Source organism: Dendropsophus ebraccatus, chromosome 1, assembly GCF_027789765.1.
Source record: "Dendropsophus ebraccatus isolate aDenEbr1 chromosome 1, aDenEbr1.pat, whole genome shotgun sequence".
Lineage (NCBI taxonomy): Eukaryota > Metazoa > Chordata > Amphibia > Anura > Hylidae > Dendropsophus > Dendropsophus ebraccatus.
Window position 1 is genome coordinate 44260028 of NC_091454.1, and position 72089 is coordinate 44332116.

General features: G+C 47.2%; 1 protein-coding gene across 1 annotated transcript; it reads left to right on the plus strand.

Moving 5' to 3' along the window:
* The first annotated feature begins 3921 nt into the window (after positions 1–3921).
* Positions 3922–41717, plus strand: PFDN1 (prefoldin subunit 1). The gene is made up of 4 exons (XM_069954185.1): positions 3922–4029; positions 22730–22896; positions 26525–26609; positions 41580–41717. Exons 1-4 carry the CDS (start codon positions 3997–3999, stop codon positions 41661–41663), a joined length of 369 nt encoding a protein of 122 aa, XP_069810286.1. The 5' UTR covers positions 3922–3996; the 3' UTR covers positions 41664–41717.
* The last annotated feature ends 30372 nt before the right edge of the window (positions 41718–72089 follow it).

The following is a 72089-nucleotide window of genomic DNA, read 5'->3' on the forward strand; positions in this document are numbered from 1 at the left end:
GTGCCGAAAGCTCACCGCATCCCCGTAACTGTACTGCGGGGAATCAGCCTGCCTCTACCGTGCCTCCTCCCCGTGCCCCACGTAAGCTTCTCCCCTGTCACCCTAGCCTCCCTCCACATCAGCTTCTCCCGTCACCCCAGCCTCTCTCCCTCCAGTCACCCCAGCCTCTCTCCCACCTCTGTCACCCCAGCATCTCTCCCCCCTCTGTCACCCCAGCCTCTCTCCCCCCTCTGTCACCCCAGCCTCTCTCCCCCCCCGTCACCCCAGCCTCTCTCCCCCCCCGTCACCCCAGCCTCCCCCCCCCCGTCACCCCAGCCTCTCTCCCCCCCCCCCGTCACCCCAGCCTCTCTCCCCCCCGTCACCCAAGCCTCTCCCCTCCGTCACCCCAGCCTCTTCCCCCCGTCACCCCAGCCTCCCTCCTCATTGCCACATCAGCCTCTCCCTCCTGTCACCCCAGCCTCCTCCAGCCTCTCCCCCCTGTCACCCCAGCCTCCTCCAGCTTCTTCCTCCTAACACCCCAGCCTCCTCCAGCCTCTCCCCCCTGTCACCCCAGCCTCCTCCAGCTTCTCCCTCCTGTCACCCCTGCCTCCTCCAGCCTCTCTCAGCCTCTCCCCTGTCATCCCAGCCTCCGCCAGCCTCTCCCCCCTGTCACCCCAGCCTCCTCCAGCCTCTTTCTCCTGTCACCCCAGCCTCTCTCCCCCCTCTGTCACCCCAGCCTCTCTCCCCCGCCCTGTCACCCCAGCCTCTCTCCCCCCGTCACCCCAGCCTCTCTCCCCCTCCCTGTCACCCCAGCCTCTCTCCCCCTCCCTGTCACCCCAGCCTCTCTCCCCCTCCCTGTCACCCCAGCCTCTCTCCCCCTCCCTGTCACCCCAGCCTCTCTCCCCCTCCCTGTCACCCCAGCCTCTCTCCCCCTCCCTGTCACCCCAGCCTCTCTCCCCCTCCCTGTCACCCCAGCCTCTCTCCCCCTCCCTGTCACCCCAGCCTCTCTCCCCCTCCCTGTCACCCCAGCCTCTCTCCCCCTCCCTGTCACCCCAGCCTCTTCCCCTCGTCACCCCAGCCTCCCTCCTCCCTGCCACATCAGCCTCTCCCTCCTGTCACCCCAGCCTCCTCCAGCCTCTCCCCCCTGTCACCCCAGCCTCCACCAGCTTCTTCCTCCTAACACCCCAGCCTCCTACAGCCTCTCCCCCCTGTCACCCCAGCCTCCTCCAGCTTCTCCCTCCTGTCACCCCAGCCTCCTCCAGCCTCTCCCCCATATCACCCCAGCCTCCTCCAGCCTCTCCCCCATGTCACCCCAGCCTCCTCCAGCCTCTCCCTCCTGTCACCCCAGCCTTTCCCCCCTGTCACCCTAGCCTCTTCCTCCTGTCACCCCAGCTTCTCCCTCCTGCCCAGCTGCCTGTATGAGCTGCCTGTATGAGAGTGCATGTATGAGCTGCTTGTATGAGAGTGCATGTACGTGCTGCCTGTATGAGAGTGCATGAATGAGATGCCTGTATGAGAGTGCATGTACGTGCTGCCTGTATGAGTGCATGAATGAGCTGCCTGTATGAGAGTGCATGTACATGATGCCTGTATGAGAGCGCATGTACATGCTGCCTGTATGAGAGCGCATGAAGGAGCTGCCTGTATGAGAGTGCATGTACGTGCTGCCTGTATGAGAGTGCATGTACGTGCTGCCTGTATGAGAGTGCATGTGCGTACTGCCTGTATGAGTGCATGCACAAGATGCCTGTATGAGAGTGCATGTACGAGCTTCCTGTATGAGAGTGCATGAATGAGATGCCTGTATGAGAGTGCATGTACGAGCTTCCTGTATGAGAGTGCATGAATGAGATGCCTGTATGAGAGTGCATGTACATGCTGCCTGTATGAGAGTGCATGAATAAGATGCCTGTATGAGAGTGCATGTACATACTGCCTGTATGAGAGTGCATGAATGAGATGCCTGTATGAGAGTGCATGAATGAGATGCCTGTATGAGAGTGCATGTACATGCTGCCTGTATGAGAGTGCATGAATAAGATGCCTGTATGAGAGTGCATGTACGTACTGCCTGTATGAGAGTGCATGAATGAGATGCCTGTATGAGAGTGCATGAATGAGCTGCCTGTATGAGAGTGCATGAATGAGCTGCCTGTATGAGAGTGCATGAATGAGCTGCCTGTACGAGAGTGCATGAATGAGCTGCCTGTACGAGAGTGCATGTATGTGCTGCCTGTATGAGAGTGCATGTATGTGCTGCCTGTATGAGAGTGCATGTATGTGCTGCCTGTATGAGAGTGCATGTACGTGCTGCCTGTATGAGAGTGCATGTACGTGCTGCCTGTATGAGAGTGCATGTACATGCTGTCTGTATGAGAGTGCATGAATGAGATGCCTCTATGAGAGTGCATGTACGTGCTGCCTGTATGAGAGTGCATGAATGAGATGCCTGTATGAGAGTGCATGTACATGCTGCCTGTATGAGAGTGCATGAATGAGATGACTGTATGAGAGTGCATGTACGAGCTGCCTGTATGAGAGTGCATGAATGAGATGCCTGTATGAGAGTGCATGTACATGCTGTCTGTATGAGAGTGCATGAATGAGCTGCCTGTATGAGAGTGCATGTACGAGCTGCCTATATGAGTGTACATGAAGGATCAGAAAATGTGCAGCAGCAGCAGCGAAACCCTTCGCTCTGCTCAGCCGTCAGCCGGCTGCATTTGAGCTCCGCTCCAGGTGTTTGGAAAATCTGGATACAGTCCTGGGAGAAGCTCCCCAGACCTGTAGCCAGATTTGCTAGACACCTGGAGTGGAGCTCAAATGCAGCCGGATGACGGCCGAGCAGAGCGAAGGGTTTCGCTACTGCTGCACATTTGCTGATCCCAAGTGTACAGGCATGAGCTGTGAGTGTAACAATACTATGTGCATGCGGGGGATGGGCGATGAGAAGTGTGGGAGGTGAGTGTGGGCAGGCGAGCTGTATGTGGTTCTGCAGCAGGTTGAGGTGTATTTAGAAAGGCTAGGGACACGCTTGTATCTTTACTGCTGTGCAGACAACAACAAAATGGCGCTGCCCAACAGTACACATAATAGCACCTTTCCCCTCTTTGTTTCCCTGTGAAAAGAGGAGGGAGGTGATGATGTCACAGCAGATGAGCAGGGACTGCCTCTTTTTTTCAGCATCCGTCTTTCAGGCTGCTTTTACCATCACTGGGAAATATGGAAAATTAGATTGTTAATTTTTCATATTTCCTTACATGAAAAAAAAATGAAAAACACAAAAATTAACAAAAAAAATAAATTTAGTTTTAACATTTTCAATTTTTTTTTTTTTACTTTGCAAAACATTCCCTTTAACCCTATGGGGGCCAAATTGATGTCATAATGTATTCAGATAAAAAAAAAGTCTGTGTGCCATGTCTGCCGCCCCCTCCAGCAAGGAAGGGGTCACTTAACCCTTTCCTTTCTGGAGCGGTGCATTTAAGTCGGCAATTTGTCCCAAAGATGGCCAAAGTCTCCTAGATATTTTCACACATAAAGGCAAAAACACCATGCATCGCATGGTGTTTTTTTTGTGGCGTATAAAACTTATATGTGAGGGCACCCTCACACATAAAGGCAAGAAGGGGGGGGGGGGGGGTAAAAAAAAAAAAGCACAAAAATACCTAGTGTTGAGGGCACCGGGAAGCCAGGCAAACAAACATTTCTCTCATCTCACTATTAACCCTGGGTGTTTCTGAGTAGACCTATAGTAGAAGGAGGGAGCCGCTTGTGTAGATGGCGCCGCCCCTGCTATTTGTGTGTTGTGGAACCACAAATAAGTATATGGCGATATGCGCCATATACTGTTACTTACAGATAAATGTGCCGCACCATTGATGCCATGTAGTGCGGAGCCGCGTATACTGAGGACTCTAGCTGTAACGGCACTCCGGCTGCACGAGCCAATCATATGAAGGATTATTTTTACGTCACTGTCTGCAGCGTCTGCGCATTTTCCACCCGTGAAGCAACATGGCCGCCGCTGTGGACCTGGAGCTTAAGAAGGTAGAAAACCAGGCGGTCGCTGCTATATTTCTCGCGTATTGCGATTTAGTGGACAGGGCCAAGTTCTCTTATGGTGCACGGAGCCCGGTTATACGATGCTTGTTATAGGAAGGTGGCAGCAGTGTTGTGTGCTCATTAGGTCTGTCGCATCGTCATTTAGCCTTCCAAACATGGCTGATGTTTCTACACAACGCCTCACATGAACCGATGCCAGTGAATGTAGAGAGGGTGTTGTGAGAAGGAGCAAATTGGGGCAGATGTTATGTAAGACTTATTATAGACAAACACTGGCAGCAAAGTAGATGACGTTAATAGTGGAGATTTATTTTTTGTTGGATGCCTTTAAACTTCAAAACGGAAGTATAAATTTCCAAAGAATTTAAATGCACACTCTGGAGACTGCTGTAATAAAGTTATATTGTCATATAACGTTATTAAAATAATAAACAGTTTAGTGTACCCTTCAGTTGACTGGCAGCAGTAAATGGGAACATGGCTCTAGTGTGCTGCACTGTTCTATACAGAGCAGGGTGTGTTCTTATCCTTATATACAGTACTGGGGGGTTGCAGAAGCTAATAGCTGTGTGCAGGGTGGTGGTGTTGGGGGTTGTAGAAGCTAATAGCTGTGTGCAGGGTGGTGGTGTTGGGGGTTGTAGAAGCTAATAGCGGTGTGCAGGGTGGTGTTGGGGGTTGTAGAAGCTAATAGCGGTGTGCAGGGTGGTGGTGTTGGGGGTTGTAGAAGCTAATAGCTGTGTGCAGGGTGGTGGTGTTGGGGGTTGTAGAAGCTAATAGCTGTGTGCAGGGTGGTGGTGTTGGGGGTTGTAGAAGCTAATAGCTGTGTGCAGGGTGGTGGTGTTGGGGGTTGTAGAAGCTAATAGCTGTGTGCAGGGTGGTGGTGTTGGGGGTTGTAGAAGCTAATAGCTGTGTGCAGGGTGGTGGTGTTGGGGGTTGTAGAAGCTAATAGCTGTGTGCAGGGTGGTGGTGTTGGGGGTTGTAGAAGCTAATAGCGGTGTGCAGGGTGGTGTTGGGGGTTGTAGAAGCTAATAGCGGTGTGCAGGGTGGTGGCGGGGGGTTGCAGAAGCTAATAGCTGTGTACAGGGGGGTGGGGGGTTGTAGAAGCTAATAGCTATGTGCAGGGTGGTGGGGGGTTGTAGAAGCCAACAGCTGTGTGCAGGGTGGTGGTGGTGGGGTTGTAGAAGCTAATAGCGGTGTGCAGGGTGGTAGAAGCTAATAGCTGTGTGCAGGGTGGGGGGTTGTAGAAGCTAAAAGCTGTGTGCAGGGTGGTGGTGGGGGGGTTGTAGAAGCTAATAGCTGTGTTCAGGTTGGTGGTGGGGTGGTTGTAGAAGCTAATAGCTGTGTGCAGCAGACCGTTATTACTATCACTGCTCACTGTATCCCTAACTTTCTGTGGGTAGTGTACCTGCATTCCTCCAAACACAGCTCCACACCTGACCTTCAATGGAACAGAGCACACATTTTCTTTAGGTAAGCACTGATGAGTTGGCCATATGTAGTAACTGTTTCTGAAATGCTGCTAATCTATGGGGGAATTTTTAATGATTTTTTGCAATTACTCATCAGGCCATGTTTACACGTACAGAATCTGCTGCAGATTTTATGCTGTGTTTAGTCATTAGGTACATTGATATAGGCAGCATCAAATCTGCTGCAGATCCTGTGTGTGAACGTACCCTCAAAGGGAACCAATCACCCGAAAATTTGCTCTATCGCTATCAATCAGTGCTAATACAGTTTCGAAACGTATATCTATTGCTTGTGTCCCTGCCTTGTATACCCCGCCAACATAATTTGGTAAATCCCACGCTGTATTCAAATGTGTTTCAGCTAGTCATCTGGGTGTTTCCTTTTGCTGAAGTAGTTACAGTTCTGGGGCTGGCCAGTGCTCTAAATGAAAGTGGGAAAAAAACAAAACATCTGGTATAAGTAAAAATTGCCCAATCTATTTTAAAATGTACAGCACGGTGAATGGCACAAACTTAAAAATAAAAATAAAATGCCAGAACTGTGGTCTTTTGGTCAAATCCCAGAAAAGATAAAATTAAAGCCGATCAGACAGTCTAATTTAACAGTCTAAAATGTCTTACATCTTGCAAAAATCAATAGTACAGACGATTTTAAGAAACTTTGTAATTGGGTTTATTACCCGAAAAATGCTTTTTTTCCATGAAAAAGCAGTTTGAAGCTCTCCCCTCTGTTTTCATTGTTCCCTACGAAGAAGGGAGGGGTGGAGGGAGATGAGGCACAAAAACAGGACAACAAAGAGTTAATTTACAGCTACATCACCAGGCTCTCGCCACTGATGTCAGCACTGACCTCTGAATAGGGTCTTTGAGCGGAGGGGTAAATGCCGCTGTCAGTTGTGACGGCGGCATCTACACAGTTAAACAGCCGGCACAAGCGATTGCAAAGTGCCGGCTGTATGAAATTGGCGCCGCCAAGAGCGGAGGGAGGGAGAGCAGAAGAGGGGACACCAGGCGTATTCAGCGCGGAATACAAGCGGAAATTACGCGCTGAATCAGCGCGGAAATGGGGAAAAAAGTATATATTCTGGTATAGTCTAGTTTACTCGCCAAATACTCGCTGAATGCATGCGGATTCAGCTCGTAATCAGCTCTTGACAAATTCAGCGCGGAATACTCGAGGAATCCGCGCTGAATTTGTCAAGAGCTGATTACGAGCTGAACACTTTCCTAGCGGAATACGCAGGGATTCTGCTTACATTCTGCTTATATTCTGCTCGGAATTCAGCGTCAGTTGATTTCAGGCGGTAATATTTCCTTGCGTAATCCGCCCCTTTTGCTCTGTGTGAACGTAGCCTTAGGCCCCGTTCCCACTGAGGAAAGGTAGCGGAATTCCGCGACGGAATTGTCCGCCGCGGAATGCCGTTAGCCTCCCGCTCATAATGGGAGTCTATGGGAGGTACGCGCTCCTGCCCTGTCCGCGCTGAAGAATACGCGCTTATTCAGCGCGGAATACAAGCGGAAATTACGCGCTGAATCAGCGCGGAAGTGTGGAAAAAAGGGGGAGGAGGATTCTAGTATATATTCTGGTATAGTCTAGTTTACTCGCCAAATACTCGCTCAATTTCATTGCTGAATGCACGCGGATTCAGCGCGGATTCCTCGAGTATTCCGCGCTGAATTTGTCAAGAGCTGATTACTAGCTGAACACTTTCCTAGCGGAATACGCAGGGATTCTGCTTACATTCTGCTTATATTCTGCTCGGAATTCAGCGTCAGTTGATTTCAGGCGTAAATATTTCCTTGCGTAATCCGCCCCTTTTGCTCTGTGTGAACGTAGCCTTAAAATAGGTAAAAAAGCTAATTTCCAATGTGTTGAATGGAAATTCTGCTCTGCAGTTCACACAGTGGAATTTCCGCACTGAATGTTCCGCGGCTAATCTGCTGTCCGCCAGAAGAATGAACATGTTCATTCTTCTGCTAGCGGAAGCCTATACAAACCAATGGGGCTCTGATTCTCTGTTTCAGCTGAATCAGCGTGGAAATGGGGAAAAAAGGGGGGAGGAGGATTCTAGTATATATTTTGGTATAGTCTAGTTTACTCGCCAAATACTCGCTGAATTCATGTGGATTCAGCGCGGATTCCTCGAGTATTCCGCTCTGAATTTGTCAAGAGGTGATTACGAGCTGAACACTTTCCTAGCGGAATACGCAGTGATTTTGCTTACATTCTGCTCGGAATTCAGCGTCAGTTGATTTCAGGCGGAAATATTTCCTCGCGTAATCCGCCCCTTTTGCTCTGTGTGAACATAGCCTTAGATGCTGACTCACTAAATGTTCTTAATGCCCCTGTAGCCGCTGAGGAAATCTACCATATGATTTCATCCTCTCTCAACAAAGCCCAAACTTAGGAAATGAAATGGATTGTATAAAAGCCTATCCACAAAACTGAAGAGTCTGAAGAGTATAGCGATCAGTATAATTGTTGAATGAAATGAATTTTGGGTGTCTCTGAGGTGATACCTCTACCGTCCTCTGTACCCACAATCTGTCTTCCGCCCCTCCCCCTCCCCCTCCCCCCCAATCTGCTTGTACCTCTGGATAGCTGCTTTTAATCCAAGATCTGTCCTGGAGTCCGTTTGGCAGGTGATGCAGTTATTGTCCTAAAAAGCAACTTTTAAACTTGCAGCCCTGTGTCAAACTGCCATGACCTAGAGTATCTGTGACCTAACCTTGCACCACCCCCTCCGTCCCTCCTCCCCACCCTCTTTACCATTAGGAATGCCCCTGGGCATCATTTTTCCTATTCCTCTGCAGTGAACACTGCACAGGTGCCTTAACGATCAAGCCCATGTGCAGTGTTCTCACAGCTGATAAATAGGAGAAAATGTTCCAGTGGCATTGTTAATGATGAAGAGGGTGGGGAGGAGGGATAGAGGGGTTGTGCCAGCCTAATGCACATGCACTCTAGGCCACACCAGTTTGACACAGGGCTGCAAGTTTAAAAGTAGTTTTTAGGACAATAGCTGCATCACCTGCCGAACGGACCCCAGGACAGATCTTGGATTAACGTTTCAATAAGTTTTATTAAAGAGTTTTTTTTCATACATTTTTTTTTTTTAACAGACATATAATGACATAACCTTGTAAGCATAAGTGATTGCAAAACGATGATACATTCAAAGATGAATAATAAGTAATTAACAAATAAACGCTGCCCAGATTCAATGCTGCAGAAACCTTAAAGGAGAAGTCCGGCCAAAATTAATTTTTGATATGTTGTTACTTATGAAAAGTTATACAAATTTCTAATGTACATTAATTATGGGAAATGCACATATACTGCTATTTCCCTTAATTTAGTAGATCAGGAAGTGTTAGAAATATCTCTGAAGAAGTGACGTCACGACCCAGGGTGTAATTCCTATGGAGTGTCCAGCAGGGGGCGCTCTCTATATAGAAGTCTATGGGACTTTATTGTTTCTATGGGTTTCTATGTAATGTAATGTAATGTAGTGTACAGTGCTTTATTGAATGAATACATCTATGGAATACTTTGGGGAGCAAGTGTCCTTGCTCCCCAAAGTATTGCATAAATGTATTCATTCAATACATTCAATACACAGTAAGCCCGCCGATCCGCCGAATTTCCGCCGATCCGCCACACGCTGATCCGCCGCATTCCCGCCGATCCGGACCATATACATTGAACTACAGCTCCCATCATCTGCTTATAGTATGAATAGGTGATGGGAGCTGTAGTTGGGTAATGGATATGACATGCCGCCGGGCGCAGGGGGGAGCCGCTCAGTACACAGCAGCGCTCCCCCCTCCTCCTCCTCCTTCCGGGATAACTTCCAATACCAATGCTGAGTCCCTGCCTGGCCGCCGCTCTCCGCTCACATATACCGGCTCCCGGCATCAGCGCGGACACCAGGATGCATCGGGAGCCGGTATGTATGGGGGGGGGAGAGCGGAGAGCGGCGGCCAGGCAGGGACTCAGCAGTGCTATAGGCGGAAGTTATCCCGGAAGGAGGAGGAGGAGGGGGGAGCGCTCCTGTGTACTGAGCGGCTCCCCCCTGCGCCCGGCGGCATGTGATATCCATTACCCAACTACAGCTCCCATCAGCTGTTCATACTATAAGCAGATGATGGGAGCTGTAGTTCAATGTATATGGTCCGGATCGGCGGGAATGCGGCGGATCAGCGTGTGGCGGATCGGCGGGAATTCGGCGGATCGGCGGGCTTACTGTGTATTGAATGTATTGAATGAATACATTTATGCAATACCTTGGGGAGCAAGGACACTTGCTCCCCAAAGTATTCCATAGATGTATTCATTCAATAAAGCACTGTACACTACATTACATTACATTACATAGAAACCCATAGAAACAATAAAGTCCCATAGACTTCTATATAGAGAGCGCCCCCTGCTGGACACTCCATAGGAATTACACCCTGGGTCGTGACGTCACTTCTTCAGAGATATTTCTAACACTTCCTGATCTACTAAATTAAGGGAAATAGCTCTATATGTGCATTTCCCATAATTAATGTACATTAGAAATTTGTATAACTTTTCATAAGTAACAACATATCAAAAATTTATTTTGGCCGGACTTCTCCTTTAAAGCATCAATAGAAATTCTTATGAGTAGCAAAGGAATGGTATAGGAGCAGAAAACATAAAGACAGACAAAGACAGACAACAAGGGGGTGCAAATAGAAAGAGTAGCGTGGTAAATGAACCATGGAAAGAAGAGCGATAAAGAGTGCATGGCTATGATTGCAAAGTCTCTAATCAGCAACAGGTTAGCATAGCATCTAAACCAGATTGATGTTGAGGTAAAGCTATGGAGATATGAGTAATGAGGCTAAGGGTGGTATTACACGGGCCGTGCAGGGCCCGATAATACCTGTAAACGAGCAGCGATCTGCTGGATCGTTGCTCGTTTACTGGGCCTATTACACGGCCCGATAATCGTTTGACAAGAGCTGCAAGGACATAGTTACCGATGTCCTTGCAGCCCTTGCTAAACTGGCATACATTACCCATCCACGTTCCAGGGCTGCTCCTGCCGTCCACTTCTCCCGGGGTCCCGCGCGCGCTCTAGCTTCACAGTGGCCTGTCAGCTGATAGGCCGCTCAGCCAATCACAGGCCGGGACCGCAGCCCTGGAACGTGGATGGGTAATGTATATCGTTAGTCGCCGGCCACGCACCACTATTACACGTAGCGGTGCGCGGTCGGCGCCCGACAAAAATAGGGTCTAACCTATATCAACGATCAGCCGATGATCGTTGTCATCGGCTGATTGTTACATTTATTACACGGAGCGATAATCGTCCGAATCGCGCCAATTTGGCCGATTATCGTTCCGTGTAATAGTACCCTAAGTCTTAGGGTAAGCAAGCAATGTGTAGAATAAACTGTGTATCAGTGCTATCTAGGAGTTATCAGAAGTAATTAAGCTGTAGCGGTGTTCAAATAAAAGTGGGGTCATAGCCGGGGAACTACAAATGTTATGCCAGAGCATAAATATAATGCAGAAATAATCATAGTATGTATACCAGGACATATGTATGAATCTTCATAGCATTAGCATAGTGTAGTGTTAGGAGGAAGGAAAAGCATACAGCCACATTTTGTAGTTGCATAGGATAACAGAGACCAAAACACATAAGTACGCACAGGGGAGTAAGAACGCAAATGCACAGACAAACAACAGTAAATTAGTGCATAAGCACAAACCGTAAACAGACAAAAGACAAACGGCTACAGTATACACCACGGTCAGCTCAGAAATAGACACTAACACGTAGGTTACAGCCTCGTATGGGGGCACATAGTTCGGAATAATCGAGGCAAGGGGCTAGAACATCGCTAATATAAATCCACGGAACCTTAACATGTCTATAGAACTTGCGGACTTCGGAACTGTCTGCTTCACTGTGTGGCAGAGAATGCGGAGCAGGGGTCACTGGAGAGGCAGGGAGAAAGTTCCACTCATATAGTAGACGAAGTCCCATCGTTGCGTCTCGAATTAGGAATGAGTCAGAATCTTTAAATACGATGAGCTGGGCTGGGTAGCCCCATCTATAGGTGATACCGTGAGAGCGAAGTATGGATGTGACGTATGCCAAGGATTTGCGCCACTGTAGCGTTGATGGAGAGAGGTCATGGTAGACCGAGATGTTCCGGTAAGAGCAAGAATGAGCCGTGCGTTGATGTCGAAGAGCAGAAAAGAGAGCCTTCTTGGTACCAAGATGTCATAGGCGGACAATCGTGTCCCTAGGAACACCAGGCGGTAAACTTGCGGGCTTAACAATCCTTCTGGCCCATTCCACTGATAAGTCCTCTGCTTTACAGTTAGGCAGTACTTCCTTTAGGAAGCCAGTGGCAAACCCATGCAGATCTGTAGCTGACACTTTTTCAGGGATGCCCCTCATCTTAATGTTATAACTTCTGGAGCGATCGTCCAGAGCTGCCATGGAGTTATGTACGTGCTGCAGCTCAGTATCTAAATAGCGCTGAGACTCTAATAAGGAATTATTGTCGGCAATGACAGCGGCGATTTTGTCTTCCGCAAATGACAGTCTTTGCTCCACAGCTCGTACAGACGCCTGTATTGCAGATATAGTACGATGGAATGCAGCTTGAATTGTTGCTTGTAAGGAATGTAGAAGATCTGTCAGAGAGGAAAGTGTGAGCGGAGCATCAGTTTTAAGTGAACTTAGAAAAAGGCTGTCTGATGGTGGGGAGACAGGGAGAGTTCCAGTGTGACAGTGCTGCTGCTGAGGGAGGCTCGCCTGGTCTGCGCTGAGAGAGGAGGAAGAAGTTTGATTGATAGGAGCGGTGGTTTATATATATGGCCGCTCCGACTGCCCTGGGGGACGTCCCCGTGTCACTGTTTGAGCTGCCTCCGGCTGACTCTGCGGGAGACCACTCCGACTGACGTGTTGGCAGGCTTGGCCAGGAGCAGAGCTCTTAGTGGTGCCCCTTCTCTGTTGCTGCACATCTTGCGACACTGGGGCAGCCTGCCACGCCGCCTCAGCATCAAGAGAAAACCTGTCCCAAGGAGAGAGAGGGGCAAGCGCTATGTGATGGCGCAGTGAGAGGCTGAGCTGACAGCTTCTTCCTCCGGGCAGCCGCGGATGCCCGTTTAGAAGTGGTCCGCATGTCAGGAGCAGGGGAGAGTAGGGAGATACTCGCCGGGTGGTGAGAGAAGATAGTTCTGGTGCAGGATAGTTCAGTTAATTGCCGCTGTAGCAGGAGCTCTGTTCCAATGCGACCGCTCTCCTTGGCCGCTAGCCACGCCCCCACAGATCTTGGATTAAAAGCAGCTATCCGAAGGTACAAGAGGTTTGGGGGGGCCAGATTGTGGGTACAGAGTCGCTTTAAAGGCTTGATATGACATATTGGGCGTTTACCTTTTGCGAGATAGGCTTATAGATTCGGTACAAAAATTCACCCCTTAGTAAAGTGTTAAGCTTTTCAAATGCTGTTTTCATATTCTTTTTTTGACAAGTGAGAGTAATAAGGAGTAAGGAGCAGGGGGGAAGAAAAAGAGTGAATGAAGAGATGAAAGACATGCATTAGGGTAAATTCACACGGGCGTCTCGCATAAGAAATCCGCAGCTAATCCGCAATACACGTATTATTATTATTATTATTATTAATACGTGTATTGCGGATTAGCTGCGGATTTCTTGTGCGAGACGCCCATGTGAATTTACCCTTAGGGAGACAGACTGTTAAAGGGGTATTCCCCCCCAAAATCTTTTTGACACTATGTAAAAGCCCATCACAGCTTCACATATTGGCTAATACAAGTTGTGTCCTTTTGCTGTTTTTCCTGTCTCTTCACCCCACGTGCATGCAGAGAATGAGCTCAGTCCAGTCCACCCCGACACGCTCCCTCTCCTGGCCCCCACCCTCTGAGTCGGGTGACGTGTCCTCCCTCCCTTCAATAGGCTGAAGTGAGGACACCTGACAGCCCCTGCTGCCGAACTCTAGCTCCACCTCCCTCAGCCTCCTCACTGTGTGTCTTTCTGTCAGCATACACAGCCCGTGCTGAAATGTTTCCTTCTCCCTCGTCCCCAGCAGCTCTCCCCCCTATGCTGCTAACGTTCTCCCTCACCGTATGTGAAGCTCGGTCTGGGCAGCTCTCCCCCCTCCCCCTGGCTTTTATCTCTTTTATTCTCTCTGTGTGAAGCCCCGGACATTTGCATATAGCTGTGACGGGACTGCAGGAGACCAGAATGACACAGTGAGAAGCATAGGTCAGGGGAGGAGGTGGTTGCTGTTATGGACGGAGCTACACAGCCCAGACAGTGATCCTGCAGCAGGGCTGGGAAGGGTGTCAGCTATCAGAGAGACCTAACCAGGCAAGCACTGCTGCACATCAGTCTCCCTCTCTGACTGCTCTATGGCAATGATACCTAGCCCCACTTCACTCATGCAATGTAGTAATGAGGAGCAGTTGGCAGGAAAGAAAGCTAAGGGAGAAGAACTGCATGATGGGAAATGTAGTTTCCTGGCCGGCGCCATCTTGGACATAAACAGGTCTTTTAGAAAAACTTTTGAACCAGGAACGTCAGCAGCTAGAAAGATGGGAGACGGCTCAAAATACTCAGGGAGACTTGGTAAGTGAGACCAGCTAGGTTTGGGAGCATTTCATTTTTTAGCGCTTGGGGGGAATACCCCTTTAAGTATGAAAAAATGAGGGGACCAAATTAAGCTAAATGAATTACCATAACCATATCAGAAATATCCCCAATGGGGGTAGCATGTTGGGAGCTTATATTTGTAAGTATATAAAACACCCCTGAGGAAGTCCGGTAGGGCACACGGAACGCATGGGGCTCTCCTTACTGACACACTGTTGTGTCCCTGTTCACATTCTATTCGGTGGTAGCTGTAAATATTGTTTGGGTATCACCTTATATTTGTTGTTCATTTATAAACATTATTTGCTTTACTTATCAAGATTTATATTACCTTTCATTTTTTGTTGGCATTTGTGTTACGTTTGAACAGGGTACATACTATATCTATGATAGGGTTTCATTATGGATGACACCAGACGTGGTGTATCCATGGTTTATGTGCTTTAAGTGTTTTTAATCTTAGGACTGTTATACATTTTTTTTTTTATACCTGTGGGAATAAAGTACTTTAATATTTAATTTATCCTGTTACTTTTTTGGTGTGCTTATCTATGGTATGGCATATTCTTTTCTGTAGTTTGGTGGTCTATACGTTGTTTATGTGCCAATTTCTAGCACCCAGCTATATTTCTTCCCTGAACCGCATATTGTTTGGCTGTGCATGCCCTTTATATGTTATGTTTTGTGAAGTATATAAAACACCAGACAAACAAAAACCATATCCAGTATGTTAATGTTTACTCTGTTTTTTTATTGAGTGAAATTAAAGGGGTATTCCCCTCAAAATTATTTTTGCATTAATACATTGCCCACCCGTAGCTTTCCATCTTTCCAATATCAATTTATTACGAATTCTGCACAGTTTTGCTGTTATCCAAATGCATTCACCCCCACCAAACAGATAGAATCATCAAATCTAAGTCCACTCCGACACGCTCCCTGCTCCTGGCCCCCACCCTCCGAGACGGCATCACGTGCCCTCCCTCTCTTCAATGTGCCGGGTTAGCACTTCTAACCCAGCCAATCTGAAGAGAAGGAGGACACTGACAGGGATGGCTGATGTTAGAGGGAGATAGTGATCAGTGCAGCTGTCACTGTCTCCCTCTCTAACAGCAGCCACCCCCGTCATCCATACCGTGTGCCCCCCCAGCCCCAGAGCACTCTGTGCCCCCCAGCGCTCCCCTGCACTGTTCCCCCTGACTGCGCTCACACTGACAACGCTCACCCGCGGCAACCCCCCCCCCCCCTGCGATCACCCGCGGCACCCCCCCTCCTCACCCTCGGCACCCATTTTCCACAACCCCCCCCCGGTGTCACCTGCGGGCATTCCCCGCCGCCCGCTCTCATCATGCACCCAACCCCCCCCCCCCCCCCCCCCCCACCCCGTCTCACCTGCGGCCATCACCACCCCGGCCTCACCCATGGCACACGTTCCTCCCCCCCCCTCTCACCCGCGGTAGCACCATCCCAGTCTCCCTGCTCTTCCGAGGCCTCCCGCAGCTCAGTGATGCTACTGAGCTGCGGGAGGCCTCGGAAGAGCAGGGAGACTGGGATGGTGCTACCGCGGGTGAGAGGGGGGGAGGAACGTGTGCCATGGATGAGGCCGGGGTGGTGATGGCCCCCCGTGAGACGGGGTGGGGGGGGGGGTCGGCTGCTGCCGCGGGTGAGAGAGGGGGGGCATGGGTGAGACAGGGGTGGTGATGGCCGCAGGTGAGACGGGGCGGGGGGTGTCGGGTGCTGCCGCGGGTGAGACTGGGGGAAGGAACGTCCCGCGGGTGAGACCGGGGGCGGGGGGAGTAACATGCTGCCACGGGTGAGACCGGGATGGTGATGGACGCAGGTGGGGAGAGGGGGGGTTGCGGGTCGGGCAATGCCGCAGGCTACATCTTGAACACCAACTCAGCTCTGCTACATCCCCAACACCAACTCAGCTCTGCTACATCTTGAACACCAACTCAGCTCTGCTACATCTTGAACACCAACTCAGCTCTGCTACATCTTCAACACCAACTCAGCTCTGCTACATCTTCAACACCAACTCAGCTCTGCTACATCTTCAACACCAACTCAGCTCTGCTACATCTTCAACACCAACTCAGCTCTGCTACATCTTCAACACCAACTCAGCTCTGCTACATCCCCAACACCAACTCAGCTCTGCTACATCCCCAACACCAACTCAGCTCTGCTACATCCCCAACACCAACTCAGCTCTGCTACATCCCCAACACCAACTCAGCTCTGCTACATCCCCAACACCAACTCAGCTCTGCTACACAATCATCAGACATAAGCATTGCATGATGGGAAATGTAGTTTTCTCCCCTTTTAAAATCCATTCCTGGCTTTGGCTTCCAAAATCTTGTCAGATAAATCTGACTGTGTAAACGCACCATTAGTCCAAAAGTCCTTGATCCGGGGACAATTTCACCATACATGGAATAATGTCCCTTCCTCCTGACCACAGCACCAACAGTTATCAGATGCGTCAGGGTGCATGCAATGAATCATCTTAGGACATCTGTACCATCGTGACAGAATTTTATATATTTCTTTTCTTTGGCATGAGAAGCCATAGACAGCCCATGCGTGTATGTGCAAATTTTTTCAATCTCCTCTGCAGCCTGGGAAAGGGATTTAGTTTTACTTCAAAGAATGAAGCCCTATCTGGATTACTGAGAGAAAGAAGATCATAGAGTCTTTCCTAGGGCCCCCTTCAGAAACTAATATCCATTGATCAAAATCAGTCAGGGCAGATCGCATAGAATTGCTTACTAAAGCATTTTGCAGGAATGACCTTAGTTGAATTCAAATTAAGACACTCTCCCTCCTGTAATGATCCCCTCCCTCAGTAACGATGTCCCTGCAGCCCTAGCTAAACGATTGTCGGGCCGTGGAATAGGCCCAGTAAACGAGCACCAAACTAGCACATCAGCGCACATTTACATAGTTGATCGGGCCCTGGATGGCTCGTGGAATACCACCCTAAGAGAAGCCACCTTGAGTGTCGGTGAGGCCATCCGTAATGTCAAGTATGCACACAGTAGCAAAGAAAAACTTAAAGAAAAAGGTCCGAAAGCAAGAATGGAAAAGAAAGAAAACAAAAAGAGAAAAAGAAACATCGAAATCATAAAACAAAGTCGAGCAGCTGAAGACCTTGCACTATAGGGATCTAGACCCTACAAAAAGAAATATAACCAATCTAGCGCTCCAGGCGCTCTTAACTTACACTGAAGCTTGGCAAGCGAAAACGGAAAAAAGAGACCCCCGTTAGGAGGCCAGGCTCTTCTGACATTTAACCGGTTAAAACTTCGTTGTCTCACCTAAACCTAAGCTACTGAACCCCCCACCCCCAGCTTAAAACTGCTAACCATCATCTTTCTAATCCTGCCTTTTGACAGGTTATTGGTGGCCCAAGCTAAACGTAAGATGGTGAACGGTTAGTATAACTACCACTCAAAATACCTTCCCCTACACCTCTACCTGATCTGTCTGAAAATGATCATGCTTAGTGAAACTGACGCACACAACCAGAACATTTGAATTGTGACATACATATAATATTCCAACATTATATAGTATTGTACAAGTTAAAGCAAGTCATCCAATCGCATCTGCAATATCAATACCAATAAACCAAAACCAGTAGCATAATATAAAACTAAAGCCCCCACCCTGAATATCAATAGGCCCAGGAACCAATTTATTAGCTCCTGAAATTAACAATAGCACCCAAAGATGGGCAAGGCATAATATGGTAGCTCAAAATCTCAGTTCGCAGGTTCAACCCTCTTCCTCTCCAACGTTGGGATGTGGCTGCACTTGGTCTTTGCGATCTGGGAACAATGGAATCGGGGACCAGTCCGGCAGTCGCACCTCAGGGAGCTTTAGATTGTGCAGAAAAGATGGTAGGTCAGCCGGATCTCTGAGCATGTGTCTGCGGCCTCCAGCTCTGACCACCAGGTGAAAGGGGAACCCCCGCATGAAAGGCAACTCTTTTTCTCTTAGGATTGCTATCAGCGGGCGTAATGCCCTCGTTTGTGCAAGTGTATGATGGGAAAGATCCTGCAAAAGCATCAGCGGTGCTCCATTAAAGTCCACTGTGTTTCTGACCTTGCGCATAATCTCTTCCTCAATGGCATAATAATGCAGATGTAATCGCCCGGCCTATTGGGGTCTGTGCTGACCGAACCCAAAGCTCTATGCGCTCTATCAATTTCAAACTCATCAGAAACAGGTCTTTGTAAAATACAGCTAAAGAGACCCTGGAGAGTGTGAATAAGGTTCACAGTTTTAGTTGCCTCGGGGAGACCACGGATGCGAATATTGTTGCGCCTGCTTCTGTTCTCATTATCCTCATGTATTCTGTACAGTTGTGCAATATGGAAATCATGTGAGGTCACCTTAGCAGCCATATCTTCCACTTTTGTAGATAGAACACACTGATCAGAGGCTAACCCTTCAATTCTGGTCATTTGTATTGCTGATTTAGGGTACAAACCCACACACCGTCTACGCAGCAGATACGCAGCAGATTTGATGGTTTAGATTTGATGCTGTGTTCAGTTATTAAGATCTAATCTGCTGCGTATTTGCTGCGTATCGCAGCAGTAAATACGCTGTGTATATGGTGTGTGGGTTTATACCCTTAGGGTACAAACCCACTTGACGTATTTGCTGCGTGAATCAGTCTTAAAAATAAGCAGGCAAAACGCAGGTTGGCTTTATACAATTGTTCTGCGTTAAAATACGCAATTGCGTATTTTTGAAGCGTGAAGCTTGTTGTTAGCAAAGCATCAGTTGTTAACAACCTGTGCGAAAAAACGCATGTAGCTTCACACTTCAAAAATACGCAACTGCGTATTTTAACGCAGAACAATTGTATAAAGCCAACCTGCGTTTTGCCTGCTTATTTTTAAGACTGATTCACGCAGCAAATACGTCAAGTGGGTTTGTACCCTTAACAGAATAAATTTCCTGCTTATATGTAGTTTCCAACCTCTTCACAAAACCCTCCATCTCTTGCCTCGTAGGCAGTACCCTCATATGTTCCTGCCAGTCCCAGTTCTGTGAGGCAGCTGAGGTGACAGTAGCAGGGCTGGAAAGAGCAGCTGCTTGAATATCAGGACTAGCCGTCATGTTATAGAGCAATGGCGTCTCTCTGTCTGGACTCTGTGTGCAGAGGTAACTGCGTCATAGCTTCTGATGTCCTCTATCTGTCACTATGGGCCCACGGGGGGTGTAAGAGGGGGATCAGAATGGGGACCAACTTCCTTAGCAGACCTATTGACCCCCTTAGCTGACCTGGTACCTCTATGTCCCGGTTGTTTGGAGCGTGCAGGTGCCGATGGTCCCGACACAGGCCTCACTGCCTGTGCTGCTGTGGTGTCCTTGCTGCGCGCTCTGTCACGAATATAGCCAGCCAAGCTGCTCTGGCACGGTTTAAGTCGGAGACTGCAGGTGTTTGCGTGGGTGGGGGTCTCCTGAGTCTGCATATAGCCGGGGTGTGGGGGCTGCTATGGGAGATTGCTTCTGCGCTGGCCTCCCCACGGCGGGAGCTCCTCACAAAGACGTCCTCACACCGCCAAGCCACGCCCCCCATATCCAGTATGTTAGAGGACGAAAACTGTCCTTTCTTACTGACTTCTGGAAGGGCTTTTCATCGAAGAGAAAGATGAGGTTGGGCTATTTGTACGACACCTCTTGTTTTTGTCTTGTGAAAAGGTTCCATCAGGTTTGTAGGGAAGAGTGAACCATATCTGGTGGCACACTAGGCGTAACTGTCATTTCAGGGTCACTTTTCTGAAAACATTAAATATCAGCAGTACAAGCGATTTTAAGAAACTCTGTAATAGGTTTTATGTACTAAAAGAGTTTCCTTCTGGACTGAAAAAGCAATCTCCCAGCCACCCCCCTCACATCAAATGAAGAAGGATTTCTGTCTCCATTATGTGGCTATAGAGAGGGGAGGGGCTGAGAGGAGTGACTGAGCACGGAGGATTTCTGCAAAGCACAACACCCTGCAATCTTCTCTCAGTAAGTTCATAGATAAGCACTGACCTTTCTGACCCCAGAATCCTGCGGTTTAGGTGCCCAGAGAGTCTACAAACAGCTGACCTTCATGTCACCTCTTCCTGCTCTCTCATCTCCCTCGGCCCCTCCCCCCTTCATAGGCTTACAATGGAGAGAGCAGAACCCGTCTTCACTGGCTTCTCTGTAATGAAGACGTGTTTGCCTGATAATGCACAGATAAGAAGTCAGGGGGGAGGCTGGGAGATTGCTTCTTGAGTACAGAAGGAGGCTTTTTTGGCTGATGAAACCTATTACAGAGTTTCTTAAAATCGCTTATACTACTGATTTCTGCAATAAAAAAAACATGACAGTTACGCTTTAAAGGGAACCTGTCACCCCCCGTACCGGGGTGACAGGCTCCCGACCCCCCGTTAGAGCCCCATATACTTACCTAATCCCGCCGGGTCCCGCTTCTGGAGGTGGTCGGGTGACTGAGATCTCAGCCGCTGCAGCCCGGCGCGCGCGCTGAGAGATGAGTCCAACACCCATAGAGAATGACAGGAGAGTCCAGCGCTCCGTCATTCTCTATGAGCGTTGGACTCATCTCTCAGCGCGCGCGCCGGGCTGCAGCGGCTGAGATCTCCGTCACCCGACCACCTCCAGAAGCGGGACCCGGCGGGATTAGGTAAGTATATGGGGCTCTAACGGGGGGTCGGGAGCCTGTCACCCCGGCACGGGGGGTGACAGGTTCCCTTTAAGGCAGAGCATATTTAAGAGAAAGTGTTTTGTTTTTTGTTTTTGTTTTTTTTTTTCCTGCACCTCAGTAGCAGATGGCAGCCTTGTTTGTATAATTCAGAATCAGTTGCCTAGGCTTGTGATCTTCCCTCTATGTTTTGAAACAAGGGGAGGAGTGGGGGGTGGGAGTTGCTGCAGGTCTATTACAATACACTCTTTAAATGCTTGATGTGCCATAGGTCCCCAAAGCTTGCGGTATCTTCCTCGAACAGATTAGACTCAATGTGTGGCCTGCTGAATAGTCTCCAGCAGTCCAATGATACACAAATTGCTACTGCGAGAGTGAATATCTAGATCAGGGATGGGGAACCTTTGGCCCTCCAGCTGTTACAAAACTTCAATTCCCATTGGCTGTGCAGGCATGATGGGAATTGTAGTTTTGCAACAGCTCGAGGGCTGAAGGTTCCCCATCCATGATCTAGATAATCTGTGTTGTCACGCAATGCCGCAGTTATTCTCATATTCTGCTGCAGTTTGGCTTTAGTGCTGACTAGCTGAATCATTTCTTGATTTGTATGTTAAGATATGTTACCTTGAAGTATGGATAGTGATTTGATAACTGTGGATTCTAGTGAATTATTTATATCAGCGGTCAAAATCCTAGCTGCCTAAAAGGGATGAGCATTAGAAAAACATGGCTAATTTATTACGAACATGGAGAGAAAGTAGTTGCTACACCTCACACCTATGGCAGACACTAATGCCTCTCGGCTGCATTTAAAAACCCACACCAGGATGTTGGTATATAATTTGATGAAACCATAGTCCACCTGAAGGTCCCCTGGCCCACATGAGTTCCTACACACTGTGACTGTCAGCGACCGCCAACCCCGCAAAGCAAGCGACAAAAGGGGAGGGGGGGCCCCAGAATAGCCCTGCAACCCCTCCCCCTTCCCTGTATCTATCCCCTCCTTGGTTGAACTTGATGGACATGTGTCTTTTTTCAACCGTATTAACTATGTATGTAACTATGTATGTAACTATTTGTATATGTAGCCCCAATGCCACAGGACCAAACCCAAAGGGCCCCCCACACCCTGCTGGCACCGTTGGCAGAGAATGCGGCCGCCAAGCAACACAGGTGTGAACAACGTGGTACTACTCACCACTGCATCGGCAGGTAGAATGGGAGAAAGACCGACAGTGTTAATTTAGTGTAGGGACTCGTGGGCCAGGGGACCTGCACATGATACATGAGGCAATATGGTTTGATCAAATTGTATACCAACATCCTGCCGTTGGTTTTTAAATGTAGCTGAGAGGCATTAGTGTCAGCCATAGGTGTGAGGTGCAGCAGCTCCTTTCTCTCAATGTTTGTATATGGCTACTTTCTTCCAGAAACAACATCACTCTTGTCTCCAGTTTGGGTGAGATTTTGCAACTCAGTTCATTTGAAGTGAATGGAGACTAAATGCAAACCACACCTGAGTCGTGTTGTCTCTGGAAAAAAAAAGGGGCCATGTTTCTAATGCTGGATAACACTTTTTAATGCTTGAAATATTGCTTGAAATATTGCTTGAAATATTGAGTCCTAGTATAATGGATTCTTCCTCCATGTCACGGGGGAAGGCTCAGCACTAGTAGTTACCATTATGTCTACAAAAGATAAAACTAAAGTAACCTGTGTGAAAGCTTTTTGCATTTTTTTCTTTGCTCTTTGTCTTCTCAATCCCTCTGCCTTGTCAATGTTTTCTTATTTATTTGTTAATGTTCAATCTAATAAATTCTTGTTTTTCATAGGCCTTTACAGAACTTCAGGCAAAAGTAATTGATACGCAGCAGAAGGTGAAACTTGCTGATCTTCAGATAGAGCAATTAAATAGAACAAAGAAACATGCTCAACTCACAGACAGTGAAATTAAGAGCTTGCCTGATGACACTCCAATGTATGAAGGCATGGGAAGGATGTAAGTAAATGTTTGGTTCAGGCAGAATGCAGTCCTTGGAAGATTTACATGTCAGAGACGCAGGACCATAATAGAGGCATGGTGAGGATTTTGAGTTCATAAAGACTACTGAGGATTTCTAAATAACTCAGCAATTAGATTAAGAAACTACTTTTTACAATGCAGCTAGTTGCATCTGTCTCCCTGTGAACAGATTATAAATGTTAATTTTCTTACTTTTCAGGGAATTTTTTATTTAAAGGGGTACTCTAGACAGCAGGTCTTTTTTCAGTATCACTGGGGAGGGGGTGTATGAAGACAATGACCTTCATTTACCTCCTGGCTCTAGTTACCGCATTACATTGCTCCAGTCTTACAGTCTCTGGCCGCTCACGTCTCAGAATGAGCTTGATATGTACCTTTTGGCAGGCTCAATCAGCCATTCAGCAGCAGAGACGGGACCCTGCTGCAGCCGCTGAATGGCTGAACCGGTTTGCCAGTGTCACATCAAGTCCAGACAGAGTAAAGGTAAGACAAAAAACAAAAGGTGCAACAGCAACCCACAGGTGTAAGGGCTTACCGTATATACTCCTCCCAGCGTACACACGGTAAACACCTACTCTGTAGATATTAAAAATTAAAATATAATTTTTTTTTTTTTTTTTTGAAAAGCGAGGATCTTAGCAAACTGTTTGATCAAACAGAGTGTACCATGTTGCCACGTCAAGGCGTCCTCGAGACATGGTCCCTACTCTAGCATTTTCACACTAGCAATGGCCTCTCCTGGGCTTTAATAAGCCTACAACTGGGCAGATAGGAACCAAATTATCTCTTTTATAGCAGCTTTGGGACATGGGTGGAGTGCAGGCCAACAGGAGGTAGCCAAACCCCCCCCACATTCAACAGAAAAAAGGGACATTTTGGCAGCACATCTATGACTCTAAACAGATGTGCTGCCAAAATTTCCCTTTTTTTCTGTTGAATGTGGGGTGTGTGGCTACCTCCTGTTGTTCAGACTTAAAGCGACTCTGTACCCACAATCTGGCCCCCCCCAAACCACTTGTACCTTTGGATAGCTGCTTTTAATCCAAGATCTGTCCTGGGGTCCGTTCGCCAGGTGTTGCAGTTATTGTGCTAAAAAAACTACTTTTAAAGGGGAACTCTGGATAAGAAAAACTTTTCTATTAAAAGTACATTAAAAGTTACATTAAAAGTTATAAAGATGTGTCTATACAATGTATTACTGTATCCATACAGATCTGCCAGATTAAAGGAGAACTGCCACACTGGTAGCTGATAGTAATCCAGGAAGTGAAAAAATGGCCCCTGTGCCAATTCACATTGTCTCCTACTTCTGCTGCTATCCCCCCCCTAGGAGACAAATCTTACATGCCTCTATCTCACATTGTGTGTGTTTTTCTAATGATGCATACAGGGGGCAGGGCATGATCTCACAGGAGGCTTTACTGGATAACCCAATCCCCTGACTGATTCACCATCTCTGACTGAACAGAAGCAGCTGCTGCACTAGTTTTACTGATTGTAAAAGTCGTGACAACTCTGGGGAAAACTCGGGGGGCCAGAAGCTGCTCACTGTTCATTTTCAGGGGATATGACTTATGTTTCACTATAGTACATAAAGGTTTATGGATGTTTTGGTGCTGATTGGATCCCATTAAGAAATCCCATTAAGAAAGAAGAGACATAAAAAAATAAATATAAAAAAATTAACGTTCCAAAAGAGAAAAAAACGTGCTAGTAATAATTAGTTTTAGGCTATGTTCATACACAGTAAAATAAATGCAAAATACAACAGTAACATAGGTATAAAACACAACTTTATTTTGAATCCTATAAAGTGCTACATTAACCTTTATGTGAAAGCACACTGTAAAAAAAAAAAAAAAATCGAGACTTATGTTTTTCCAGAGACTTTTTACTTATTTTACTTTTGTATTTTCCTTTTATTTTACTGTGTGTGAGCATAATACCTAATGCTGGTTTAATAGCGTCAGTGTTTAGACATGCCCTACTTATAAGGCATGTCCACCCAGTCATCAATTTATTCTTGCATTTACAGGAAGAATACCTGAGAGATCTCACAATGCAGAAAACGAGGCTCTAGAATTGTTTTTTAACCCATCTTTCAGAATGGTGGACTTCTTAAACTCTGTGTTTATGAAAAGATTTATTTTTCTGTAGAATTTTCACTAGTACTCCTTCGTTTCCGTATTTATTTATTTTTTTTACAAAAACAGGCAATTTTCTCTTTACCATGATAAACATCATTTGCATGTTTACAGATTGCCTCAAAGCATTTACTTTCTAATAAACCAGGGCTGTGGAGTCGGTAAGCCGCAGCTCCGACTCAAACTCTGACTCCTGAATTTTATCAGGGGCCGGCCCAGACTTCAGCTCTTCATAAATGACCAATTGGACACCAGAGGAGTTATTTATATTTATCAAATTGGTGTAAAGTAGATCCGGCTGAGCAGCTTCTTCATAATGTCCTACATGATTCTGGGGCAACTTCTGAGTAAATAAGGGACATGGTGGCTGAAGACTAGCTGCATCCACTGCACGCACAGAACTCAAAACTAGACTACATGGACCAGGTGGTCCTTTTTCTGCTGACAGTCTTCTATGCTTCTAACTAAATATTCACCATACAAAAAGGAGACCTGCTAACAATGCTAGATACCGGTGATATAAAGGTCAGACATAGGCCCAGAATTATCAGCTCTCTGTCAGCGTCCGCGCTCCTGAATCATCATGGCCCCACAGAAACTACTCGCTCAGCCAGTCAGTGACTGCAGTTGTGTCCTGCCTCAGTCATTGATTGGCTGAGTGAGAGGATCGAGAGCTTGACGGGGGACCATCCCCTTTCCACCCTGGATTTTTCACTTTTGTCCAGAATACCCCCTTAATTTCTGTCTCTCTCTCTCTCTCACACACCCAAACGCAGCCTGCTGCAGCTATAGCGCACACACAGCCTACTGCATCCATAGTGCGTGCGCACACACACTCAGCTTGCTGCAATCATAGCGAGCACCCACAGTTTAGCGCTGCACTATTTATGGCTTCTCCTTCTCTACATTACACAGGATATCTTCATATTACGCTGCTGCTCATATTCAATCATCCAACACTAATGCCCCCCCACCCAAACACACACAATGGAATCTACCAGCTCAGAAACAAACTGCCAAATAGTGACCGACAAATTTTACCTGAACACCCTTATGTAATAGGGCCTGTGCTTTATTACTGATACGTGGAGAAGACTAAATGTATGTAAGGATACAAACCCACACACCGTATACGCAGCAGATACGCAACAAATACGCAGCAGATTTGATGGTGAAGATTTGATGCTGTGTTCAGTTATTTAGATCTAATCTGCTGCGTATTTGCTGCGTATCGCAGCAGTAAATACGCTGCGTATACAGTGTGTGGGTTTATACGCTAAGAGAGTGTTTTTCAGGCTTTAATAAATAAGGTCCTTAGATTGATAGAAGATAAAATATATTAATGAGGAACATTTATAAAATTCATATGAAAACTCATAAGATTTAGAATTTTTTTCTGTAATAAACAATTTGTATTTGCATATTACAAAATGCTTTTTAATATGAGATTTCTTTTTTAGGTTTATTCTTCAAACTAAAGTAAAAATTCACAGTCAGCTACTTAATAAACAGAAAATTGCAGATGACAAGATAGCTGACATAGAGGTTGGTACCTTTTTCTTGACTATTTTTATATAGCTATTAAGGGGACACTCCATGCCTCAATCTGCAGGACGTTTTTTTTTTATGATTGGGGTCTTTATTATTTATTAACTATATAATATATATACTGGACTCTGTGTTCTGTAAAAAATAAACCATACTCTCATGTTCTGATCCCCTAATGTGCTGGATTCCCACAGCAAAGCAGCTGCAAGTTGTAGAAAGAACCCAGGACATCAGCTATTGGGGATGAGGCCACGCGACTATGCTTTCTTTTTAACACCTTAAATGGTACCTGCATTAAAGGAGAACTCTAGGCAGAATCAATTTTTTTTATATGTTATCACATAAGCAATGTTAGACAAATTCCTAATGTACACTTATTATGGGTAATGCACATATAGTGTTATTTCTCTCTAGTATGAAAGTAGAAGTCTATGTAGAAAGTATGTGTAGTGGAATCACAGGGAGAGAGGGAGGGAGATTGCATGGGCACAGGGCAGCAAGGGGAGGGAGATGCATTGGGCGGGGGAGGATGATTACACTACTTAGACTTCTATAATTCTACATATACTTGGGGACAGGGCAGTATTTACCACTAGGCACCCGTGGTCCAGTGCCTTAGGGCAGCACCTTTCAGGGGGGCAGCACCAGGGAGCAGGGGGAAGGAAACAACTTTTTTTTTTTTAGTCTCCCAGCTCCTGGAGCTATTACCTATCAATCTACCAATCCTGTGGTGAGAATTCCTTCAAACAATATACAGCTGCTCTAATTACTGATTCAGTGGGGAAATTTTTTGTTTTAAGCAGCTAAAAACGCTATTCAGACAATGTTTCTACATTTAGAGAAATGCATGCTCCCCAAGATTAGTCGTCTTCAGGTTTAGTGCCGAAACTGTTAATACGACCCTGCTTGGGGGGGAATGGGGGATGGCTGGACTACCCCTCCTGTCCCTGCAGCAGAAAGCACAGGAAGGGCCCTGTTGTTTTTTACATGTAATTTCTACATATACTGTGCCCCCTGCTGCACCCTTCAGGTATAGACTGGGTTGTGACATATAATTTGTTTTTTTTAGAGAAATTAAACTATATGTGCATTTCCCATGATTAGTGTACATTAGGAATTTGTCTAACTTTTCTTATGAAATAACATATAAAATTTTTTGTCCAGAGTTGTCTTTTAAGGACCAGGACAATTTATATTTTTTTTCCCCCCTCTTCCTTGCCTTTTGTTAGCCATAAGTCTTTTATTTTACTATAGAGAGCCATAAAAGTACTTTTTTGTAGTACTTTGACACCTTTAGATTTTTTAATAAAATGTGAGATGAAACTGAAAAATAGAAATGCAATTTTGCTAATGTTGGGATTGTTTTCATGCTGTTTACTGTGTATTACAACCGACATGATATTTGTGTTCTTGATGTTGGTACAATTACAGTGATACTTAATTTAACCCTCTCCCGCCGCTGCACAGTATATTAACGTCGCTGCAGCCTATGCCTGGTGCTGCAGCGACATTAATTTACTGCACAGGATGACACAGGTGTAGGAGCTACGCCTTTGTCATCAGTGGCGGGTCCCGGCTATCAGTGATAGCCGGAGACCTGCCTCAACTCTCAGCACCAGAGCCACGCTCCGGTGCTGAGAGTTAACCCTATAGATACTGCAGGCAGCACGACCGCAGTATCTATAGGGCTCCGGAGAGACAATTCTCCCTCTACAGAGGGAGAATTGTCTCTCCGGTGTGCGTCGGGGCTCTGCGAACTGATCGCAGAGCCCCAATGGTAGCCATAGTTTCTAGCTACGGAGGCTGGCGGGGGTCAGGAGGCAAGGCAGGATGCACGCCGGGCGCGTGCCTGTCAGCTCTGCCGCCTCCCCCCCTCTCCCCTCTCTCCTCTGTCGCTGTCACAAGATTATGACAGCGGCAGGAGACATAGGAGGGACAGCGGCAGAGCGAGGGACATCAGCTTATGGGATCATTATGATCCCATAAGCTAATGTCCAATCACGACGTGGGCATTGAGGCATCAATGATCCCAGGTCGTGAAAGGGTTAAAGAAAAATATATATATATTTTTTTTTTTACCATATTTGGAATTTGGAACCCTATAACTTTATTCCACCCACAAAGCTGTTTGGGGGCTAATTTTTTTCCCTTCTGTCACTTGTTGTAATCGGTTCCTATGGGCAGTTTACACCAGTGTTTATTTTACACCCTGTGATAAATCTCCCCCTTTATGTTTTTGTGATACCAGTTTTGGTGACACATGGACTATTTGATCACTTTTTATTTTCTTTGGGGATGTGATTGGATGTGACCAGAAAAAAAGCTATTCCACAAATGCTGTTCACTGTGCAGGATCACTTAACATTATGGGGGAGATTTATCAAACATGGTGTAAAGTGAAACTGGCTCAGTTAACCCTAGCAACCAATCAGATTCCACCTTTCATTTTCCAAAGAGTCTGTAAGGAATGAAAAGTGGAACCTGATTAGTTGCTAGGGGCAACTAAGCCAGTTTCACTTTACACCATGTTTGATAAATCTCCCCTATATGTTTATTTTTTATTTACTTTTTAAAAAATTCCTTCTAAAACAGTGGTGTCAAATGTGAGGCCCTCCAAGTTGTTAAAAAAAATTACAATTCACATCATGGCTGGACAGCTAAAGCCCTTTTTCTAGTAGGAACTGTAGCTCTGCAACAGCTGGAAGGCCACATGTTCGACTCCTGCACACTAAAGGATTTGTATGAGCGATGACTTGATACTACAGTGGGGAAAAAAAGGATTTAGTCAGTCACCAATAGTGCAAGTTCTCCCACTTAAAAAGATGAGAGGCGTCTGTAATTTACATCATAGGTAGACCTCAACTATGAGAGACAAAATGAGAAAACAAATCCCGAAAATCACATTGTCTGATTTTGTAAGAATTTATTTGCAAATTATGGTGGAAAATAAGTATTTGGTCACCTACAAACAATCAAGATTTCTGGCTCTCACAGACCTGTAACTTCTTCTTTAAGAGTCTCCTCTTTCCTCCACTCATTATCTGTAGTAATGGCACCTGTTTAAACTTATCAGTATAAAAAGACACCTGTGCACGCCCTCAAACAGTCAGACTCCAAACTCCACTGGTGAAGACCAAAGAGCTGTCAAAGGACACCAGAAACAAAAATTGTAGCCCTGCACCAGGCTGGGAAGACTGAATCTGCAATAGGCAACCAGCTTGGAGTGGAGACATCAACTGTGGGAGCAATAATCAGAAAATGGAAGACCTACAAGACCACTGATAATCTCCCTCGATCTGGGGCTCCACGCAAAATCTCGCCCCGTGGGGTCAAAATGATCACAAGAACGGTGAGCAAAAATCCCAGAACCACACGGGGGGACCTAGTGAATGAACTGCAGAGAGCTGGGACCAATGTAACAAAGCCTACCATCAGTGACACACTACGCCGCCAGGGACTCAGATCCTGCAGTGCCAGACGTGTCCCACTGCTTAAGCCATTACATGTCCGGGCCCGTCTGAAGTTTGCTAGAGAGGATTTGGACGATCCAGAAGAGTATTGGGAGAATGTCCTATGGTCTGATGAAACCAAAGTGGAACTGTTTGGTAGAAACACAAGGGAGGAAAAAGAATACTGAGTTGCATCCATCAAACACCATACCTACTGTAAAGCATGGGGGTGGAAACATCATGCTTTGGGGCTGTTTCTCTGCAAAGGGGCCAGGACGACTGATCCGGGTACATGAAAGAATGAATGGGGCCATGTATCGTGAGATTTTGAGTGCAAACCTCATTCCATCAGCAAGGGAATTAAGATAAAACGGGGCTGGGTCTTTCAACATGACAATGATAAGCACAGCACACCGCCAGGGCAACGAAGGAGTGGCATCGTAAGAAGCATTTCAAGGTCCTGGAGTGGCCTAGCCAGTCTCCAGATCTCAACCCTATAGAAAACCTTTGGAGGGAGTTGAAAGTCTGTGTTGCCAAGCGACAGCCCCAAAACATCAGTGCTCTAGAGGAGATCTGCATGGAGGAATGGGCCAACATACCAACAACAGTGTGTGCCAACCTTGTGAAAACTTACAGAAAACGTTTTACCTCTGTCATTGCCAACAAAGGAAATATAAAGTATTGAGATGAAATTTTGTTACTGACCAAATACTTATTTTCCACCATAATTTGCAAATAAATTCTTACAAAATCAGACAATGTGATTTTCTGGATTTATTTTCTCACTTTGTCTCCCATAGTTGAGGTCTACATATGGTGTCAATTACAGGCACCTCTCATCTTTTTAAGTGGTGAAACTTTGGTGACTGACTAAATCCTTTTTTTCCCCACTGTATATAGCCTTACATTGATCAGACATTATCTGCTAGTATAGGCCTCAGGCTGCCATGACACTGGATCGACTCCCTATGATAGTGGTCAGGGCCGGACTGGGACTGAAAATCAGCCCTGGCATTTCAGAGCACACAGGCCCACTCGCTGTGCGGTGAAAAGTTATGTTGTAAGTGCAGCATGGCTATATGTTGTATCATCACAGTTAGGATCCTATTAAAACTTAACCTTTAATTTATGTTAAAAAATACCAAACACCTATTGTGTACAAAAAAACCTCCACCATAAAATACTTGGACCCAAAGTCCACACACCTACATATAAAGTATCAGCCTATACAGACACCGGTCAACTCCATACAATAGGTTAATAAATAATGAATAAATTCATAATGTAAACCACCTTGATAAAATGTGGATAAAATATGTCTGTAAATAGGCTAATACATAAGAAGAGCAGATCAATATATGTGGATAGGTGGTGGGAGTAACAATCCCTATAGATCCCTAGAGGTGCACCACACTACCCCTGCTCGCTCAGGGTGATCGCCCTAGAAAGGACAGCCCCCTACCCCGCACTACCCCTAACGCCACTCACTGTGCAATATCCCATCCTAAATACATCACGGCCATGACTGGAATTACAGATAATAACACAGTAAATGGGGTCAGAAGCTTCTGTGTCTGTACTGTGTAGCGGTGCTGCAGTTACAGGTTGTCACCACTACACAATGTACAGAGACAGACTGCTTCCGACCCTGGTCACCGTGCTGAGTTTAACACCACCACCACATACTGACTGTCACCACATACCCATGTCGCCACTGAATGAAATCCACTTTAAAAAGACCAATATCCCCTTATACAGTCACCATATAGAGGTAGACCCAGCTGCAAACAGGTTCTGTACACCATATAGATTACAGTGCAGTTACATCAGGTGACTCACAGGGGATGTTTTCTCTGATTAGAGTTCTTCACTTTTAATTTTCTTCTCCATCTGCCCTGGGCCATTAGAACTTCTCCAAGCTACAAATACACAGAATCTGCCAGACAAACATATTAGGCTCCTTGCTCTGGCACCCAGTGGCGGATTAAATGTACCCTGGGCCCCGGGCTGTCCACCCAACCTGGGCCCCCCCCCCCAGCCACCCCAGCAGGCTGTGTGGGGTATATAAGAATACAGAGGTCTGAGGGGGATCAGTATATAGAAGTGACCCCAGAACATCACTAATAGGGGATAGGGGGGATGTTTTTGTTCTATCCCCTATTAGTGATGTTCTGGGGTCACTTCCCTGCACTGAGCCCCCACAGATCTATGTATTCTTATATGCCACAAAGAATCCAGTGTATAATGCACCTAGGACCAAACTACAACAGCTACATGCAGTACAACTCCCAGCATGTACTGACAGTCTGCAGCCCTCATAATATGCTGGGAGTTGTAGTGCCTGCAGTTGTAGTTGGGTTCTAGTTTAAAAGTTTTCGCTAGTGTACTGTAGTGACCCCGGGGCTGTGTCAGTACACTACCGCAAACAAAACACTGACCCATTTAGACCCCAATGGTACACAGGCTCTGCACACTATAGGGCTGGGTTCACACTATGTATATTTCAGGCAGTATTTGGTCCTCATGTCAGGTCCTCATAGCAACCAAAACCAGGAGTGGATGGAAAACACAGAAAGGATCTGTTGACACAATGTTGTAATTGAGTGGATGGCCGTCATATAACAGTAAATAACGTCCATTATTTCAATATAACAGCCATTGTTTTAAAATAACAGCAAATATTTGCCATTAAATGGCGGCCATCCACTCAATTACAACATTGTGTGAACAGAGCCTTTCTGTGTTTTCTATCCACTCCTGGTTTTGGTTGCTATGAGGACCACAATACTGACTGAAATATACTGTGTGTGAACCCAGCCTATAAGTGATTACAGTGCAGTTACTAATGACTCACAGGTGACGTCTTCTCCGATTGCCGTCGCTCACTTTTTCCTTTCCTCTCTATTTGGCGCAGCATCATGAAGACTTCTCCGGCCCCAACTCAACTGCAGGCGGGGAGCTGGGGGTGACTGGGGAAGGGAGGCAGCTGGGGCGACAGGGGGAGAAGCTGGGGCAAATGAGGCCGGGGAGGGGGGGGGGAAGCTGGGAAGGCAGGGAAGCAGCAGGGGGTGAACATGATGGGGGTAGCAGCAGGGGGAGAAGATGATGGGGGTAGCAGCAGGGGGAAAAGATGATGGGGGTGGCAGCGGGAGGAGAAGATGATGAAGGGTAGCAGCAGGAGGAGAAGATGATGAAGGGTAGCAGCAGGGGGAAAAGATGATGGGGGTAGCAGCAGGGGGAGAAGATGATGAAGGGTAGCAGCAGGGGGAGAAGATGATGGGGGTGGCAGCAGGGGGAGAAGATGATGGGGGTGGCAGCAGGGGGAGAAGATGATGGGGTGGCAGCAGGGGGAGAAGATGATGGGGGTAGCAGCAGGAGTAGAAGATGATGGGGGTGGCAGCAGGGGGAGAAGATGATGGGGGTAGCAGCAGGGGGAGAAGATGATGGGGGTAGCAGCAGGGGGAGAAGATGATGGGGGTGGCAGCAGGGGGAGAAGATGATGGGGGTATCAGCAGGGGGAGAAGATGATGGGGGTGGCAGCAGGGGGAGAAGATGATGGGGGTGGCAGCAGGGGGAGAAGATGATGGGGGTAGCAGCAGGAGTAGAAGATGATGGGGGTGGCAGCAGGGGGAGAAGATGATGGGGGTGGCAGCAGGGGGAGAAGATGATGGGGGTGGCAGCAGGGGGAGATGATGGGGGTAGCAGCAGGGGGAGAAGATGATGGGGGTGGCAGCAGGGGGAGATAATGGGGGTATCAGCAGGGGGAGAAGATGATGTGGGTGGCAGCAGGGGGAGAAGATGATGGGGGTAGCAGCAGGGGGAGAAGATGATGGGGGTATCAGCAGGGGGAGAAGATGATGGGGGTAGCAGCAGGGGGAGAAGATGATGGGGGTGGCAGCAGGGGGAGATGATGGGGGTAGCAGCAGGGGGAGAAGATGATGGGGGTGGCAGCAGGGGGAGATAATGGGGGTATCAGCAGGGGGAGAAGATGATGTGGGTGGCAGCAGGGGGAGAAGATGATGGGGTGGCAGCAGGGGGAGAAGATGATGGGGGTGGCAGCAGGGGGAGAAGATGATGGGGGTGGCAGCAGGGGGAGTAGATGATGGGGGTGGCAGCAGGGGGAGAAGATGATGGGGTTAGCAGCAGGGGGAAAAGATGATGGGGGTAGCAGCAGGGGGAGAAGATGATGGGGGTAGCAGCAGGGGGAGAAGATGATGGGGGTAGCAGCAGGGGGAGAAGATGATGGGGGTGGCAGCAGGGGGAGAAGATGATGGGGGTGGCAGCAGGGGGAGATGATGGGGGTAGCAGCAGGGGGAGAAGATGATGGGGGTGGCAGCAGGGGGAGAAGATGATGGGGGTGGCAGCAGGGGGAGAAGATGATGGGGGTGGCAGCAGGGGGAGAAGATGATGGGGGTGGCAGCAGGGGGAGAAGATGATGGGGGTATCAGCAGGGGGAGAAGATGATGGGGGTATCAGCAGGGGGAGAAGATGATGGGGGTATCAGCAGGGGGAGAAGATGATGGGGGTGGCAGCAGGGGGAGAATATGATGGGGGTGGCAGCAGGGGGAGATGATGGGGGTATCAGCAGGGGGAGAAGATGATGGGGGTATCAGCAGGGGGAGAAGATGATGGGGGTAGCAGCAGGGGGAGAAGATGATGGGGGTGGCAGCAGGGGGAGATGATGGGGGTGGCAGCAGGGGGAGATGATGGGGGTGGCAGCAGGGGGAGATAATGGGGGTGGCAGCAGGGGGAGATAATGGGGGTATCAGCAGGGGGAGAAGATGATGGGGGTAGCAGCAGGGGGAGAAGATGATGGGGGTAGCAGCAGGGGGAGAAGATGATGGGGGTAGCAGCAGAGGGAGAAGATGATGGGGGTATCAGCAGGGGGAGAAGATGATGGGGTAGCAGCAGGGGGAGAAGATGATGGGGGTATCAGCAGGGGGAGAAGATGATGGGGGTATCAGCAGGGGGAGAAGATGATGGGGGTAGCAGAAGGGGGAGAAGATGATGGGGGTAGCAGCAGGGGGAGAAGATGATGGGGGTGGCAGCAGGGGGAGAAGATGATGGGGGTGGCAGCAGGGGGAGAAGATGATGGGGGTGGCAGCAGGGGGAGAAGATGATGGGGGTGGCAGCAGGGGGAGAAGATGATGGGGGTATCAGCAGGGAGAGAAGATGATGGGGTAGCAGCAGGGGGAGAAGATGATGGGGGTATCAGCAGGGGGAGAAGATGATGGGGGTAGCAGCAGGGGGAGAAGATGATGGGGGTAGCAGCAGGGGGAGAAGATGGGGCGGCATGGAGAGCAGCTAAGGGGCAAGGGGTACAGCCGGGTGGCAGGGGGTATATTCGGGCGGCAGGGAGCCAGGGTGAGCTTCCGGCAGAGAGAGCAGGCCGGAAGCTCACAGTGCAGCCCCGCGGTGCCCGAACTTCTCTGCTTGGCGGCGCGCAGGATGTGACGTCATCACGCCGCCAGGAGAGAAGTACGGGCACCGCAAAGACGGCAAGGAGAGAGGGGGCGGTGCCGCGGCGGACTCCGACGACAGCGCGCCACAGCAGAACATCACTCGGGGGCCCATTGGGCCCCGAAAGTGATGTGCTGCTGGCGCTGCTATGCAAGATCTTAATGTGGGCGGCGCGGGCCCCCCCGGAGCCTTGGGCCCCGGGCGGCCGCCCAAACCGCCCACATTATAATCCGCCATTGCTGGCACCATCCTCTCTCTACAAACTGCACATCTGAATTGTCCCCTTACACCCTCATTTAGTGGGTAGGCGGACTCTGTGACCCCCTTATAGTATATGCCCCCCTCTATTGTGCCTACTTATAGATGTCCCCCTCTCTGTATCCCCTATAGTATATGCCCCCCTCTATGTAGCCACCTTATCGGTGGCCCCTTGTTCGGTTTTCCATATAGATGGCCCCATGTGCATTTACTTGAGAGCCCCCCCTCTGTGTAGTCCCCCCGATAGTAGATGACACCGTCTGTGCATCCCCTATAGTATATGGCCCTGCTCTCTGTAGCCCTTCCTTATAAATGGCCCCTCTATGCATGCCCTATTATGTACGCCCCCCCCGGTTTAGTCCCCCTAATTGATGGCCCCCTTGTGTTGTCCCCTTTATACATGCCCCTTATAGATGGCCCACTTATAGATGGCTCCCCCTGTGTTGTTCCCCTTATAGATGGCCACCTATTTTGTCCCCCTTATAGAAGTTGTTCCCCCCTTATGTTGGCCCCCTTGTCTCACAATAATACATTATACAACTGGTGCTGTTTATATACGTCAGCAGTGTCAGTAAAAAAACTATATCAAAAATACACAAATAACACCAGCACCTGTTTAGTAACAATGTAACCATTATAACAAAGCAGTAAAATATAAAAAATAGAAAAGTGAATAAAATTACAGAAAGACACTTGTATCAATCTTGTCATTCAAGCCTAATGGGCATATAGCATCAGCCCACTGGGCTCCTCTTCTCAGTAAAGCCTTGTGTCTATCACCACCTTCTACTTTTCATTCTACTGTTTCCAAACCTAGGAATCAAGCGTGGACACCCTGCTCCTGTAACCGAATTAACATGTTCCCTAAACCTTACATATAGATCCTGAATTGTCTTATCACTATAGAGGGAACTGCATTTGCATATGACCACATACACCACATAAAAGGACTGACACGTGATAAACTGACTCCTCTCCCAATTCACCTAACTTAAAGGGGCTGGCCACTTTATTACTATAGTAATATTGTTCAGTGTACAGTATTAGTAAGTGTACTCACAGCCCTTACGGACAGGGGCTCCCTATGTACCTCATACAGCTAAAATCAGACTCCCCTCCTCCAGGCTGGGCTGCCCTGCTCTGTGGTGGTTTGGTCCATAAGATTGCTTACATGGAGGAGCATGTGACCATGCCCCGCCCCCACTGTCCACAACTGAGCCTGTAAATGTCTATGGTGGACACTGGGGAGTGGGGCATGGTCACATGCTCTTACATGTCAGCTATTTTATGGACTGAAACAAAACAGAGCAGGGCAGCCCAGCCTGGTGAGGAGGAGTCTGATTTAAGCTCTATGAGGTACACAGGGAGCTGCTGTCTGTATATACAGTGAGCACACTTACTAATACTTTGTACTGACCTATTTTACTATAAAGTGGCCAACCCCTTTAACTTTTATTATACTCATGTTAGCTCTGTAAACAGTGGCAACGTGTAAAATTAATGGACCATCTCGACTCTCACGTCAAGAAATTCCAGCCATTGGTTGACGTAGACTTCATGTTCATTTTATTCGGCTATACGGGGCAAAAGGGAAGTTCCACCTATAGGTAATATTGTTGTCCCTTATTGTGGTTAGAAGGGGGCGAAGAAGACGTTTCTGAAAAGTTAATCCAGGATCTGGGAATGGCTGTATAGGTGCTCCATCAAACTCAGTTATTTCTGGCTGTGGACATTATACGTTCCTTTAGCTGTAAGTCATGGATGCAACAAATTACATTACAGGGCGTTCCAGAAGTAGGTCTCGGTTTAAGTGCCCTGTCAAGCTTCACCTAAGCGGGTTCCCCTAAGATTGAATTAAAGTTTGCTTCTAGTGTGACATAGAGATCACCACGGGTGGCTTCAGGAAAACCCTGAACTCTGGTATTACGTCGCCCCTGTTGTTTAAGTCCTCAATATGTCTTTGCATATCGCTTACGGCGGAGGTCTGAGAACTGACAGTTGCTTGCAGTTGGGCGATATAGCCTCTAGTAGCATCATGATCCTCTTCCTGGGTTTCCATTCTGTATGTAATCGGCATAATATCTTTCCTCACTTCCGAAATTCCGGCCTTACATGCTTTTTTAATTTCCGATGTCAGGGAATGGAAATCATTTTTAGTAGGAAGTACAAATAAGAGCAGTCGGACATCTTGTTGGAAGCCACCCCAAATTTAAGAGAGTCATTATTAGAGTCCTGCGGCAGAGACCATACCCCAGACTGTAAATTATCCTCATCCAATGGGTACAAGGGATCTATGGGGAAAACATGAATCTCAACCTCCGTGGAAAGTAGGTTTTACGTGCTCTGATGCAATTTATCAGTTCTGTGAGGTTTAGGTTGAGAGGCAGTAGCTAAGAGGCGGCCCTTAGCTTCAGCTCTAGTCACAATATGCTGTGGAGGTTTGGGGGTACCGTTTGAGGCCTGAAAGGGTTAATGTAAGGTACAATGTGCTTAGGCCCTGTTTAGAGACTGGGTCTCCATTAGACTGTGCAGGTGTGTGAGGCTGTACAGTGTGGCTTTGCTTCTTGCCCAATGGCAGCAGCACCAGACCCTGGGGTAGGGGAGCAGGGAGATGGAACACACAGGAGCCAAGATGTCTGTCCCACGTGACAAGTCGTTTCCCCCTCGCTCTTAATCAATTGGAAAGGGTGACAGGGTTTGTCTAACCTCAGCGGTGGTGCTGGGTCCCATGGGAGAGCAGCAGGGTGGTGAGCTGCTGGACCGCTGAAGTGACTGTCCCACATGATAGCAAGATGGCGCCGGAGCTTTCGCACCTGAAGGTCCGGGCCCGCAGGGGCCTGCAGAGGCTGCCTCCCGATCCATGTGGAGGTTCCCCTCAGCACTTCTTCGAGGGAGGGAGGCAGCAGAGCAGGAGCGGCTTTACTCAGTCTCCTAGGCACTGATAGAGGGAGACTGGAGGAGAGAGGAGCTGCAGCACCCAGCCACACGAGGTACCCCTCTATAAATTCAGCCCTCAAACCAGTCCCGGGGGTAGAGGAGAAAGCTTGGGGGTTCCCCTGGAACTTTTCCCCATGAAAGGGGAGCTCAAGCAGGGATTGGGCCTTCTGCAATTGCTGCATAGGACAGGGGCTCTCCCCTACAAATCTTCTCCTCCATTGGCTGCTCGCACGGCCCCCCCCCCCCCCCCCCCCCACACACACACACACACTATATCATTATTTAGACCGCACAACGCACTCTGTAAAATAAATAAAAATTAAACCAGAATTGCTGTATTTTGTCAATCCATCTAAGAAAAAGGTTCTAGACATAAGCATTTATGTTATTTTGGTCTAAGAACTTGTCTAAGCCTGTCTTAAAGCCCTCTACTGTTTTTGCTGTGTTCAGATCCTGGGGTAGACATTTCCACAGATTCACTGTTGTCATGGTATAAGAAGGTTAGTCGCCTCCTGAGATTGAACCTTTTTTCCTCCAGGCGGAGGCAGTGTCCCCTTGTTTTTTGAGGGGGTTTTACCTGGAACATGTTTTCCCCATATTTCTTGTAGGGGCCATTTATATATTTAAATAAATTAATCATATCTCCCCTTAAACGTCTCTTCTCCAGACTAAACAAATGTAATTCTTTTAATCTATCCTCATAACTAAGATGCTCTATTCCCCTTATTAGTTTAGTTGCCCGTTTTTGTACCTCTTACAGATCTAGGACGTCCTTTCTTTGAATCGATGCTTAGAACTGAACTGCATACTTCGGATGAGGCCGCACCAAAGCTTTATAAAGCGGTAATATTATATCCCTGTCCCTAGAGCCCATGCCTGCTGGTCTTCGAAGCAGCTGATTGAACCTGTGTGCTGTTCTATATTCCATTATCTTTGAGTACACCCAGATCCTTCTCTACCAGTGACTCTCCCAGTTCAACTCCCCCTAGGACATATGATGCATGTGGGTTATTAGTACCCAGGTACATAACTTTACATTTATCCACATTGAACCTCATTTGCCAAGTGGACGCCCAAACACTCAGTTATATGCAGTACTATATGTGTGTGTGTATATGTATATATATATAATATATATATATATATATATATATATATATAGACAAATAGTAGCGGCACTCCAAATGCTTCAGTGAAGATAAAGGTGATTTATTTCATGAACAAAAACAACACAGCAGCGATGTTTCAGTCCTATCAGTAAGGACTTTTTTCAAGCTAGTGAGCGCACACCCCTTTCGGGGTTATATAACACACAACACAGGTGCAATCAATTAGACACATCACATGATCGGCAAAACTTTTCAAAAAAATCATTTCAGTGTAATACATATCAAGTGCATAAAATATTGCAGAAAATATATATAGATCTTCTTCGTGTAGATACAGTGTCCTTATGGGGACCACTTCGTGTCCCGAATTAGTGCCAAAGTCCATATGTGCAAGCAGTCATTTGTGCAAAAAATATCCTGGAATATCCAGAAAAGTATTACATAAAGAGATGGGCGACAGTGTTCACTCTCTATTTTTCTGGATATTCCAGGATATTTTTTGCACAAATGACTGCTTGCACATATGGACTTTGGCACTAATTCGGGACACGAAGTGGTCCCCATAAGGACACTGTATCTACACGAAGAAGATCTATATATATTTTCTACTTTTGCAATATTTTATGCACTTGATATGTATTACACTGAAATGATTTTTTTGAAAAGTTTTGCCGATCATGTGATGTGTCTAATTGATTGCACCTGTGTTGCCTGTTATATAACCCCGAGAGGGGTGTGTGCTCACTAGCTTGAAAAAAGTCCTTACTGATAGGACTGAAACGTCGCTGCTGTGTTTTTGTTCATGAAATAAATCAACTTTATCTTCACTGAAGCATTTGGAGTGCCGCTACTATTTGTCATATATTTAGCCAAGCACCATAGGATCCTGGTACTTTTGCTGGCACCCACCTGGATTATACCGAGTGCTGCGATTTGTACAAATATATATATATATATATATATATATATATATATATATATATATATATATATATATATATATAATTTTTTTTCCTGTTTTCATTTGAAAATAGATTAAGGCTATGTTCACACTGCGTATGATTCTGTCCGTAGTTCGTACGCCGCCGTACATGTGCGGCTGAAACTACGGGCGTGGGAAAAATCATGCGGCCGGATGCGTACGAACCATGAACATATGCCTGTAGTACAGTTATGCTTCCCTAGCTTGATTCGAAGCGATCTGAAACAGGTCATTTACTTGGAAATCTTCGCCCAGCCCAATAAAACTCACAGAACCTTTTGGATCGAAAAATCAAGTTCAATTTGGCTGAAATAAGTACTCCGTACGGGACCGCAAGGAAATCCACGGCCGTGAGTTGAAACATTTCCGTCCTCAAACAATGGTCTTGTTCATTTTTTACGGCGCCGTATACGTTTCGGCTGTAAGCTCATACGTAGTGTGCATTGTGCGGGCGTATATCGTATACTTTCTAGCGAACGCATCAACCTCAAAACTACGTGCGTATATTCGCGGTTCGCACTACGGACGGAAAGATAGGCAGTGTGAACATAGCCTAAAGCTGCAATGGAGGTCTCATATCCCTAATTGCTTCACTTTAAAATTCCTCTTAGGCAACTACCAGGGAAAATAGTGTGGTAATTTATGGGTGACATAGGAAGTAACAGGGCATGTTTTCAGTTCAACTGTTTTCATAAATCTGCTCCAGTGTATTGATTTCACATTAGATCATTTTGTGTCTGTATTTTAACAGTTATTCATTTACATTTTGCAGCAAAAAAAGTCGTATCTGGAACGAAGTGTGAAAGAAGCTGAAGATAACATTAGAGAAATGCTAATGGCTAGAAAATCAATGTGATAGGAGGAAAATGTTCCTGTATTCCTGAACAAGTATTAAAATAATTCAGAAACATTCAGCCTTAAGACTTTTTTTTTTTTTTATGATGACTTTTACATTTTGTGCCCATGTTAAACTATTTAAAAGGTACAGTACCATTAACCCCTTAACGACCGTGGTCGTTTACACCCTGCAGTCGTTAAGAGACAAGGCGACCCCGCTCTGAACCGCCGTGGTGCTGCATGTAGCCTGGGACTGCGGCTATCACCAGGCACGGTCCGTTCGCCGCGCCTGCTAATTAAGTATTCGAATGCAGCTGTCAAAGTTGACAGCTGCATCTGAATACTCTTGAAGCCCTTCCATGGTGGTCTAGTGGGGGGATGGCGCCCCCCCTGACCTTGTAGAGGAGCGATCCCCGCGTCTGACACCAGCCGGGGTCTGCGCCGTAATAGCACTGATCCCGGCTCGGCATCTCATGGATCTATGGAGTACAACTATACTGCATAGATCTCTATGAGAGATCAGTGTGCATATACTAGAAGTCCCCCAGGGACTTCTAGTATATGAAAAAAAAAAAAAAGTTGTATTAATAATTCCCTCCCCTAATAAAAGTTTGAATCACCCCTCTTTTCCCCATTTTATAAATTTTTGCGTTATCGCCCAAACTATTAATTTACTTATTTCCTGATCTAGCACGGTAAATAGCGTAAGTGCAAAGAAATTCTAAAGTGCAAAATTGCGCATTTTTGGTCCCATCAGATCCAGAAAAATTGTAATAAAAAAACGATCAAAAAGTTGCATATTCGCAATCAAGGTACCAATAGAAAGTATAGATCATGGCGCAAAAAAATGACACCTCACACAGTCCCATAGACCAAAGCGCTATAAGTATGGGAATAGAGCGATTTTAACCCCTTAAGGTCAAAGCCAATTTTCGATTTGCGCTTTAGCTTTTTCCACTTTGTTTAAAAGACCATAGCACTTGCATTCTTTCACCTAGAGACCCACATGAGCCCTTATTTTTTGTGACACCAATTGTACTTTGCAATGACGGACTTTATTTTGCCATAAAATATGCTGCGAAACCGGAAAAAAATAATTTGCGCTGTCAAATTAAAAAATATAGGAATTTGTTTTAATTTTAGGGAGTTTCGTGTTTACGCCGTTCACCCTGGGGTAAAACTGACTTGTTATGCATGTTTCTCAAGTCGTTACGATTACAACGATATGTAACATGTATAACTTTTTATTTTATCTGATGGCTTTTAAAAAGTTCAAACCGATGTTAACAAATATATGTTCCTTAAAATCGCTCTATTCCCATGCTTAGCGCTTTTATCCTTTTATCCTTTGGTCTATGGGGCTGTGTGAGGTGTCATTTCTTGCGCCATTATATGTACTTTCTATCGGTACCTTGATTGCGCATATGTGACTTTTTGATCGGTTTTTATTACATTTTTTCTGGATTTGATGCAACCAAAAATGCGCAATTTTGCACTTTGGAATTTTTTTGTGCTGACACAGTTTAGTGTGCGAGATAAGGAATGTGATAATTTAATAGTACGGGCGAATACGTGCGTGGCTATACCAAATATGTATGTTTATTTATTATATTTATAAAATGGGAAAAGGGGGGTGATTTGGACTTTTATTATGGGAGGGGATTTTTTATTAATAAAAAAAATGTTTACTTTTTTTTTTTCATTAACTAGAAGTCCTCCTGGGGGACTTGTATATACACAGCACTGATCTCTCATAGTGATCAATGCTGTGTATATACACAGCAATGATCAGTAAGATCAGTGATAAATTGCTGTGGCCTGCTGCAGGCCATAGCAATGTATTGCCGAGCTCTGATCAGCGTCATTGTGACGCTGAGGCCCAGCACGGGCAGAAGGACGGATCTCCCTCCGCTATCACATCGCAGGGGGGAGATCCGACCCGCTAGACACCAGGGACGTGCGGCGCAAAGCCTCTAAATGTAGCTGTCAGGTTTGACAGCTGCATTTAGAGGCTTAATTAGCCGATGCTGCAACAGGACCCGTGCCGGCTAATAGAGGCGCTCCCCGGCTGCAGATATCAGCCGTGAGCGGCGCCGTTCAGAGCAGGGTATCAGATACGTCATGGGTCGCTAAGGGGTTAAGGAACATTTTTTAAAAGAATTGTGCTTTTTTTCAATTTCACCACACATTTTTTTTTTTTTTCTGGTTTTGCAGTGTACTTTATGAAAAAAATTCAGCCTGTCATTGCAAAGTACAATTTGGTGGTGCAAAAAATATGGGCTCTTGTGGGTTTCTAGGTGAAAAAGTGCAAGTACTATGGCCTTCTAAGCACAAGGAGAAAAAAACAAACGGTCTTTAAAGGGTTAAAGGGGTTATCCACTGGAAATCTTTTTCTTTCAAATCAACTGATATCAAAGTTTTATAGATTCGTAATTTACTTCTATTAAAAAATCTCAAGTCTTCCTATACTTAATAGCTACTTTATGTAATGCAGGAAATGTTTTATTTTCAGTCTGACACAGTGATCTCTGCTGCCATCTCTGGCCGAAACAAGAACTCTGTTTCAGTTTTCTATAAATACCCCTGTCTCTGCAAGAGATGTCAGCAGAGAGCACTGTGTCAGACTGAAAATAAAACATTTCCTGCATGAAATAAGTATGGGAAGATTTAAGATTTTTTAATAGAAGTAAATTACAAATCTTTATAATTTCTGACACCAGTTGATTTGAAAGAAAAAGATTTTTGCTGGGCAACCCCTTTAACCTCTTAAGGTTGCATGACGTACCGGTACGTCATGTGTCCGCAAGAGGTGTTCAGAGCGGGCCGTGCGGCGACCCCACTCTTAACTGCTGCAATCCCTGGTTTCGCGTGTAGCCCGGGGCCGCGGCTATTAGCGGGCACGGTCGGCAGCTGTCGAAGTTCACAGCTGCATCCGATCACTTGTATGCAGCCGTCCCTGGTGTCTAGTGGCGGAGATCGCCCCCCGGGACGTTATCCTGGAGGAGCGATCTCCATGTCTAATACCTGCCGGGGTCTTCGCCAAAATGGCGCTGATCCCGGCTCGGCACTTGTCAGTCAGTTTTACCCCAGGGAGAATGACGTAAAAACAAATACCCCCCAAATTAAAAAAAAAAATCATTTTTTGTTCAATTTCACCACACATTGAATTTTTTTCTGGTTTCGCAGTGTACTTTATGCAAAAATTCAACCTGTCATTGCAAAGTACAATTAGTGACGCAAAAAATAAGGGCTCATGTGGGTTTCTAGGTGGAAAAATGCAAGTGCTATGGCCTTTTAAACACAAGGAGGAAAAAACGGAAACGCAAATTGGCTCCGTCCTTAAGAGGTTAAACCAGTGCTCCTCAATTCCAGTCCTCAGGCCTCACCATCAGGTCATGTTTTGAGGATTTCCTTAGTATTTCACAGGTGATACAATTATCCTCAGTGCATCAGGTATTATCACAGGTGTGCTTTGTATGGGATATCCTCAAAACATGACCTGTTGGTGAGGCCTGAGGACTGAAATCGAGAAGCACTGCTTTAAACCCTCATTTGTGCATAAGGTGTTTCTTGACTTGAATACTTAAAGGGCAACTCCACATAAGGAAAACTTGTTTTCTATTAAAAGTACATTAAAAGTTTTATAAAAGTGAAAGTAATACATTGTATAGACCAGTGCTTCTCAATTCCAGTCCTCAGGCCTCACCAACAGGTCATGTTTTGAGAAGCACTGGTATAGACACATCTATATAACTAAATCAACAGTAGATGTGATATAAACAAAGTTTGCAATTTACATTACTTTTTTTTTAGTTATCATGGAAAACATGGCACTTCCTGTTTTCCTGAAACAGAAAACATGAAGTCCTGTTTTTCCCAGGTCATCTGAGCGCTCACAGAGAGAAGGCAGAGGGGCAACTCCCCCAGATAGCTGTCTGTGGATGGGAACCTGGCTTTGCTTTTTCCTGTGTTTAGTCTCTCTTTTTCAACCAACACAAGTGAGATAATTTGCCTTCAGGAGACTGGACCTGGATTTCTGGTAAGTATAGCTTTGTTTTACAGCATGAAAACAACAAGAAAAAATAATGTATAATGCAAACTTGCTTTATTTTACATCTACTGTTGATTTAGATTTTGAAAGTTATTTATCCTCCTATAACCCCTTGGGTGCCACACTGTAAGCAGCGATCTCTAAAGCTGATGCATACTGTAAGGTGCACAACACCGCTCACAATGATGGGTGTTGTGCTCCTGTTTATGTGTTTCTCCCTTTTTGTTTTTCAGATATTGGTATCCTGTGGATTACGGCGGATTTCGGTGAACGTTGTCGATGACCAGCTGTTGTTGGGATTTCTTTACTATATAGACTTAGTAGTGGAAGCTGTCTAATAGACGGAATCCATTACTAAGTCAGGGCTTAATGTTAGCCGGTATAAAATGGCTAACACTAACCCCCCCATTATTACCCCAGTACCCAATGCCACCAGGGGTACTGGGAAAAGCCGGGTGCCAGTGGTCCCAGAGCGTCAAAATTGGCGCTCCTGGACTGGGCGGCAAGGCTGGTAATATTAGGCTGGGGAGGGTCAAAATTAATGGCCCTTTCCATCCTGGTGTTACTAGGCTGATGTTGTTTGGTTTTTAACCCGGCTGGTAATGAAAATAGGGGGAACCCTACGCAGTTTTAATTTTTTTTAAATGAATAAATAATTAAAAAAAAAACACATAGAAGCCCCCTATTTTCATAATCAGCCAGGTTAAAAACCAAACAGCAGCCTAGTAATACCAGGGTGGGAAGGACCATTTATTTTGGCCCTCCCCAGCCTAATATTACCAGCCTGCTGCCGCTCAGTCCAGGAGCGCCAATTTTGACGCTCCTGGACCACTGGCACCGGGCTCTTCCCAGTACCCCTGGTGGCATTGGGTACTGGGGTAATAATGGGGGGCTTAGTGTTAGCCATTTTATACCGGCTAACACTAAGCCCTGACTTAGTAATGGATTCCGTCTATTAGACAGCTTCCACTACTAAGTCTATATAGTAAAGAAATAAAGACAAGACACAAGTGAAAAATAATTTTTATTCAAATACAAACACCCTCATACCCCTTGTTGACCATTTTATTAAAAAAAAATCCCATCAACTGCTGGTCATCGACGTACTCCACTGAATCCGCCGTAATCCACAGGATTCCAATATCTGAAAAACAAAAAGGGAGAAACACACAAACAGGAGCACAACACCCATCATTGTGAGCGGTGTTGTGCACCTTACAGTATGCATCATCTTTACAGATCGCTGCTTACAGTGTGGCATCCAAGGGGTTATAGGAGGATGCATTGCATCCCCCTTAACCCTTTGGGTGCCATACTGAACAATCCCCGCTTAACCCCTTGGGGGCCAGACTGATGTCAGACTGCACCCACACCAGCAAGGAAGGGGTTAAGTGACACCCTTCCTTGCTGGGATGGGGGGGAGCTTTCTACTCACCCTCCCAGGTCTTCTCTCTTCACCGGAGCCCGTAACACTGACCTCAGTGTGCCGGCTCTTTATATGTCCGCTCAGCCAATCAGCTAAGTGGACAAATTAATCAAAATTTTTTTTTCTAATGTTGCTATTAGGGGTGGTCCGAACCTGCCGAGGTTTGGGTTCGACGAGGACCGCCTGGAAAACTGGGATACAGCCATAGCCATAGGCTGTATCCCAGTTTTCCTGGCGGTCCTCCCGCTGTATCCATCCACTGCACGGAGCGGGCAGACAGTGGGAATCATTGCCGAGAGTTCAGGTTCGTACGAACCCAAACCTTTGCAGGTTTGGACCATCCCTAGTTGCTATTGTGATAAAAAAAAAAACATTTGAAGAAACATTTGCTGTTTTCATAAAAGCAAAGTATTAATTATTACATTGAGCTGTATTACCGGCAATAGTAATTGCCGGCATTAATACAGCTTCCTGTAATAGTTAATATTTAATTAATAAAGCACATTTTCGTTCTAATAAAGCTATTTTTGTTGTACAATAGCATAATTAAAACGAATACATACTTTTTCAATTAAATATACAATAAATAAATATATATACATTTATATATTTATTTTTTTATTAACAGGGTATTTAATTGCAAAAGCATTGATTCATTTTAATTATGCTATTGTACAACGAAAATAGCTTTATTAGAACGAAAATTTGCTTTATTAATTAAATTTTAACCATTAAAGGGAGCGGCATTTTTGCCAGCAATTACTCTAGCTGGTAATACCGTTCCCTGTAATACTACTTCCCTGCTTTCCCAAATGCATTCCAGAGGTGTTTGCATCACTTATTAAAGATGTCTTGGACTTGGTGACCTCTGATTTGTCGAGTCTTGATTTCCAGGTTCCAAGAATTTTTCTCCCATAGACTATAATGGGATTCGATATTCGTTCGAATAGTCGAATATTGGGAGCTATTCGAATCAAATCCAATCGAATATTTCACTATTTTCTCATCTCTAGTAGTTACTTTGATTCAAAGTGCCCTTGGCCTGATAGTAAGACCAATCCTTTTTTGGAGGTGGGCAGCCTAACCTCAAATGGTGTACAATGCCACGTAAGTAGGATGGTAAACCTCTGTAGAATGAAAGTGCCAGATGTCACTTTTCAGATGCTCCTTTCCTTTACGGTGCTGGCTGACTATGAGGGAGAGGGGTCATCAGTCTCAGTTACGGCATATGTTAATCCCTTAGTCAGATGGAGTATAGACTGGCAAGGAGAACAATCCAGCTCATTGCTAGATATGGTACAAAGAGAGCTGCAGAGGTTAATGAATATGCTGAAAGAGTTTTGGAAGCATACAATGATTTGGCATATTACGTACATTATCAGCCTCACAAGAGTTTTTTTATTTGCAGCTCTTCGGGCTGCAGTAACACAAGCAATGCCCGGGTGGGGGATCTAAGTTGGTTGAGATGATCTTTTTAGTGGCTACAAAGGGAGTGACAGATCACATGCAAAGAGAAGTTAAAAAAAAAAAAAAAAAAAAAAAAAATCAGAGCTGTTAATGTACTCCTCTACACCCCCTATGTGACTGTATGTGTCCCTATGTATGGTGCAAAATTTTAGCTTGGGGCCCCCCCTGATCTCACCCGATCAGGCAAAGTCATATCTAACGTTATATCCAATTTTTTTTTTTCTTTTTAGAAATTTTTATTTCCATACAAAATGTCATACAATCTTGTCACACATAATATACATTATTATCCCTTTTTTTCCAACGTAGATGTCTTCCTTTATCTTTATACTTTCCATTCCATTCCGCATAATATCCCGCCAGGGGATGCCCCCTACGGTTGCCTTTTTATCTACCAACTATCTGTACCCTCTATGATACTACCCCTCCACCCCTTACTTGTATCACTATCCTATTCTCGCCGTCTTCCCCGAGGGTCAGCCCAGACCAGCTCTACAACCTCTCCATCCAACAACCTTCTTCTAACACCTTTTGTAACACCTCAGTTTTTTTTAACCTCCATTAACTACACCACTTACAGCTTCGTCTCCTACTCCCGGGAACACATCCTTCCTTATACACTTCTCTGCTCGCCCGAGAGGACCCATCCCTTTCTCAAGAAGACAGGCTCCCCCCGAACCCGCGGACACTCAACACAATCATCCCAGGAGCCAACTCCCCATTTATTATGCAGGACTTGCTCCTTCTACTGGTCTCCCCTTACAATTGGCATCCATGATTTTCCGGACTTGCCACTGTTGGATCCAGTCCCATTCACCCCCCGGGAGTGGCCTCTTACTTGGGTTTGATGGCAGCTGTACAGCCCCTAGCTAGGGGACCTTTATGTAGTCAACAAATTCTAATCATTCTTGCTTTTACACTTCCATCCACATTTAAACGCCACCGACCTAGGCACAACCACCAGGGGAGACAGCGAGACCACCCACTCACTATACCCTTTAACTCCTCCTTACTTTTAGTCCTTGGGCATCCAGGGGACATCCCCTCCGGTTACACAGCATTCCTTTTGTTTTTTTACCTCACCAACCCATAAACGTTATATCCAATTACTCTAATGTGCCACCATGTTCTAATGCACTCCCTCCACCTCAATGTCACTGCCTCCACCTCATGTACTGCACTACTGCCCCCTATAATTAATGGACTGTACTGTGTCATTGTCTAATCACTGTATTCCAATCTTTGACTCTCCAGCTAAAAAACTACAACTCTCATCATGAACTGCCAGTTGGAAACAATGGGGGTTGTAGTGCTGCAACCTGAAGAGCCACATGCTGCAAAACTACAACTCCCATAATAAACTGTCAGCAGGGCACGATGAAGTTTGAACTTCTGCAACCTGGATAAGTCACCTGATGTCACCTGCAGTCCTATGTAACACCACAGATAACACAGTGATATCCCTCTGAGTACACATAATGTAGTAGATGTCACCTGCAGTCCTATGTAACACCACAGATAACACAGTGATATCCCTCTGAGTACACATAATGTAGTAGATGTCACCTGCAGTCCTATGTAACACCACAGATAACAGTGATATCTCTAAGTACAGATAACGTAGTAGCTGTCACCTGCAGTCCTATGAAACACTACAGATAATACAGTGATATCTGAATACAGATAATGTAGATGTCACCTGCAGTCCTATGTAACAGCACAGATAACGCAGTGATATCTCTGAGTACAGATAATGTCATACCTCCCAACTTTTGCGCAGAGGAAAAAGGGACAGTCACGGCAAAGTGCCACGCCCCTGTAGCCACGCGCCCCCCTCACAGACACGCCCCTCATAACCGCATCACCTGTTACCATTACATAAGAAACAAATATTATCACCAGATCTTCATCACATAGTGACTTATACACCATCGACTATACACAGAGCAGTACTCTCCCTCAGCAGTCACCATATAGCGGTAGATGAGGCTGTACACCTGCTGACCTTATAGGTGATCGTATTGCAGGTATTCAGTGACTCACAGGGGCCGTCTTCTCTGCTTCAGTTTTGTGCCCTCCGTTTTGTGTGCCCTGTAGCAGCCCCTATATAGTATAGGCCCCATTCCTGTGCTGGAGACCCCCCAAAAGCACATAGTATAGCCCCCTTTGTAGCCCCCACATAATATAACCCCTCCTTTTTAGCTCCCACATGGTATATAGTATGCCCCTATGTTGTATGCCTCTTAGTATCCCTTTAGTATGCCCCTTAGTACGCCCTTAGTACGCCCTTAGTATGCCCCTTAGTACCCTCTTAGTATGCCCCTTAGTACGCCCTTAGTATGCCCCTTAGTATCCTCTTAGTATGCCCCTAAGTACCTTCTCAGTATGCCCCATAGTACCCCCTTAGTATGCCCCTAGCATGCCCCTTAGTAACTTCTTAGTATGCCCCTTAATACCCCCTTAGTATGCTCCTTAGTGCCCCCTTAGTATGCCCCTAGCATGCCCCTTAGTAGCTTCTTAGTATGCCCCTTAGTAACTTCTTAGTATGCCCCTTAGTAACTTCTTAGTATGCCCCTTATTATGTTCTTAGTATGCCCCTTAGTACCCCCTAGTACCTTCTTAGTACCCCCCTTAGTACCTTCTTAGTATGCCCCTTAGTAACTTCTTAGTATGCCCCTTAGTACCATCTTAGTACCCCCCTTAGTACCTTCTTAGTACGCCCCTTAGTACCTTCTTAGTATGCCCCTTAGTACCCCCTTAGTACCCAATCTCGTGGAGCTTCTGGTGCAGGCTTCCGTAGTTGCCAACAGTATGACCCGGTAAGCCCCGCCCCTTTGCACTAAGCCCCGCCCCCGGTGCCCACCGGGGGGCTAACTAACCAGCAGATTACACAGGGAGAGAGGAGGAGAGACTCCATGGACAACCGGAAATATGGTAAGTATAATGGATCAGTCTCTTACCATATTTCTAGTTGTCCATGGCGTGTCTCCTCCTCTGGCCCGGTGTACTCTGCTGCTTAGTTAGCGCTGCGGTGGGCGCCGGGAGCGGGGCTTACCGCGGTGGGGGCGGGGCTTACCTGGTCATACTGTTTGCAACTATGGGCTTCCTTTACCAGCTCTACGGCGCTGCGGGGCTGGAATAGGAAGCCTGCACCAGAAGTCTGTGCATCACCTCCTCAGCGTCGGGAGCGGCGTCAGGAGGGACATACGCCCGGCCAGTAGGTGTCGCTGTGAGCGCTCATTAGGAGCGCTCACAGTGTAAGAGCTGCAGCTGGCGGTGCGAACGTCTGGGCCGGGGTGGGGGACAGCGGGACACATGGGGGCCGTTCTGGGACAGCAGGACATCACCCCAAAACCGGAACTGTCCTGCTGGATCCGGGACGGTTGGGAGGTATGGATAATGTAGATGTCACCTGCAGTCCTATGTAACACCACAGATAACACAGTGATATCTCTGAGTACAGATAATGTAGATGTCACCTGCAGTCCACTTCTCCTCTCCTCAATGGTGTAAGTGGTTCCCGCAGGGTTGAGGCTCCCCCCACCGGATCACAACATTGCTGTACTCTCTGATGTTACTTGCCAGCTGTACAGTGATGTCATCTGACCTGGGGGAGGGGCCTCAACGCTGAGGAGAGGTGGATTGCAGCACAAGCTGGAGCTCAACGCGGTAAAGGTACGGCCATAGAACACATAGGACAACGCAGATGTCTGGAGGAGGGGGCGCTGGTACTTGCTGTCACCTGATTAGGTAAGAGGCCCAATCAGATGACAGCATGTGCCAGCGGGCGCAGCGGGACAGATTAGTGCAGTGCTTCCCAACCTTTTCCACCTCGGGGCACCCCTTGGAAAAAAAAATTACCTCGGGGCACCCCTACTAAATAATGTTCTACAAAATAAGAGAACTGTCATACAGTGACTCACAGGTGACGTCTTCTTTGATCTGAAGCGTCACTTTCCCTTTTCCTCTCCATCCAGTCCAGTCCTCCATGATGATTCCTTCCAGATACGTTTCATCTTTTCAGAACCTGCGAGACAAACAATTTAGACTCTGCACATTTCTAGCAACTTCCTTTCCTTTCTCCCTCCTGTAGGCTCCCATAGTAACTGCGCTGTTTGGTGTTATGTGCAGTAAAGCGACTAGGAATGTGGGATGCCCCCTGTATGTAGGATCCCCTGCTGTGCCCCTATGAGCTAATAATGCCCCTAGAGGTGGCCCCCATGAGCTAATAATGCCCCCTGCTGTGCTCCCATGAGCTAATAATGCCCCCTGTTGCGCCCCATGAGCTAATAATGCCCCAGAGGTGCCCCCATGAATTAATAATGCCCCCAGAGGTTCCCTTATGAACTAATAATGCCTCCAGAGGTTCCCCCATGAACTAATAATGCCCCCAGAGGTTCCCCCATGAACTAATAATGCCCCCAGAGGTGGCCCCCCCATGAACTAATAATGCCCTCAGAGGTGCCTCCATGAGCTAATATTGCCCCCATAAACTAATAATGCCCCCAGAGGTGCCCCCATGAGCTAATAATGCCCCCAGAGGTGCCCCCATGAGCTAATAATGCCCCCAGAGGTGCCCCCATGAGCTAATAATGCCCCCAGAGGTGCCCCCATGAGCTAATAATGCCCCCAGAGGTGCCCCCATGAGCTAATAATGCCCCCATGAACTTATAATGCCCCAGAGGTTCTCCCATGAACTAATAATGCCCCCAGAGGTGCCCCCATGAACTAATAATGCCCCCAGAGGTGCCCCCATGAACTAATAATGCCCCCAGAGGTGGCCTCATGAACTAATAATGCCCCCAAAGGTGCCCCCATGAACTAATAATGCCCCCAGAGGTGGCCTCATGAACTAATAATGCCCCCAGAGGTGCCCCCTGTGAGCTAATAAAGCCCCCAGAGGTGCCCTCATGAACTAACAATGCCCCCAGAGGAGCCCCCTATGAACTAATAGAGCCTACTGTAACGCCTGGAGTGGTGGATCCACTGGACCGTCACCAGCGATGGCACTAACCTCACCAGGGAGCGGAGTCTAAGGAGCCGCTGGTTTTCACCAGAGCCCGCCGCAAGGCGGGATGGACTTGCTGCGGCAGGCGACCCCCAGGTCGCTACCCCTGGCTTGGTTGCTAGTGACGGCAGGCGAGGCGTGGCAGGAGCAGTAGGCGGGAGATGGTGCTGGCAGAGGTCTGTAGGCGTAACCGCAGGTGACAGGCTGAACACAGGAGCAGTGGTGTAACAGGGGAGCAGGAACCAGGAATAAGGACTAGGGACCAGGTAGCGGATAGGAATCGGGAACAACGGGAAGGCAGCGGGCAAGGACTGGAGACAGGAACAAGGAACAGGGCCTAAGGTCAGGAACAACAGGGGGCTGGGCCAAACGCTATGTAGAGGCTCCAACACGAGGGACAGGGCACGCTGGGATTTATAGGAAGTGATTGGGTGCAACTACCAATTAGGGGCGGACTGGCGCTCTAAATCTGAGACAGCCGGCGCGCGCGCGCCCGCCGGCCGGCACAGACGGTGACAGGGGCGGAGGAGAGGTGAGGCGCCCCCAGGGGCCGAACTAGCAGCAGCGCCGGGTCCCTGCACAAGGACCCCGGCGGCTGCATGGGGCAGGAGGAGGTCGCGGCGGCGGCCCGGAACACGGGACGCCGCCGCGGCCGTGACAGTACCCCCCCCCCCCCCTTTTGCCTCCCCCTCTTTCTTGCCTGCAGATGGAGGCATCAGGCAAATCTTGGTATTCCGCCGGTAGGCCGGACAAAGGCTTGGCGGGCTCGGGTGACAACATAGAGTACTTGGGCTGAGGTGACCTCAGACACTGGTTGGAACTGTCCTGACCCCAACTGAGAATCTTCCCGGTTCTCCAGTCCAGCTTAGGGGCATGTAATTGCAGCCAAGGGAGTCCCAGGAGGATGGTGGAAGAAGAATGGGGCAGGACGTAGAAGGAGATCTTTTCCAGATGTGAAGTGCTCACCTGGAGGACTAGAGGTGCGGTCTGGTAGTGCACATGATCGGTAAGAATCTCGCCCGTGACCGAGGAGATAGTCAGGGGTCTGGCTAGTGGGGTCACGGGTAGCCGCCATCTCTGGACCAATGTAGCTGAAATAAAATTGCCTGCTGACCCAGAATCGAGAAAGGCAGTAGTCTGGAGAGTTTGTCCTGAGGGTGTCTGGATGGAAACTGGCACTGACAACTTTGGAGAGGTGGTATTCACACTCAGGGAGACCTCTCCCACCGGACCTAGGTGCTGGAGTTTCCCGGACGCTTGAGGACGTTGGGGACATCTCAGCCGAAAGTGATCCGAACCACCGCAGTAGAGGCAGAGATTCAGCTCCAGACGACGAATTCTTTCATCAGGCGTCAGGTGAGCCCGTTCCACCTGCATAGGAATCTCAGGAGTGGACTGGAACTCCGGAACGTCAGGATTCTGGAAGACCGGCGCCAGCTGGTGATGGCGACGGGACAGGCCTAGTCGCCGTTCATGCCAGACCTCCTCCTCTCTCTCAGAAAAACGAGTATCGACCCTGGTGGCCAGTAGGATGAGTTCGTTCAGGGAGGTAGGTAGGTCTCGGGCGGAAAGCACGTCTCTCACCCGACTGGACAGGCCCTTCTTGAAGGTGGCTATTAGAGCGGCCTCATTCCAGTCTAATTCTGCCACCAGGATGCGGAACTGGATGGCGTAGTCACCAACAGAGGAAGTTCCTTGGGATAGGTTGAGGAGAGCAGTCTCAGCCGAAGACGCACGGGCAGGTTCCTCAAAGACAGAGCGGAACTCGGCCAGGAAAATTCGGAGATTAGCAGCCACAGGATCATCACGGTCCCACAGTGGTGTGGCCCAGGCCAGAGCTCTACCTTCCAATAGGCTGATGATGAAAGCCACTTTAGAGCGCTCGGTGGCAAACTGACTGCTTAGAAGTTCGATATGCATGGTGCATTGGGTCAGGAATCCTCTGCACAACTTGGAGTCACCAGAGTATTTACTTGGGAGAGCCAGTCGAAGTGTAGAAAAAGCAGCAGGAGGTGGTGAGCGCTGGGCTGTAGTATGCTGCTGTAAGGCGGCAGTGAGTTGCTGGATCTGCTGTGACTGTTGCTGGATTTGTCGGGCTATGTCACGGATATCAGGCACCTCGCCGGGATCCATGGTTGGAGCCTACTGTAACGCCTGGAGTAGTGGATCCACTGGACCATCACCAGCGATGGCACTAACCTCACCAGGGAGCAGAGTCTAAGGAGCCGCTGGTTTTCACCAGAGCCCGCCGCAAGGCGGGATGGACTTGCTGCGTCAGGCAACCCCCAGGTCGCTACCCCTGGCTTGGTTGCTAGTGACGGCAGGCGAGGCGTGGCAGGAGCAGTAGGCGGGAGATGGTGCTGGCAGAGGTCTGTAGGCGTAACCGCAGGTGACAGGCTGAACACAGGAGCAGTGGTGTAACAGGGGAGCAGGAACCAGGAACAAGGACTAGGGACCAGGTAGCGGATAGGAATCAGAAACAACGGGAAGGCAGCGGGCAAGGACAAGGGACAAGGACTGGAGACAGGAACAAGGAACAGGGCCTAAGGTCAGGAACAACAGGGGGCTGGGCCAAACGCTATGGGAAGCATGTAGAGGCTCCAACACGAGGGACAGGGCACGCTGGGATTTATAGGAAGTGATTGGGTGCAACTACCAATTAGGGGCGGACTGGCCCTTTAAATCTGAGACAGCCGGCGCTCGCGTGCCCTAGGAGGCGGGGACGCGCGCGCCGGCCGCCACAGACGGAGACAGGAGCGGAGGAGAGGTGAGGCGCCCCCAGGGGCCGAACTAGCAGCAGCGCCGGGTCCCTGCACAAGGACCCCGGCGGCTGCATGGGGCAGGAGGAGGTTGCGGCGGCGGCCCGGAACACAGGACGCCGCCGCGGCCGTGACACCCCCATAAACTAATAATGCCCCTGAGGTTCCCCTATGAACCAATAATGCCCCCAGAGGTGCCCCCATTAACTAATAATGCCCCCAGGGGTGCCCCATGAACCAATGATGCCCCCAGAGGTGCCCCTATGAACTAATAGTGCCCCCATGAACTAATAATGCCCCCAGAGGTGCCCTCATGAGCTAATAATGCCCCCAGAGGTTCCCCCATGAACTAATAATGCCCCCAGAGGTGCCCCCATGAACTAATAATGCCCCCAGAGGGGCCCCCTATGAGCTAATAATGCCCCCAGAGGTGCCCCCTATGAGCTAATAAAGCCCCCAGAGGTGCCCCCATGAACTAACAATGCCCCCAGAGGAGCCCCCTATGAACTAATAATGCCCCCAGAGGTGCCACCATGAACTAATCATGCCCCCAGAGGTGCCCCCATGAACTAATAATGCCCCCAGAGGGGCCCCCTATGAGCTAATAATGCCCCCAGAGGTGCCCCCTATGAGCTAATAAAGCCCCCAGAGGTGCCCTCATGAACTAACAATGCCCCCAGAGGAGCCCCCTATGAACTAATAATGCCCCCAGAGGTGCCCCTATGAACTAATCATGCCCCCAGAGGTGCCCCTAAAAACAAACATCCTACTCACCTAATCCACGCTGTGCAGGCAGCAGCTCTCCTCCTCTTCTGGCTCCATCTTGCGAGCCGCAGGGACGGGACCTCCGGCAGGCGTGATGACGGGACCTCCGGCTGCACGGCAGCAGCTTCTCGGGATGCTTAAAGAGACAAGTGGCAAGGGGGGCTGTGCGGGCCATGGCGACCACTGCGACCCCTATAGCTACACCACATATATATATATATATATATATACAGTCTCAGGGTACAAACACACACAGCAGATACGCAGCAGATTTGATACTGTGTTCAGTTACTTAGATCTAATCTGCTGCGTATCTGCTGCGTATCGCAACAGTAAATACGCAGCGTATAAGCCGTGTGTGTTTGTACCCTCATATGTAAAGACACATTCACAGAGACACACATATATACACTCACACATATAGGCTGGGTTCACACTACGTATATTTCAGTCAGTATTGTGGTCCTCATATTGCAACCAAAACCAGGAGTGGATTAAAAACACAGAAAGGATCTGTTCACACAATGTTGAAATTGAGTGGATGGCCTCCATTTAATGGCAAATATTTGCTGTTATTTTAAAACAACGGCTGTTATATTGAAATAATGGCAGTTATTTACTGTTATATGGCGGCCATCCACTCAATTTCAACATTGTGTGAACAGATCCTTTCTGTATTTTTAATCCACTCCTGGTTTTGGTTGCAATATGAGGACCACAATACTGGCTGAAATATACGTAGTGTGAACATAGCCCCCTACTGTATGTGCCTGAATGTATAAATGAGTGTGTTTATATGTGTGTCTGTATATATGACACAGAGCGAAATTGTCAGATGCCAAATGCCAAAAAGCCAAGCATAGCAGCCATGCATGGTGGTATGAAATCATTAGACAGTGCTAATATGTATTCAGAATTCGGTGGTTAGGTTTGTCCCTTCTATAGTATTATTATTGGCCTTTATATAATGGGTTTTATACTTTAAGGGCCTGTTCACACAGAGCAAAAGAGGTGGAATTTAAAGTGAAATCTGCACCGCTGATGCCGCTTCAAATTCTGCCTGTCATGGGAAATCAATGGGATTTCTCATGTGCCTCTATTCTCCTCTCGAAGAATTGACATGACCCCTGGCCACTGTGTCATTGTCTGTTTGCAGGTTTGTAGTTGGCTTGAGCGGAACAGTTACCATACTGTTGTCAGTCTGGCTGACTTGTTGTGCTGTTTCTCTCTACATGAATTTAATATGTTTGTGACTTTAAGGTATTTTTTACATTCTCTATATGAATTTATTTTACGTGTATCTATGCACTATTGCACTTGGTTTTTTACTCTCATGTACCAATAAAAGTATTCTATATTTTCCTAAAAACGCTTTTTTTGTTCTATTTCTCTGCGTTGGGATAATTTTTGTGTTTAGGGAGTTGCTCAATTTATTTCTATAGCACCAACAGATTCCTTAGCACTTTTCAGTGGTATTAAAGGGGTTATCCAGCGCTACAAAAACATGGCCACTTTTCCCCCTACTGTTGTCTCCAGTTCAGGTGCAGTCTGCAATTAAGCTCCATTTACGTCAATGGAACTGAGTTTTAAAACCCCACCCAAACTGGAGACAACCGTAGGGGGAAAGTGGCCATGTTTTTGTAGCGCTGGATAACCCCTTTAATACTGTCATTGGTAGCTTAGAGGCAGGGCTGGATTAAGGTTGGTGGAGGCCCTGGGCAACAATTTTGTTGGGGGGCCCCCCATTTTCTTCCCCCACAAATAAACCATACAGCAATCTATACAGGTGGCTGATTACTGTAGGAGGCTTAGCACCTACCTCTCCTCACTCCTGGCTGTATGGCTGAGCATCCTCCTCTGTTCTGAATATGATGGTCCCTAGAGGCTGCAGTCCAGAGGAAGATGCCAGGCCCTAGAGACAGGATGGTGGAGGGGTGAGCATCGCGGTGTGTTCCCACTTAATTCAATGCGAGAACACAGCACTTTAGTAATTTCTGTGCGTTCTAGCCCACCGTGTTAGCCCCCACAGCAGCATATGCAGTTGTGAATCGCAGGCAGAACCTGGACTTGCAAGTCTAAGTCCCATCTTCAGTTCCCAACCATATAAACTTTACTGAAGCAGTAAAGAGCAGAAAGTACTTAAAGGCTGTGTATAATCTATAGCAGATATGGTACATGTGAATATACCCTAAGGATCATGGCATATATAGCTGCACACAGGCTACATGTCATATGCTGCACACAGGCTATATATACACCATATGCTGCACACAGGCTATATATCATACACTGCACACAGGCTATATATTATACAGTGCACACAGACTATATGTCATATGCTGCACACAGGCTACATGTCATATGCTGCACACAGGCTATATATCATACTCTGCATACAGGCTATATACCATACAATTCACACAGGCTGTATATCATACACTGCACACAGGTTACATGTCATATACTGCACACAGGCTATATACCATACACTGCACACAGGCTACATGGTTACATACCATACTCTGCACACAGGCTATATACCATACACTGCACACAGGCTATATACCATACACTGCACACAGGCTATATGTCATATGCTGCACACAGGCTATATATATCATAGGCTGCACACAGGCTATATACCATACACTGCACACAGGCAATATATCATAGGCTGCACACAGGCTATGTATCATACACTGCACACAGGCTATATATCATAGACTGCACACAGGCTATATATCATACACTGCACACAGGCTATATATATGCCCCTATAGTATATACCCCTGCTCTGATATATGCCCCCATAGTATATGCCCCCTGCTCTGATATATGCCCCCATAGTATATACCCCTGCTCTGATATATGCCCCTATAGTATATACCCCTGCTCTGATATATGCCCCTATAGTATATATCCCTGCTCTAATGGGCCAATACAAAACAAAACCTCATACTCACCTGATCTGGGCAGATGACAGGTCTTCTCTCTTCTGGCTCTTCTCTGTTCCTTCAGCCTGTCAGTCACTGTGACAGATGCTCCAGCATGCTCCATGATGTCACATCCCTGATGGAGAGATCAGGTTTCCTTGCTAAGGTCCCATGCAGTCCTCTCCTCAGTGAGGGGGAGGGGCAAGGGGGAGTGAGGACCTCGCAGGAGAAAGACACCCGGAAGCTTGACAGAAGAATCCATTCAAAGAAGTCAATGGAAAACTTGAGCATTTTTGCAGGGGACCCAAGTTCGGTAGAGGGAAGGCTGTGTAAAAACCTGTCAACCTCAGAAAATGATGAAAACACTACAGAAATGGACAGGAAACAACACGGGCAGCATGTCTAGATGCCTTTGAGGCATGCCAAATTCTGGGCAACAGCCTGGTTAAGACAAAGGTAGGCATATGAACCACCCAAAAACTCAGCCTGACACAGCATGCTGGTGAGAACACAGGGAACCATTAAAACAGAGGTAGCATATGAACCACCCTAAAATTTAGCCTGACACAGCATGGCGGTGAGAACAGAGGGAACCATTAAAAGTGAGTGAGGTAGCAAGTGAGCCTCCCAAAACTTAGCCTGACACAGCATGCTGGTGAGAACACAGGGAACCATTAAAACAGAGGTAGCATATGAACCACCCAAAAAATTAGCCTGACACAGCATGCCGGTGAGAACACAGGGAACCATTAAAACAGTGGTAACATATGAACCACCTCAAAATTTAGCCTGAAACAGCATGGCGGTGAGAACAGAGTGACCAAGTTAGAAGCGGTAGCAGGTGAGCCTCCCAAAAATTAGGCCTGACACAGCATGGCAGTGAGAACACCTAAAACCTTTAAACGTGAGTAAGGTAGTCAGTGAGCCTCCCAAAAATTATACCAGACACAGCATGGTAGTGAGGACACAGAGAACCATTAAAAGTGAGTGTGGAAGCAAGTGAGCCTCCTAAAAATTATACCAGACACAGCATGGCAATGAGGACACAGAAAACTATTAAAAGTGAGTGAGGTAGCCAGTGAGCCTCCCAAAAATTATACTAGACACAGCCTGGCAGTGAGGACACAGAGAACCATTAGAAGTGAGTGAAGTAGCAAGTGAGCCTCCCAAAAAGCATGCCAGACAAAGCATGGCGGTGATGACAGAGTAACCCAGGTAGAAGCGGTAGCAGATGAGCCTCCCAAAAATTATGCCAGACATAGCATGGTGGTGATGACAGAGTGACCCAGGTAGAAGCGGTAGCAGGTGAGCCTCCCAATAATTATGCCAGACACAGCATGGCGGTGATGACAGAGTGACCCAGGTAGAAGCGCTAGCAGGTAAGCATCCAAAAAATTATGCCAGACACAGCATGGCGGAAGAAGAATTGGCTGTTGGCTGAGAATTGAAGGAGGAGGAGAGGAGATAAGAATCTTCATGTTGAGCTGCTTTCCCCGGGTGGACAGTTGAATTCAGGTGAAATCCAGGCTTTGTTCATTTTTATAAACGTCAGCCTGTCAGCGCTGTCAGTTGACAGGCGGGTGCGCTTATCAGTGATGATGGCACCAGCTGCACTGAAGACCCACTCTGACAACACGCTAGCGGCAGGGCAGCCCAGCACCTCCAAGGCGTAAAGCGCCAGTTCAGGCCACATATCCAGCTTTGCCCCCCAGTAGTTGTATGTAGCAGAGTGATCGGGGAGGACGTTGGTATGGTCAGCAAGGTACTCCCTCATGCGATGCCCTGGCCCCTGGGGGCCACTTCCGCAGTGCTGGTGTTATGAGCGGGCAATGACCGGGCAGCTGCAAGGGTTATACTTGTCACGGTATAGGCCTGAGGGCAGCACAGCTGTAGGGCCGGTCTGTGGAATCTGCGGGTGATGATGGGCATGCGATTCTTCGCTGCACCTAGTCAGGGCACCAGTTAGTGGACACCAATGCCAGGGTTCAGTAACAGCAGTTTTATTATAGATGAGGGAACTAGTAGCAACAGTTCTGTCCGGATGCAACCGGGTATATAGCAGGCTTTGGCAAATAAAGCAGGAGTGGTGCTGCATAGGCTGTGAGAATACGTGCCGGATGATGGGAGTAGGAGTATGAGAGAAATAGCGTTGCTGGGTGGATTAGCTTGAGAATAATACTTGCTGTGAATCCTTGCAGCGATGATGAGAGATAACGGAATGACACCCAGATGAGAGAGAAGACTCCGGACACTTGAGCAGGCAGATACAGCCGAAGACTTGAATATAGCAGAGCACCTGATCCACACTTCTAGTGGTGAAGTGGGAGCTGCAGAGAAGAAGCCCAACTCCTCTGAGGCAGGAGAGGGACGACACACATCCTCCTTGCTTGGAAGCAGGGGGAAGACTCACTTGTTAGGAGGAAGTGGGAGGTCACATGGTTGCTCCTGGCCAGAGCTAGTCGGCCATTGGAGGAACCATGGTTACAGGTCACGTGATCAACAGCCTTGCATACCACTGTACACTGTAATAATACACAGGAATACATGAGAATACACATGAGAATGCACATTACCAGAGAATACTAGGGGAAAACCAGCAGCAGTTGCAGTGCAAACACTTACCAGAACAGGCATTGACACAGCATTAGAAATGGCCATAATAGGAGTAGTAGTCTGCATGTTCTGGGACACTGCATACCTCCCTAGCAAGTTTGAGCCGACCTCGGCGAATCTAGAAGGCAGCAAACATGAATAGACTGGACAATCAAACAACAGGAATGAATGATGAGAGTGAGTGTGATGAGGTGTGTGTTTCCCACGCCCAAGGCACAGGTGAGAAGAGAGAGAGAATGAGAAACCCTAGTGGCAGGACTTCACCTAGGGGTGCCTAACATACTCTGGCGACCAGGTAGCTAGTGCGTGAACCATCTGACGTGTAAGCCAGGACAACTTAACTGCTGGCGGGTGACCCTCCATATTCCAGCCAGTTAGACAGTAGGTTTTCTGTTAAATGTGTTACCCTACTGGAGGAGAACGTGAAGACCTGTGTACTACCTTAGCGTGTCTGAATAGTGTCTTGGATACCTGGAAGAGAAAAGAACAAAATAATAAAAGCAAACATACATGGGGAGCTCCCTTTTATACCACTCAATCACACACACAAGCAAGATATCCAAGGTGCGATATGTATGGACAAGTGTGAAGGTTAGGTATAACTAGGTGTGATAACTACTGTGTTGGGACAAGACAGAGGCGAACAAATACTGGAAACAAAAGGAAGGGAAACACAAAAGACAGCAAATACTGCGAGGTCTTGAGGAGAACTGGCTCACATGAATCTGAATGAAACCTGAGAGAAATCTGAATGAAAATCTGAGAAAAATCTGCATACGAACTGGCTCAACTAAATCTTTCCAGCTATAGATACGATAATAATACACAATAATGAGACTGGATGAGAAAATACACTCCTATATAAACTGGACTTTCTCTGAGGTATATATATACTGACTTCTCTTACTCAGAGGAGGAGCTATCTGACTTAGACACTGGAAAAATATACTGTTTTACAAAAGAGGCACTCTACTCTGAGGCAATCTATGTAACCTCTTGCTTACTCAGAGGAGGAAATACAAAGACTTCGATAACACTGGAATGCAATAGTAGGAAAAGTGCAATAATACCCTGTGTGGAACACACAATCACAGGAAAGTGCATTAGGAAGGAATGGATTAAGTGTCTCTGTTAGGTAGAGTCTCTTTTAGGCAATTAGACATCGTCCATGTAAAAGGCTCTGGGACAGGCACTAGAGAACATTTTGTTATGGTAAGTGTCCATCAGCTCATGGCTGGTTAGTACAGGGAACATGGTCAGGAGGACCAGGCACGAACCTTGAACGTTGCAGGAACTGGAACAAAACAGTTAGACAACAAAAACAGTTTAAGGGCTCTGGTCTCTGTAAGGATACTTAGCAGAAATGTTCTGGAGGACCCTGAGTAGGCTTCTTCTTTTTCTTCTTCCACGGATAGCGATAGCGTGAAGGGCCTGGAGCAGAAGCATCACTGGATGCAGTAGTGACTACAATGCTGGGCGTCACCGTGGTGATAGGAGAGATGATGGGGGCCACATGATAGGTGACGGTCGTGGTAGAAGAGTCAGCCTTAGCCACAGCAGTGGGGGCAGTAGAGGGGACTGCGGTAGTAGACGGGCCCGCTGTAGTGGAAGCTGCAGGAGTAGCGCTAGGCATAGCGGTGGCAGCTGTAGTGGCAGGCGACAGGGCAGCGAGGGCCTGCTGAATGTCCTCGATCAGCTGCATAATCTTAGGCGCCGGCCCGAGCATCCATTGCGGCAGGGGTGGCGAATCACGCCCTGGAGGTTGCCACAGACCCGGGGATATGAAGGCCTTAGCAGAGTTCTCCCCTTTAGGGCCAGGGACTGAGGACAACAGAGTCGGTCCACTTACAATCTGTTCGCTGTCCGGTGATGAGGACCCTCCGGTACAAGAAGCGAGGTCAGCGGTGCTGGAGTGACCGGGTCCCGGAGAAATGCTGGTCTCAGGTATGGGCCCCTCATTCTGATCAGCAGAGGCCGGGATGAAGGCCCGGCGAAGACTTCCGTCGTCCGACGGGGCAGCGGCCCAGCTGGTGTCGCTGTAGGATGGGAGCAGTGCTAGCAGGCAGGCAGGCAGGATTGCTCTCCAGCAGCTCCAGTATCACAGGAGCTGCGGCTGCAGGCAAACGTTTCTCGGGGGCTGCCATCTTGTCACACTCTGGCCGGAACTTGTAGCAGGAAGGGGAGGAGCGCCAGGCTGGAGGATCAGGTTCCAGAATCTGCCCAGCAACAGTGACGTCATCCGGCCCAGGCAGCCAATCAGGAGCAGCCAATGGAAAGTCTATGGCGCCGGACGATTCCCGCGCTTTGGCAGCATGGCTGTTAACCCCCTCTTCTCCGGGGTATGGCGCAGCCAGAAATTGAAGAAGACGGCGGCCATCTTGTGTACTATTTAGGGCCCGAAACACTTCAATCAACCCCATAGCAATCAGCAAAGTCTCTAGGGGGTTTCAGTACAGTTCTGGGGGCACTGACAGTTGGCACAACACATTCTGTATCCTGTTCGTGACGCCAAAAATGCGATGCCCTGGCCCCTGGGGGCCACTTCCGCAGTGCTGGTGTTATGAGCGGGCAATGACCGGGGCAGCTGCAGGGGTTATACTTGTCACGGTATAGGCCTGAGGGCAGCACAGCTGTAGGGCCGGTCTGTGGAATCTGCGGGTGATGATGGGCATGCAATTCTTCGCTGCACCTAGTCAGGGCACCAGTTAGTGGACACCAATGCCAGGGTTCAGTAACAGCGGTTTTATTATAGATGAGGGAACTAGTAGCAACAGTTCTGTCCGGATGCAACCGGGTATATAGCAGGCTTTGACAAATAAAGCAGGAGTGGTGCTGCATAGGCTGTGAGAATACGTGCCGGATGATGGGAGTAGGAGTATGAGAGAAATAGCGTTGCTGGGTGGATTAGCTTGAGAATAATACTTGCTGTGAATCCTTGCAGCGATGATGAGAGATAACGGAATGACACCCAGATGAGAGAGAAGACTCCGGACACTTGAGCAGGCAGATACAGCCGAAGACTTGAATATAGCAGAGCACCTGATCCACACTTCTAGTGGTGAAGTGGGAGCTGCAGAGAAGAAGCCCAACTCCTCTGAGGCAGGAGAGGGACGACACACATCCTCCTTGCTTGGAAGCAGGGGGAAGACTCACTTGTTAGGAGGAAGTGGGAGGTCACATGGTTGCTCCTGGCCAGAGCTAGTCGGCCATTGGAGGAACCATGGTTACAGGTCACGTGATCAACAGCCTTGCATACCACTGTACACTGTAATAATACACAGGAATACATGAGAATACACATGAGAATGCACATTACCAGAGAATACTAGGGGAAAACCAGCAGCAGTTGCAGTGCAAACACTTACCTGAACAGGCATTGACACAGCATTAGAAATGGCCATAATAGGAGTAGTAGTCTGCATGTTCTGGGACACTGCACTCACCATCTTTATAAAGGCCTCCCCCCTACTCTGTCTAGACTAGGGACGGTTGACATAGTCTTGATGGGGTGCCATGAAACTGTCAAAGGCCTTGGAGAGTGTTCCCCTGCCCCTTGACAAGCTGCCTGCTTCACCCCTCCTCTCCCCCACTTTTTGGCCCACAGAACTACATCCTCTGGCGTTAGTGGTGTCAGATGGTAAGTAAATTTTCAGCTTCTGCACCAGGGCCTGTTGATATTGATTCACTCTCATACTGCGTTCCTCGGCAGGAATGAGAGTGGAAAAGGGTCCAGGAGGGTGAACACCCAGTAATCGGTGTTGTAAAAAAAAAAAATTTAACCCGAGGGTCACGGGAAAGACAGCCTAACAGAAAGTCAACCATGTGCGCCAGGGTCCCAACATGCAAGAATTTCCTCTCCTCAATAGGCTGACACTCAATTTCCTCCTCCTCCTCCTCCTCCTCCTCCTCCTCCTCCAACAACAACAATTTCTCCTCTTCAGGCCATTCACACTCAACAGCTAAGGATTGAGCATGGGTACCCTCTTCAGTCTGCTCCTCTTCCTCCTCTTCTTTCTCCTCCTCTACTTAGTGCTGAGAAACTGACGTCAGGGTGGTCTGGCTATCTAGCGGCGGATGTTCTTCCCCCTCTCTTGCCCCCCTTTATAGATGGGCACCTCTCCCCCCCTTTATAAATGGCCCCCTCCCTCCTATAGATAGCCCCCTCTTTCCTTTATGAAAACAAATAAAAAAAATAAAAAAAACCACACAACTCACCTAATAACGCGCTCTCCCGGCGATCCTCTTCTTATTCAGCCTCCGTCTGTCCCCGGATCATGCGCTGCTGCCGGGGGTGTCGCGTCCTATCCCCGGCAGCGCTTAGGGACCTCCAGCACAGGGAGCGTCTCTAACGTGCGCTACCTGTGCCAGAGGTAACAGGCGCACAGGGAACTCTATGATGCGCGAGCTGCCGGGGATAGGACGCGACACCCCAGGCAGCAGCGCATGATCCGGGGACAGACGGAGGCGGCCTGTTGTGACCTCAAGCAACACAATGCTTGCGATCACAAGAGTGATTGATGTGGGAGGCCTCAGGGGCCCTGCGGGTCCCCCCTTGTGGCGTGCCGGGTCCCTGGTAGTTACGCCACTGGCTGCAGCTATACACTGTGTGACACCCCCTTACACAGGGCAATCAGTAGTAAGCTTGGATATGCCTTGAGTTAGAAATACAGAAATCAGAAAATATACTAGTGGTCCCACTAGTTTTTTGGACGCTGCGGTATACATTCTTTTGGTGGCTGCAGCTATACACTATGTGACACCCCCTTTGCACTGTGCAAGCAGTAGTGAACTTAGATATGCCCTGAGTAAGAAATGCAGAAAGCAGTGTCACACTCGTATTTGAAGGCTGTGGTATAGAGTCTGTGTGTAAGTGGTGGTCTGTGGTCTATGGCACCTGTCACACAGGACAATGAGCAGTGAAGTTCTATGCAGCAAATACAGCACTACACTACACTACACTACAAATCACAGCAATACAATGTACGGGAGCAGCACCACCAGACTGAAAATAATAAAAGAGTACTGAGCTCTTCAAAGGGGTCTGTATGCAACACCTAATGTCCCCTTTCTGCCAGCAGCCGATCACCACAGTGTGCTGCTGAAATTGTGGTGCAAGTCGCAGCCAGCAGTCTGAAGTAATACAAAAAAAATTACGATTTGAAGCCCTTACAAGGGCTGTTTGGTTTCTACAGTAGTATTCCCTGGCTTCTGGAATGCTAATTCCCTCCCTAACGCTCTCTCTGACCAGCAGCAGCTCTGCCCCTAATCTCTTCCAGCATGCATGTGAGCCGAGCGTCCGCGGCCGAGATTTTTATCTGGCACGGTCATCTGTCCTGGCCAACCAATCGCTGCTATCGACATGTATGGGTCCCATGTGATCGCAGGATGTACCAAAGAGTCTCCTGCATGTTGATTGGCTAAGAAATTGCGTCCAAACTTACAGAAAACGGATAATGAGATTATGATGGACACTAAAAGTGTCCAGGTGAGCTGAATCCATTTGACTGCTGAAAGGTGGGGAGATAATGCCGTGTCTCCATAGTTCTCATTATATGCTATATAAACTAAATGTATTATTATTGTTACTTATTGCCACTAGATGATCAAGGATTAGATGCCATCTAGATGATCAAGGATTAGAAATCAGAAAGCCCATGTTAAATTATATTATTTGAGATAACCATTAGATGGTGGTCTAGGTATGGAAATAAATCACTTAGGTGTAGTAGCTGAGGTAAACACTAGATATTGGTCTAGGATTAAAAATTAAAAAGTAACACATCTTAAGGTGTAGTATTTGAGAAAACTACCAGTCTAGGAATAGAAATGAGTCACATGTTAATTTGTAGTGTTTGATGTAACTAATAGATGTCAGTCTAGGATTAGAAATGTGTGGTATGGATTTCTATCCCACCAATAAATCTGAATTTAACTGAATTGAATTATTAAGTTAAAAGGGGTTCTCTGAATAAAAATAATTTGTCTCCTATTCACAGGATAGGGGACAAGTAAGAGATCACGAGGGTGGAAGGGTCGGTTGACAGTCTAAACTCCCTAACCACCGGCGATCACCAGATCGGACCCTGGCTCCTTTGTTTTAAATACAGCCATGGGTCAGCACATGGCTCTATTCATTCTCTATGGAGCCACCATAGAGAGCTGAGTACAGCACTTGGCTCTTTCTGGCGGCTCCATAGAGAATGAATTGAGCTACCAAAGAGAGACGAGTATAGAACTCAGTTGATTCTGGTGGCTTCATAGAGAATAAATAGAGCCGCAGGTCACGTGCCGACCCACGGCTGTATTCATAACAAAGGAGCCAGGAGTCGATCTGGAGATCGCTAGGGGATACAGAGGTCATACCTGTCACAATTTCTTACTTGTCCCTTATCCTGTGGAGAAGCCATGTAAGTTGTAGTATCAGAAATAACCAGTAGATGATGGTCTAGGTTTAGAAATGAGAAAATAACATAATAAGGTGTAATGAGTCAATTGTTAATGTGTAGTATCTGAGGTAACCACTAGATGGCAGGATGTCTAGGATTAGAAATGTTTAAAGGGAAACTGTCAGACAGTAAATCGGGAGCAGAACCCATACGACCACATAATAAAGCTTCATATACTTACCCTCTCCTCCTGTTGACGATCCGATTGCCGAGAAAGGGACGCCGTTCGTCTTTGCGCTCATTATGCTAATAAGTATAGATGAGTCTGACGTCCATACGAAATCACTGGGCAGTTTACAGTAATGGATGATTTTACATCCCTGCTGATTTAGGTTTTAAAAGTTATAACAACACTTTAATATTACAGAGACACTTTAATAGGCCATGGACTTCTATCCATGCCATAGACTTCTGTCTATTGCATCCCCTATCCCTACCCAATAATTCCCAGCATGCTTTGGCAATCCTGCCAATCCAGCCTTTTTAAACTGAACTGAACTAAATTGAATCGAAATGAGAAAGCGCCTGTTATGATGTAGTATCAGAGATAACCAGTAGATGTGGTCTATGATGAGAAATAAGAAAGTCATTTGTTACGGGGGTTGTCTGCGCTCAGTAGTTTTTTTTTAATATATTGCTGCTGGTGCATATAAAACAATACACATCCTATGCTTACCTCTCCATACTCCCCTCTGTCCTCTTTTGGTGTTGCCAGTTTTCCCCGCTGACTGCAGCACCTCCACTTCCTAGACAAATTCTTCTCAGGAGTGACAGCCTGCTCAGCTAATCCCTGACTGAAATGGGAAAGTATTATGGCCAGTGATTGGAAGTGAAGGCTCTGTAGTCAGAGGGGGACACCAGTGACATCAGAAGAGGGCAACGAGGGAGCACAAACAGGTAAGCATAGTATGTTTATTGTTTTTTATGCCCCAACGGCAATATATAAAAAAAATACCAAATACTAGTATTTGACATAATTACTAGATGGTGGTCTAGGATTAGATATTAGTCGCCAGTTAGGTTGGGGTATCTAAGAAAACCAGTAGATGGTGGCCTAGGATTAGAAACTAGCAAGTAACCTGTTAAGATGTAGTATTTGAGATAACCACTAGATGGTAGTCTAGGATCAGTAATGTAAGCTAATTCCAACTCTGAAGTCTACAGTGGTTATGGGCACTGCATATTTATCAGAAAGAGATGGAAAAGTGGGGAAACAAATAGCTGTCCAATCAGTATTTTATTACCAGGCTATGCAGATATAATTTATTGTCTAATAATAAATATGCGGATGGTATAAAAAATGTGGATGAAGGACTGTGATGAAAATAAAAGCAATACATTCTGAAAGTTCAACCGCAGAATACTGAACGCCCACAGCAAATGATTTTCTTGGTGGTTTCAGAACAGGGGGGAAAATGCTATATTATTGCAGCATGTTGTTTTTTTTAGTTTTTTTAATCTGATGTCGGAGTACTTCTTTAGGCTTATGTTCCCACACAGAATTTTTGCTCAGTATTTAGGTTTGTATTTTGCAATCAAAGCCTGCAAGCCAACTCCTGGATTGAGAACACAAAAAGGCTATGTTTACACCCTGCTGATATTTAGTGGATGGCCGCTATTTATTGACAAATAAATACAATAATTACAGCGTAGTTTTGTAATAACAGGCATTAGTTTCCGTTAAATGACAGCCATCCGCTAAATTTCAACAGTGTTCAAACATAGCCTTTCTGTGTTTTAAACCCACTCCTGGTTTTGGTTGCAAAATACTGTGCAAAAATACTGTGTAGTAACTATGGCCTTAAGGTGTGTTATCCAAGTTGACAACTATATTGTACTCTAGGGAAAGAAATAAGAATTACTTGTTAGTGTGCAGTATTTGAGTTGACCACTAGATGGTGATCTAGGATTAGAAATAAGAAAGCTCTTGTTAAGATCTAGTATCAGAGTTGACCACTAGATGGCGATCTAGGATTTGAGAAAAGAAAGCTTTTGTTAAGGAGTAGTATCTGAGTTGACCACTAGATGGTGATCTAGGATTAGGAATAAGAAAACCCTTGTTAAAGGAAACCTGTCAATTTGTGGCCCTGGGGAGAACCAAACTTACTGTGTAATAAAGATCTTTATTAGTGATGAGCAAACATGCTTGTCTGAGCTTGGTACTCGTACGAGTATTAGGGTACTCGATGGTACTCGTTACTCGGACGAGCATCTTGCGATGCTCGAGAAAATCTCATCATCCGTTTCCTGTAAGTTTTGGCGCTTTTTCTCAGCCAAAAAACATGCAGGACACTCTTTGGTACATCCTGCGATCACGTGGGACCCATACATGTCGATAGCAGCGATTGGATGGCCAGATCAGATGACCCTGCCATATAAAAATCTCGGCCGCCGAGGTTCGGCTCACATGCATCCTGGAAGAGATTAGGGGCAGAGCTGCTGCTGGTCAGGGAGAGCTTTAGGGAGGGAATTCCAGTAGGCAGGGAATACTAGCAAAAGTACCAAACAGCCCTTGTAAGGGCTTCCAATCGTTTTTAAATTGTATTACTACAGACTGCTGGCTAGGACTTGCAGTGCAGCTACCACGATTTCAGCAGCACACTGTGTGGTATGGATTTTTATCCCACCAATAAAACCCATCTGAATTGAACTGAATTGAATTATAAAGTTAAAGGGGTTCTCTGATTAAAAATGTCTTGTCTCCTATTCACAGGATAGGGGAAAAGTAAGAGATCACGATGGGGGGAGGGCCGGTCTAAACTCCCTAACCACCTGCGATCACCAGATCGGACCCTGGCTCCTTTGTTTTAAATACAGCCATGGGTCGGCACATGGCTCTATTCATTCTCTATGGAGCCACCATAGAGAGCTGAGTGCAGCACTTGGCTCTTTCTGGCGGCTCCATAGAGAATGAATTGAGCCACCAAAGAGAGATGAGTATAGAACTCAGTTGATTCTGGTGGCTTCATAGAGAATA

Excerpts from the sequence above, each read along its gene's own strand:
- PFDN1 (XM_069954185.1), top strand. The coding sequence starts at position 3,997 with ATGGCCGCCGCTGTGGACCTGGAGCTTAAGAAG. Across the intron at positions 22,897-26,524 it reads TATGAAGGCATGGGAAGGAT|GTTTATTCTTCAAACTAAAG; the intron begins GTAAGTAAATGT and ends TTTCTTTTTTAG. Across the intron at positions 26,610-41,579 it reads ACAAGATAGCTGACATAGAG|CAAAAAAAGTCGTATCTGGA; the intron begins GTTGGTACCTTT and ends TACATTTTGCAG.